Raw genomic sequence first — 72,089 nt, forward strand, 5'->3', positions numbered from 1 at the left:
TCGATCTCTATTCTTGTTGAAAACTTACATTATCATTTATGAATGATGATGACGATGATGGTGCTTAGGACTTTACTTACGTACTTTTAAACCTTTTGGGACAATTTACTGACTTAGTAACATTTGACTTATGTTGAGGACCTTTCGGACCGACTTACTACTTGCATACTTTTCATATCGACTTTTACCGCACATTCACTGTGAGTTATAGCTCCTTTTAACTTTAACTATTTTTGGGACTGAGAATACATGCGCTTTTTATGTTTTACATACTAGACACGAGTACTTAAACTTTATATATGTGTGGGTGACATAACGGCACAAAGATTCCCCTTAGCTCGGTAACGTTTAACTATTGGTTTATGAACCGGTATACGCGAATCTTAGATATGGATCCATAGGGGTTGACATCCCCACTCGTGCTAGTCGCGCTAGCAGTCAACGGGTGTTTAATACTTCGTAAACATACGCACTCGCCAAGTGTACTTTTAGGGGGTGATATATTACTTGTTAAGTTAGTTACCGGGTGCCCACGGATAAGCATATACTTTACCATACGGATTTGAGATACTGTTTTGAATATGAAATCTCGTGGTCTATATTACTTCGCTGCGCACATTAAAACTATAGCTCACCAACATTCGTGTTGAATTTTTAAGCATGTATTTCTCAGGTGCCTAGACGTTGTTGCTTCCACTGTTAGACTTGTTTTTATAGTCTTGGTGTTATAGACTTGCTGTTACAGACTCGTTGTGTTAGACTTCCGCTGCATTGTTTAGAGATGTCTCAAGCATTGAACTTTTATTTTGCATTCACAACTTATGTTATTTTTGAACAATGGCTTTGTAATGACCTTTGTGTCACGTACTTATGTTGATGCTTTCTATTCGTAGAAGCAAGTTATCTTTTGTAAAACATTTGACGTTGGTAAAGACGTTATCTTTTCATGGATGCAAAACTTGTTTTAAACAGCATATAGTGTTATACTGTGTAATGGACCTGTTGTTGATGATCCGTACACTTTGATTTTGTACGGGGCGTCACAATATACATATTTGTTTTTGAGTTACTCCATCAAATTGCGGTCTACGAATAAAGGTAATCTTTTTGTATTAGTTTTTCTTTTATCATATTTGTATTATTATGTTTTTAATTTTTTATGTTTTATGTTTAATTATATGACATTAGTTGTCGTTTTTAAATAGTTTATATTATTGAACCCACTTTAGTGGTCCACTGATTCATCCCTTTACACTTGTATATTGAGATGTGGTGGGGAGGTTTCAAGTTCGAACCTGTCCCCTTCAAAATATATGTGAGATTTATTTCCTAAAAGTCGGATTGCCCTAAGGAGATTTTACCGACTCATATTCAGGACCGATGAAACGACCCTCGAATCGGCCCCAAGAGATGCACGAACCGAGTGCCTGTAGCAACTCGAGAGACAATTGCCCCTCATAAGCGTAAGCAGTGAACTAACCAGGTATCTACAGGTTTTAACTAAAAACCATGGTGGAAGATATTAATTAGCCACAACTCTAAGCTTATAAGAGACCAATACTTTCAATATGAAGTCGATGTGGGACGAGTTGTTACAAACTCCCCCACTTAAATTCCTGACGTCCTCGTCAGGCCGAAACATTCTTAATACCCAGGATCCATACCTCATGAGATGTACGAGCATCGTGCCTGTCACACCCCGTGAGAATACCTCAGGAGATGCAAGGACCGAGTGTCCGTTACACCTCGAGAGGCCCATGACTCTGATACCAGATGAAACAACCCTCGAATCGGCCCCAAGAGATGCACGAGCCGAGTGCCCGTCGCAAATCGAGAGACAATCGCCCTTTATAAGCGTAAGCAGTGAACTAACAGGATATCTCCAAGTTTCAACTAAAAACCATGGTGGGAGATACTAATTAGCCACAACTTTAAGCTTATAAGGGATCAATACTTTCAATGAGTAGCCGATGTGGGACGAGTTGTTACAACCCAAGTCTGACCCGCCTGCCCCTCGGGATGGTTTAAGGTTCAGATCCTTGTTATGCGGTTCGGGTTTCCGCCCAAAGCGCGTGTGTGTGTGGCAAATGAGAGTATTCGATGCCAACAACTTGCCTTTCATAAAAAAATAATTTATATTGTTCCTTAGCGCTTAAGGGTCTTTTTTCACCGGTCCTGAATACTGGATTATTAATATGACATTAAAAAAGAATTAACTTTACGGGAAATGATTTAGACCACTTAAACTCCGTATTCATTGAGGGGAAAAGCAAACTCATAGTCGGAGTCGACGTGATTTAAATCATAATAAATGCGTTAAAAATTAACATTAACATTTATAATTATTTATTTAGATTATTAATATTATATTTTAAAGAAAACAGAGTTCCATTATTCAGCAGGTACTCGTCACACACCACTTTTCGATTCATCTACACCTAATTTACTATTATACCTCTAATTATAATTAGAATAATAATATAAATTCAACTCTAAGGGTAAATTTATGAAAGTATAGATGGATAAAAATGATGTGTTAGAATCACCTCCCTTTCATTATTCATTTATCCATAATATCAATCAATAATCAATAATCAATAAATATAATGAAATGAAAGAGGGTTTTGTGATATTCATATTGATGGAAGTAATCTAAATAAAAATATCGTACTTCCCAAATAACATAATTTAAAAAAACTTTATCCAACATTAGTTTATGGCTTACAAGTTACTCGTACTTTTTTTTTTTTTAACAGCTATTGTGATCACCCGAGGGGGACTAAACCACCCGTTGCGATCATCTCCCGTTTTGACTATGCCGATGCAGCGATAATAACCCAGCTCCCATCGCTGCCCGGGAGGAAACCTTGAAACCGATCCAAGGCACGGCCAAGTAAAACCCCCCTCCTCTTTACCCCCCAAACGATATGGGAAATGTGTCATGGGTGGATACTTCATATCAGAGATGAAATTGTACTTTTAATATGTAGCCAACGGGGGTCGAACTCCTGACCTCCCCTAAAGAAGGCAGGCCACCAACCGCTGGACCTCATCACAACTTCAGTTACTCGTACTTTTTACTTACTCGTATATTTTAATTTTAATAAAAGAAAAAGACTACAGCATATGTTTGGTCTCGTATTAAAAATTTATGCCGTATTTTTCTAGGCACACATGCATAGGATGGCAAAAAAAAAAAAAAAAAAAAAAAAAAAAAAAAAAAAAAAATTAAATTGTTGTCGATGGATAAACTTGAAACCCAATATGAGTTGGGTGGGCCCCGTAAATGGGTTTAGGATAGGATATTGGGATAGTTTTTACACGGGTTCGAGTTTGGGATATTTTAGACACAAATCAGATTACCCGATCCGTATACTCGAAAAAAGATCTGAGCCCATATACCTGGCTCATAAACCAGGTAATCCGGCCTGTAAACTCGATTACTTGGTCCCTATACCCGGTCATCCCATACTCGGAAAAAAAACTCGAATACACATGAAAAAAACCGTTTACTAGATTCAGGCCCGGCCCAAACCTTGTGCAGGCTGCGCAACTGCACAGGGCCCATCAAAAATAGGGGCCCAAAAAAATATAGTTTATGTTATATGTTTAAGCCCAAAAATAGAAGCCCAATTTACAAAATGAAAAAAGTAGTCTACTAGTCTGGTACGTCCCTAACTCTCAAACCCTTGTTCGTCACTTCGTCCGATACATCATACATCGATCCCAATTCCTATACGTACGTCTCTTTGAGTCTTAACTCTCTTCAATTACACTTAACAAAACTCAAAATTTTCATCTATCAATCGAAGAGAATTCACCTACTGCCTAGTGACTACTCTCCATTAGTCCCTTGAAGGTAATTCAAATATAGTCTTCGGCAATTTTTCTTATTTATTTTTTTTGTCTTATTTTTTTGTCTTGTTGATTTTGTTAATTTAGTTTGTTAATTTTAATCATGTTAATTTTTATGGTTATTGTATGTTAATTTTACATTTTTACTCATATAACATATATTCAATTGTGAATTGTCCATTACTCCATTGTTTGATGTTAATTTTTTAACTTTTATGATTTATAATTTTTTTATAATTGTTGTAACTTGTAACTTTGTAAGTATAAATTAAAGTATAGATTTGTAATTTGAAAGTTTGGCATAACGGATGTCTGATGAAGTGATGATTAGAGAATCTATAGACTATAGATTAATTAATTTTTTATGGTTATTAATCAGGGATGGCTCCCAAACATTTATCTGGTGCTGAAAAACGTAAGAGAAAAAGAAATGATGAAAAAATGAAAAAGTCTCAAGCTGGTTCACTACATAAGTTTTTAAAAAAAAACCCACTATTGAAGAGCAAGAGCATGTACAAGTAAATGTAGAAGAGGCGGAAGGGCAAGAGCATGTTGAAGAAAAAGAAACGGAAAACTTAGATGGGGAAGGTTATAATGATTGGGGTCATGTTTCGGTTGGTCTCAGAACACATGAAACTTCACCGGTTCATCTTGAAAATATGACCAAATGGTATGATATGCGTAAAAGTTTGAAGTTAAATGAAACAATTGATAAACTTCAATATGAACAAATGAAGAAAGAAAGAGATTATTGGATGCAAGTCCTTTTGAGAATTGTTGCAGTAGTGAAATTTCTAGCTAAACATAGTTTAGCTTTCCGTGGATCAAAAGAAAAGTTGTACCAAAAAGGTAATGATAAGTATTATTGTTTTTGTTTCGCGACCACTAAATTGTTTTTGTTTCATTTCCACTTATTATTTATTAAATGTATTGAACAGGTAATGGAAATTTCTTGGGGCTCATTGAGATGTTAGAAGAGTTTGACCCGGTTATTAAAGAGCATGTGCGACGAATCACTAATGATGGGCTTCATGTGCATTATCTTGGGCACAAGATTCAAAACGAGCTAATTCTTGTGCTAGGTGAAGAGATTAAAAAACAAATCATAAAGGACGTAAAGGAAGCAAAGTACTACTCAATCATACTTGATTGTACTCCCGATTCTAGTAATCAAGAACAAATGAGCATGATAGTGAGGTATGTAAAGTTCACATCTAATTCCGTTATTGTTATGGAGTCTTTTTTAGGGTTTTTGAATGTTAATGACACCACGGGAAAAGGTTTATTTGATACTACGGTTGCTGTAACATCCCGCCTTTTTCCATTTACTTTTCCGTTATACTAATATAAAGTCTGTTATATGTTTATAACATCTCCCGTTGATACGCGTTTTAAATTATCTCGTTTAGGTAATTCCCGCACCCGAACGAAAGTTGAGGGACTAAACTTGACAAGGGATCAAACCCTTGACTAGGTCAAAGGGTCAAACCCCTTTCACCCATTCATTTCATCTTCATCTCTCTCTCTTTCTCTCTAGCAAGAACACACACACCCAAAACCATATTCATTCAATCATCATCTAAATTCGATCTAGGAGGCTTACAACAAAATAAATTACATATTCGTGATCCTCTCTTCATCCTCTTCGTTTTGGTACCAACTTCATCTCATTTGGGTAACTTTCTAAAATCACTAGATTTTGTGTTCTTGATGTTTTTAACTTATAAAAGTGTTAATTAGTGTCTATGGCTCAAGTCTAACATGAATATATGATTTATATGCTCGATCTCGTTGTTTTAGTGTAACTAGCATGAACTTGAATTTTGGTGTGTTGTTCTTGAATTTTGGATGATCAAATGTTGTTAGATTGTTAAAGTGCATGTTTTAAAAGTGTTACTAGTATCATTAGCTTCGTTTTGATGTATAGGTTGATTAAGGAAACTCCAAGAACATGATTAATGATTTTGTGAACTTGGATTAGGGTTTGATGAGCTTTACATGAACTTTTGATGCGTCAAATGCTATGAGATATTGTTGTTAAGTGTTTTGTTGCAATGTGTGTTTGATTACCTTCAAAACGGCATATCACATGTGTGAATTGGATTCCCGAAACTTAAAATGCATTTGATGAACTTGAAACTTTGAAAATGGATTCTTAATGATCACTTGACGGAAAATCGGTTATTGAAATTGATGTTTTTGTTTGATGAAACGTGTTTAGTTGTTTTCCTTGTCAAATTACCTTTCCGACGATATATAGTATGCATTTTGGATGTTTTCGGTTCATAAAATAGGTTAATTTGAGTTTTGGTTCGTGACTTGGTCTTTTTCTGCAAACTGCATGTTTCCCAGGTATTGCGCGCCGCGCATATACCCGCGCGCCGCGCAAAATTAGAAATCCCAGATGTTTGCCTTCGTGATTAAGTTCTGACCAGGATTTACACTTGGGTGCGCGCCGCGCAACCCTTTGCGCGCCGCGCATATGCCCAGCTCATTTTAGTTTTTATTTTTCCTTTCACAAAATGTTTTCCGCTTAACCGTAACTCCGATTAACATGAAACTTGGCCATTCTGCTCATAAATGATTTCTCATCATGAGAAAATTGTCGGACACCCGATCCGACCCCGTTGACTTTGACTTTGACCAAGTTTGACTTTTAGTCAAACTTAACCAAACAATTATACGATCGTTCTAACATGCTTAGTTACTTGTATCGTGCATGAAACTTGACTAGTTGATTCACATGCTACATAATCGAGTCGTAACGAGCCATAGGACTAATTGAACATCTTTGACCTATCGTGTTTACCGTTATTGATACAAACCTATTGTTTAGGTCAAGACTAGCATTGTTCTTTGCACACGTTTACTTGTCGAAGTACTTTACTACTCGTGCACTCAAGGTGAGATCATAGTCCCACTTTTACTCTTTTTGAACTTATATTGGGATGAGAAAACATAAACGATTCTTTTGAACTAAGTGAACACAAGAACGGGAAAACAAACATTCTACATACGAGTTTAGAACAAAAATCCTCAATTCGATTATCATTAGTTACACTTGCCGGGTGTAAGCGAGAACTTATGTTATATGGCCATATGGGTTGACAACCCTCATCTTTGACGGTTCGCTACCGTCTACGGATGAAATATATTTTCGAGAATCAGTGTTTGTTCTAGCACTAAGTGATGGGGTATACAATGGAAGGAATGTTAAGCTTTGATAATTGGGTGCTCGTGAAACAAACTTTTGGAATGTATTACTATTATTTCATTGATGCAAATCTTGTGGTTCACTTGTACTTACTTACTTAAACCTATGATTTCACCAACGTTTTCGTTGACAGATTTCTATGTTTTTCTCAGGTCCTTGAACGATACATGATACATGCTTCCGCTCATTATTTGATACTTGCATTGGATGTCGAGTATATGTGCATTTCATGGAGCGTCTTTTGACTTTACTTTAAACCGTGTCGCCTAGATTTCATTCGTATTATAACGTTGTAACTTAACTATTGGTTGAACAATTCTTGTAAACTTTGGGAACAATCTTTATTTTGAAATGAAGGCGACATATTTTGGTCAAACTTTGTCTTAAAGACTTATGACCACGTAACGGGACCTAAGTAGACGGCGCCGTCAAACATGATTTGGTCGGGTCGCTACAGATGGTATCATAGCGTTGGTTGTAGGGATTTAGAGTTCATTGGTGTCGACCCCGAGTCATAGGGTACATTGGTGAGTCTAGACTACAACCGGCATATAGACTTGAAATAGGAATTACTTGACTACTTGTGCATTTATACTCGAACGCTTCTACTCATATCTACTCTTAGTTCATCTTAATCTCACGTTGTTTAATTTGATTGACACGCCACCTTGACTATATGAAATGATGTCGAATGCACACATGAATCAGGGTAATATAATTTCCGGGATTATATTACGGTGACTCATATGAACGTTCCGACATTATGACATAAAGAATTTAAGGCGAGTCGAGGAAAAACTTCTCTTTATCCTTATTCTATATCACGGTTAGTATTATTGAGAATACTAATCAATGATATTCTTGTGTCTTGAAGGAACAATGGCTCCTCGTCGTGTACGCCGCAATGAAACTCCCGAACAAGCTCTCGAACGGATGATAGCTACCGCCGTAGATGCGGCCATGGCCGGTCACTCATCCAACAACAATAATAATAACAACCACAACAACCACAACAACAACAACAACAATGGAGCCGGAAACTCAAACGAGGGATGCTCCTATAAAGCTTTCATGGGGTGCAAACCTCACACTTTTGATGGAACCGGGGGACCGGTCGTGCTCACCCGATGGTTTGAGCAAACGGAAGCCGTCTTTAGCATAAGCGGTTGTCGGGACCAAGACAAGGTCAAATACTCCACTCACACTTTCTCCGGAATTGCTCTAACATGGTGGAACACCTATGTTCAATCGGTGGGTACCGATGAAGCTCATGCCCTCTCTTGGGCCGATCTAAAGGAAAAGATGATTGTTGAATATTTTCCGCGCGAAGAAACCCGAAAGCTTGAGGAAGAACTAAGAGCTTTGAAAGCGGTCGGAAACGATCTTAAAGCTTATAATCAACGCTTCGCCGAACTATCCTTGATGTGTCCTAATCTTGTTAACCCCGAATCTCAAAAGATTGAGCTCTACATGCTCGGTCTTCCAAAAAGCATCAAACAAGGGGTGATGTCATCCAAACCCACTACTCATCAAGCCGCTATGAACATGGCTCGCCAACTAATTGAAACGGTTGACGAAATCGTAGTGCCGGCTCCTAAGGCCGAGGACAAGTCGGGTGGCAACAAAAGGAAATGGGAAGCCACTCCATCAACCAACTACAACAACAACACCTTCACCAAAAAGCCCTTCAACAACGACGGCAAGAGGGGTTATGCCGGGAACCTACCTCTTTGCAACAAATGCAACAAACATCACTTTGGTGAATGTGGCAAGTTAATTTGCCACCGGTGCCAAGGAGTTGGTCATAAGGCCAACGATTGTAAAAGTGCCACTCCCGTTGCTCGAAAGTGGCCCAATGCACCAAAGACGGGCACTTGTTACGAATGTGGTCAAACGGGTCATTATAGAAATGCATGCCCAAAGAAGAAGGCCAACCCCAACAACCGAGGCCGAGCCTTTAACATCAACACCGAGGAAGCCCGAGATGACAATGAACTAGTCACGGGTACGTTTCTTCTCAACAACTCTTATGTTACTTGCTTATTCGATTCGGGTGCCGATAAATGTTTTGTGTCCAAGACTTTAGCTCCTACCCTTTGCACTCTACCACACCCTTTAGATACTACTTATTCCATCGAAGTGGCCGACGGAAAACTCTTAAGTGCCGACACATATTACCGGGGGTGTACTTTGAACATTTTGGGTAAGGAATTTGAAATTGACTTGATACCCATGGAACTAGGAAGCTTTGATGTAATAATCGGTATGAATTGGTTAGTCAAAACAAAATCTCACATTCTTTGTGATCTTAACGCAATCCGAATTCCTATCGAGAATGGTGAACCTTTGATCGTCTATGGCGATAAGAGTTGCACCGGACTCAACCTCGTTTCGTGTATTAAAGTTAGAAAACTACTCCGTAAGGGTTGTTTTGCGATCCTTGCTCACGTTAAGAAAGTCGAGTCCGATGAGAAGCACATCGATGATGTGCCAATTGTTAGTGACTATTCCGATGTATTTCCCGACGAATTGCCGGGTCTTCCGCCTCATCGACCGGTTGAATTCCAAATCGATCTTATTCCGGGAGCCGCACCCGTAGCGCGTGCACCATATAGACTCGCTCCATCTGAAATGCAAGAATTGCAAAGTCAAATCCAAGAACTACTTGATCGTGGTTTTATCCAACCTAGCCATTCACCTTGGGGCGCTCCGATTTTGTTTGTTAAAAAGAAAGACGGATCCCTACGAATGTGCATTGATTATCGTGAACTAAATAAATTGACGGTTAGGAACCGATATCCTCTTCCTCGCATCGATGACCTCTTTGATCAACTACAAGGGTCTTGTGTATATTCGAAAATCGATCTCCGCTCGGGTTATCATCAATTAAGGGTTAAGGGGGAAGATGTCTCCAAAACCGCTTTCCGGACTCGCTATGGTAGTTATGAATTCCTCGTCATGCCATTTGGTCTCACTAACGCACCGGCGGTGTTCATGGATCTTATGAACCGCGTGTGCAAACCGTATCTCGATAAATTCGTTATTGTGTTCATCGATGATATATTGATCTATTCTAAAAATGAAGAAGAGCACGAACAACATCTCCGACTTGTGCTTGAACTTTTAAGACAAGAACAACTCTATGCCAAATTCTCCAAGTGTGAATTTTGGTTAAAGGAAGTTCAATTTCTTGGTCATGTTGTAAGTGACCAAGGTATTAAAGTCGATCCAACGAAAATCGAAGCCATTAGCAAATGGGAGACTCCTACTACTCCTACTCACATTCGTCAATTTTTGGGTCTCGCCGGGTACTATCGTAGATTCATCGAAAACTTCTCTTTGGTTGCACGTCCTCTAACCGCATTGACTCACAAGGGAAAGAAATTCATCTGGGCGACCGAACATGAGTCCGCATTCCAAATCTTGAAAACGAAGCTAACCACCGCTCCTATCTTGTCACTTCCCGAAGGCAATGATGACTTTGTTGTATATTGCGATGCCTCAAAACATGGTTTTGGGTGTGTATTGATGCAACGAACGAAAGTCATTGCTTATGCTTCTCGACAACTCAAAATTCATGAACGAAACTATACGACACATGATCTCGAACTCGGAGCCGTTGTCTTTGCACTTAAAATGTGGAGACACTATCTTTATGGAACCAAGAGTACTATCTTCACCGATCACAAAAGCCTTCAACACATTTTCGATCAAAAGCAACTAAACATGAGACAACGAAGGTGGATTGAAACCTTAAACGATTACGATTGCGAGCTTCGTTACCATCCTGGGAAGGCAAATGTAGTAGCTGATGCCTTAAGTCGAAAAGAAAGAGCGGTGCCTCTTCGTGTCCGAGCCTTAAACATCACCATCCACACAAACCTTAATAGCCAAATTCGGGTAGCCCAAGATGAGGCTCTCAAGGATGAAAACATCTCTCTCGAACACTTGAACGTCCTCACCTCTCGATTCGAAGTTAAAGAAACCGGACTCCGATATTTCGCCGGAAGAATTTGGGTGCCTAGTTATGGGGATCTACGAAGCCTTATTTTAGATGAAGCCCATAAGTCACGATACTCGATTCACCCCGGTGCCAATAAGATGTACCACGATCTTAAACAACTATATTGGTGGCCGAACATCAAAAGGGACGTAGCTACGTATGTTTCCAAGTGTTTGACATGTTCCAAAGTCAAAGCCGAACACCAAAGACCGTCCGGACTACTTCAACAACCCGAGATTCCGCAATGGAAGTGGGAAAGGATAACGATGGATTTTATCACCAAGCTACCAAAAACGACGGGCGGTTTTGATACCATTTGGGTTATTGTTGACCGTCTCACCAAATCCGCACACTTCCTTGCCATGAAAGAAACGGACAAAATGGAGAAACTTGCACAACTTTACATTAAGGAGATCGTAGCCCGACACGGTGTACCATTATCGATTATCTCCGACCGAGATGGCCGTTTCGTTTCTAGATTTTGGCGTACATTGCAAGAAGCGTTGGGAACGCGTTTAGACATGAACACCGCATATCATCCTCAAACCGATGGACAAAGCGAACGTACAATTCAAACCTTAGAGGACATGTTACGAGCTTGCGTGGTTGATTTCGGAAAAGCTTGGGACAAGCACTTACCTCTCGCCGAGTTCTCTTACAACAATAGTTATCACGCGAGTATTAAAGCCGCACCTTTTGAAGCGCTATATGGCCACAAATGTCGTTCACCTCTTTGTTGGGCCGAGGTAGGCGACGTGCAAATCACCGGACCCGAACTCATTCACGAAACCACCGAGAAAATCGTTCAAATCCGAAATAGGCTTAGGACGGCCCGAAGTCGTCAAAAGAGCTATACCGACAAACGACGCAACGATCTTGAATTTCAAGTCGGTGACCGAGTAATGTTAAAAGTCGCACCTTGGAAGGGTGTAATCCGTTTTGGGAAACGCGGGAAGCTAAATCCGCGGTATATTGGTCCTTTCGAAATCTTGGAGCGTATTGGAACCGTTGCTTATCGTTTAGATCTTCCGCCTCAATTGAACTCCGTTCATCCTACCTTCCATGTATCTAACTTGAAAAAGTGTCTTGCCGAACCCGATATCGTCATCCCTCTCGAAGAACTTACTATTGATGACAAACTTCATTTTGTGGAGGAACCGGTTGAAATTGTGGACACCTCCGTCAAGACATTGAAACAAAGCCGAATCCCGATTGTCAAGGTTCGTTGGAATGCCAAAAGAGGACCCGAGTTTACTTGGGAAAGACAAGATCAAATGCAAAGGAAGTATCCTCATCTATTCGTGAATTCGGAAACGCAAGATCTCGAGGAAGAAACAACGACTACTACGCCTACCTAAATTTCGGGACGAAATTTCTTTTAAGGAGTAGGTAATGTAACATCCCGCCTTTTTCCATTTACTTTTCCGTTATACTAATATAAAGTCCGTTATATGTTTATAACATCTCCCGTTGATACGCGTTTTAAATTATCTCGTTTAGGTAATTCCCGCACCCGAACGAAAGTTGAGGGACTAAACTTGACAAGGGATCAAACCCTTGACTAGGTCAAAGGGTCAAACCCCTTTCACCCATTCATTTCATCTTCATCTCTCTCTCTTTCTCTCTAGCAAGAACACACACACCCAAAACCATATTCATCCAATCATCATCTAAATTCGATCTAGGAGGCTTACAACAAAATAAATTACATATTCGTGATCCTCTCTTCATCCTCTTCGTTTTGGTACCAACTTCATCTCATTTGGGTAACTTTCTAAAATCACTAGATTTTGTGTTCTTGATGTTTTTAACTTATAAAAGTGTTAATTAGTGTCTATGGCTCAAGTCTAACATGAATATATGATTTATATGCTCGATCTCGTTGTTTTAGTGTAACTAGCATGAACTTGAATTTTGGTGTGTTGTTCTTGAATTTTGGATGATCAAATGTTGTTAGATTGTTAAAGTGCATGTTTTAAAAGTGTTACTAGTATCATTAGCTTCGTTTTGATGTATAGGTTGATTAAGGAAACTCCAAGAACATGATTAATGATTTTGTGAACTTGGATTAGGGTTTGATGAGCTTTACATGAACTTTTGATGCGTCAAATGCTATGAGATATTGTTGTTAAGTGTTTTGTTGCAATGTGTGTTTGATTACCTTCAAAACGGCATATCACATGTGTGAATTGGATTCCCGAAACTTAAAATGCATTTGATGAACTTGAAACTTTGAAAATGGATTCTTAATGATCACTTGACGGAAAATCGGTTATTGAAATTGATGTTTTTGTTTGATGAAACGTGTTTAGTTGTTTTCCTTGTCAAATTACCTTTCCGACGATATATAGTATGCATTTTGGATGTTTTCGGTTCATAAAATAGGTTAATTTGAGTTTTGGTTCGTGACTTGGTCTTTTTCTGCAAACTGCATGTTTCCCAGGTATTGCGCGCCGCGCATATACCCGCGCGCCGCGCAAAATTAGAAATCCCAGATGTTTGCCTTCGTGATTAAGTTCTGACCAGGATTTACACTTGGGTGCGCGCCGCGCAACCCTTTGCGCGCCGCGCATATGCCCAGCTCATTTTAGTTTTTATTTTTCCTTTCACAAAATGTTTTCCGCTTAACCGTAACTCCGATTAACATGAAACTTGGCCATTCTGCTCATAAATGATTTCTCATCATGAGAAAATTGTCGGACACCCGATCCGACCCCGTTGACTTTGACTTTGACCAAGTTTGACTTTTAGTCAAACTTAACCAAACAATTATACGATCGTTCTAACATGCTTAGTTACTTGTATCGTGCATGAAACTTGACTAGTTGATTCACATGCTACATAATCGAGTCGTAACGAGCCATAGGACTAATTGAACATCTTTGACCTATCGTGTTTACCGTTATTGATACAAACCTATTGTTTAGGTCAAGACTAGCATTGTTCTTTGCACACGTTTACTTGTCGAAGTACTTTACTACTCGTGCACTCAAGGTGAGATCATAGTCCCACTTTTACTCTTTTTGAACTTATATTGGGATGAGAAAACATAAACGATTCTTTTGAACTAAGTGAACACAAGAACGGGAAAACAAACATTCTACATACGAGTTTAGAACAAAAATCCTCAATTCGATTATCATTAGTTACACTTGCCGGGTGTAAGCGAGAACTTATGTTATATGGCCATATGGGTTGACAACCCTCATCTTTGACGGTTCGCTACCGTCTACGGATGAAATATATTTTCGAGAATCAGTGTTTGTTCTAGCACTAAGTGATGGGGTATACAATGGAAGGAATGTTAAGCTTTGATAATTGGGTGCTCGTGAAACAAACTTTTGGAATGTATTACTATTATTTCATTGATGCAAATCTTGTGGTTCACTTGTACTTACTTACTTAAACCTATGATTTCACCAACGTTTTCGTTGACAGATTTCTATGTTTTTCTCAGGTCCTTGAACGATACATGATACATGCTTCCGCTCATTATTTGATACTTGCATTGGATGTCGAGTATATGTGCATTTCATGGAGCGTCTTTTGACTTTACTTTAAACCGTGTCGCCTAGATTTCATTCGTATTATAACGTTGTAACTTAACTATTGGTTGAACAATTCTTGTAAACTTTGGGAACAATCTTTATTTTGAAATGAAGGCGACATATTTTGGTCAAACTTTGTCTTAAAGACTTATGACCACGTAACGGGACCTAAGTAGACGGCGCCGTCAAACATGATTTGGTCGGGTCGCTACAGTTGCTGAGTTAAAGTATCTTGGTCTTGTTGTAAATGATATGCGGGGTCAAGGATATGATAACGGTGCAAACATGAAAGGAATACATAATGGAGTTCAAATGAGATTTTTGAAGGAGAATCCTAGAGCATTTTACACTCCTTGTGGTTGTCATTCACTTAATCTTACATTATGTGATATGGCTAACAGTTGTGTTAAAGGAAAGAACTTTTTTGGACAGATCCAACGTATATATACTATTTTTCATAATTCTATTAATCGATGGGAAATTTTGAAAGATAATGTTAAAGATTTGACTCTTAAGCCATTGTCTCAAACTCGTTGGGAAAGTCGTGTTGAGTGTCTTAAAGCTATTAAAACGCAACTTGTTGACATACGAGAAGCTTTACTTGAGGTTGGAGAAAAAGATAATGATGCTGCAATTACTAGTGAAGCAAATTTAATAGCAGAAAAAGAACTTGGTGAATTTGACTTTTTAGTATCAATTGTCATTTGGTATCAAGTATTAAACGAGGTGAACATTGTGAGCAAAAAGTTACAATCAAAAGATATGCATATTGAGATTGCTATCAAAGAAATAAACAGTTTGATTGAGTTCTTTAAGGATTATAGAGAAACTGGTTTTTCACAAGCAATTGATGAAGCTAAGGAGATTGCAGTTAAAATGAATGTTGACCCAATATTTACACAAAAACGTTTGATTCATAGGAAAAAAAGATTTGATGAGAGTTCAAGTAGCCAAGAACTTTCATTTACATCAGAAGAGACTTTCAGAGTAAATTATTTCTTATACATTGTGGATAAAGCTATTCTTTCTTTTGAAGCAAGATTTGATCAATTTAAAAACTATGAGAAGTTATTTGGTTTCTTATTTCCGCATAACTTGAGGGGAATTGAAGATAAAGATCTAAAGTCATCTTGTGATTTTTTGGAAACAAAACTCAAGTTTGAAGGAATATCGGACATCGATGGTCATGAACTTTATATGGAGTTGAGTTCTTTTGACATAATAGGAGCCGGTGAATTTAAAAACCCTTTAGATATTCTAATTCATTTGAATGAGGCTCAAGAAAATTTTTCAAACGCAAGGATTGCATATAGAATATTATTGACTATTCCAGTTACAGTGGCATCTGCAGAAAGGAGTTTTTCAAAGTTGAAATTATTGAAAAATTACCTAAGATCCACAATGTCCCAACAAAGACTTAGTGGATTGGCGATGATGACTATTGAGAATGAAATCTTAGAAAGTATAAACTGTGAAGAAGTGATAAAACAATTTGCTACCAAGAATGCGAGGAGAGCTTCAAAGATCATTTGTTAGCTATTACGGTATGTAATTCTAATGCTATATGCTTTGTCTTTAATGATATTGCGTAAGTTGTTTTTTTTTAAATAGCTTATATTGTTAGTTGGGACTTAGGGGCCTTTTTTTTCGCCTCGCACTAGGCCTCTAAATTCTCAGGACCGGCCCTGACTAGATTGTTCGTAAATAAATGGAGACCCGAATACATGTGGAGAAATTGATTTCCGCTAGTTAGTAACTAAATTGGAACCCAACGAGTTCGAGTCTAAATTATCAAAACCCGGCCTAAACTCAGCCCAAACCAGGCCAATGTACTCCCTGCACACAAAGTTAAAACAATGATTAACCACAGGACCAAAGTAAAGATAAATAAATAATTAAATAATAAATATAAATAAATTGCAATAAAAAGACACCAAAATGATTCATTTTTTTGGCAGCAAACACACACTCATTCTCCTTCACAATTTTCAGTTACTCTGAACCCATTACCAAAATTTCAAGCTTTCTTCAATTATTCACACCCAGTTTTCAAAATTCAATCTTTGAATAATGTCTACACCTCTTGAACATGATTACATAGGCATAACTAAAATGGCAAAATCATCTGAATCTTTGAATATTGCATCTGAAAGTGACAACAATAATGTTGTTAGCCTTAAAGCTACTGAATTGAGACTTGGGTTACCTGGTTTATGTCATGATTTGGAAGAAAACAGATGCAGAATTAGTCCTTTGAAGAACTTTGTTTCAGGTGCTAAAAGAGGGTTTTCTGATGTTAATTTTGATGGTTTAGGGAGTAAAATTACAGAGCAAGTAATTACCGCTAATGATGTTGAAGAAAAGAAAAATACTTCTGTTAAGTAAGTTTTTCCTGTACCCTTTTTAGTAATTCTCAATTAATATTTTTTTTTTTTTTTATTCGAAAATATTGCTAATTCGTATGTTTGTTTAACTGTTCATAGAGAGTGATAGGAGGTTGTTTGGGTTAAATTTTTAGAATTATCTTATGGCTGTTGGATTTGTTCATAAAAAGTGATTGGAGTTTGTTTGGGTTTAGATTGATTAGTTTGTATTAAAAGTTGATAAATTGATAAGTCTTAATATAATATAATATAATATAATATAATAACATAATAATAAGAAGAAAGATAACTAGCTGGAGTATAATAAAATTTGATGTAGGAGTCATTGTTTGAAACTTTTGACTCTGACAAATGTTTATTGTTTGAATGTTTTGACTGCTGACAAATATTAACTATTTTAGGAAGATGCATTCATAATAATAATTTTATACAGATAAGATAAAAGGGTATTAGAGGTGTTTACATAATATTATCCTTTACTTTTACTTGTAGCTAGTATCAATGTGATTGCTCAAATTTGATTTATTTAAGACCATTTTTAACCCTCACTTTGACGTCAAAGACAGATGTGGTGATGTGGCATGGTCAAGAAGTGAAGTTTTTTTAATGGGGAGTGTTAAATTTGTGATGTGTGATGTGGTAAAATATTATTGGAAGTTCGGTATAAAATATATAAATTAATAATATATAAAAATTAATGGAGAAATCTGATTGGTCCACAAAAAATTCTGACGCCTACCTTTGTTTCCGTTTGATTGATGACTGACTCCCCGAAAGCGTCATGAGTGTGACGCCCCGTTACGAGCGTCAGGGGCGTGCCAAGTGAGATGCCACCTAAATATTTAGGGGACTGAGAGAGGTGGGGTGCTGCCCCATTAATTATGGTCTAAGACCCAACTATAATTAGACCACTCATGACACCCAATGCTAAGCTATTTAACTGATACATTAACGCCACATCAACACTTAAGCGCCACATCAACACTACTGAACGACGACTGACTCAAAAACGAACCCTACCTATCAATACACACACAAAATGTATTTACCCCGTCTGCCGTCTTGTGCATGAAGTGAGGTTTAAGACGGAGCTTCATGAAGCTACCATGCATATGGTAGCTTCTTCAGGAAGTTGCAAAAATGAGTGAAGGTGGACCCCATAGGCACACTTCTTATAACGTAAAATAACAGTCGTACTACTCAAAGTTTTGAGTAATGCGACTCAAACCAATTCGCGTGACACTCTTAATTGCTCTAAGATGACACTGTCTGTCTTAACAGGGCTCAAGTAGTAGGATGGCCACCAATTCGATCTTTTCGGAAGAACACAATGGCCACTAATACGTCAAAAAACAGAGATGTAGCCGAAGGGGATTCGGGATGTGTAGGGTGCCTTTACGTGAAGGTTAGCATGGATGGTGCTCCGTATCTAAGGAAGGTTGATCTCAAGACTTGCAAAAACTATACCGAGCTTTCGAAGGCCCTCGAGAAATTGTTCAACCATGTTACCCTTGGTATGCTTTACTCTCTTTAATGTCTTGTTCCTTTTGTAATTGGTCAACATAAGCCTATGTTTCGTTGAACATGTCCATACCCCATATATTTGTAATGTAATATTTTGTTATTAGATCATGTTGATGCTTAACTTTTGTTGTGAATCAGGTCAATGTGCGTCTAACGGACTACGAGGGAAACAAGGGCTCACTGAAAGCAACTTAAAGGAACTTTTACATCGTGATGAATGTGTATTGACGTATGAAGACAAGGATGGTGATTGGATGCTTGTTGGTGATGTTCCATGGGAGTAAGTTCTATTATGTCATCACATTATTCTTTTGAATGGTAGCAATTATATTTGTAGGTTCAAAATTTGTTTTGTTACTCAAAAATCTCCATATGGTCTTTTTCATACCATCTCCATTTATAAGAACATGAAATGCCACACGCGATGTAAGATTGTGCTAAAATATGGTTTTCTTCGTTTTGCAGAATGTTTGTAGACTCATGCAAGCGATTGAGAATCATGAAAGGCTCCGAAGCAATCGGGATAGGTATGCTAATTACTCGATTTAGTTGACCCTTTTTCTAATGAAGAAATTTAATATTGACGAATTGAATTCGTTCTGATTATGGCAGCTCCAATAGCAGCGGAAAGATACAAGAACAAAACAAGACGAATCTGATGGACACGCGAAAACAATCTTCCTTATTTACTTTTTCTTAGTTTAATTTTCAAGAATAGTTAAAATAGGTGAATGATTCATGTGGGCAAAAGTCCTAACCGGAAAGCAAACGTCTTTAAGATGTTTGTCTCCTGTTGTGTGATTAAATGTATTGCCTGCATTTAAAATGTGAATGGTAGGTATGTTCAACCTTTTTTTATATATTTCTCACCTGAATGTAAATATGAAACATGCTAAAATCAGACATAAGGCCCCTTGCAAGTTACAAACATGCAATATTATGCCTACTATGAGACATCTAAACTAAATCTGAATAAATTAACAAAAACCGTTGACATGAACTTTATGTCAACGGTAATTATTATACATCAGCATCTACTTATATACAAGCTAAGTAACTTGTGCAAAAACGAACACGGACAGGAGTATCTTGTTGTACCTGGTGATTACGATGGCGTAGTTACTGTATAACTTTTATCTTCATTATTATTTTTACTTTCTTTAGTTTGACATGAATCTTCAACGACCCACGATTCGATTTCCATCTTCTTTGTTCGCTCTAATTGTTTAACCAAGTTGAGTCGTTGAGATGAAAATGGAGAAGGTATCTGCCAGGACACGTGGGAATAAATAGATCATAAGAAACAAAAACAAATGGCTTGCTGATGCCTAATAGTTTTCAAGATCTCGCAAAGTAGTATATGCAACATGCAAGGGTTAAAAACCACCTTCTAAATGCTTAAGCTCAACATATTAATCATTTAAGAAATTCAAATAAAAACTTGGAAAAAGATGGGTTAGCAGGTCAACCTAACCCGTAATCTCTTTTGTAAAAGTTGGCCGAGTGGGCCAACGCGCGTGGGTTTGGAGACTAGTCTGTCCCGAGTCGCCCAAAAACGGCTTAAAAGTCGATCAACGGTAAAAAGTCGGGTCAAAGTCGGTCAAAGTTAAGTAAAAAATTTTGTACTTTTTAAAATTAAATTGTGTCATGTATCTATGTTTAAAATATTTATGTGTAATATATATGTTTAATTTATTTATTTATTACAAAAAGTCAACGTTGCTCAACGCACAACTTGCCCCGTCTCATCCCCAACTTGACGGACTCGTCCCTCCAAAGTCCCAACCGTCTCGTCCCCAACTCGCGAATTTTACAACTGTGCCCGTAATGACCCATTAAGCAAGCCATTACATAGTACGAGAGTGAAAATACGGTATTAGTGAGATGTACCATTGACGGGATGTACTTGTTGATTGCTGCTAGCATCGCTGCATGGCCTACAGCTGAAACCTGCTCACCGATTGCAAACATTTGCAAATATTTAGTAATATACATGGAATCATTAGTGAAACCTAACAAAAAACTGTTTTTGGTTTAGGGAAAGAATTAACAGTTTGATCAATTGTTTGTAATTTGATGCTTACAGGAATCAACATCAGGATTGTAATTGGAATCAGAGTGGCAATATCATTGAGCGTTCGCTTAAGCTTCCTTCTTTCTCTACTTGTAATGTTGTTGCCACGGAATTGTTTCACAAGCAACCCAAAAGCATCCCTAATATCTATAAAGAGTAGTCGAGTGCCCATCGATATGTTCTGCATAACGGTTCGTGTCAATTCAGCTTAACAAATAATTAGTGGTGGCAATATTAACCCATTTACTTGTGAATGGGTAGATCTCGGATTCATCGTCTCAAATGGGTCAACGCCAGAAAACAGTCAAATAGGTCAACTGAGTCTTGTGAACATATTTGACACTTCAAATATTTATTATAACACGCAGAATTTAGGGTTTAGAATACAGAAGTGTTCCATGTCGATCTGACCCACTTCAATATGTAAAAATGACCTAATTTAGACGTTTATCCAACTTACTAGTTTTCCACCTCGAAATTTATCTATTAATGATTAACGACGCACACACAAAACTAAGTTCTTAAAAGCTTACATTACTAACAGTGACCAACTTCATGGTGGAGTCCCTCACAAAGCGTTCAACAAATGGCTTTGTTTCAGTTCCACCGCGCCTCTCTTTGTGTCTTGCAGGGTCACCTCCTGCCAAACTAGAACCCTGAAGAACATAGTAAAAACCATATTAATAAATTACTGATTTAACCCTAAAATATTCCAATATAGCCTAGTAGTTAGGGTCAAAATTTCCTCACATGAGGTGTCAGGTTCAAACCTCACTAGCAACATATCTTAGGGTGGCCAGGGAAAAACGTCAAAAACGGTCACGGGATAACTCGGGATAACCCGATTAGGCCGCGTATATTTAAGTAATAGATATTCCCCTTCCCCGCAGGTAGCCTGAATACGGAAAACCTTATCCATTTACTGATTTAATCCTAAAGTAGACATAAAAAGATGCAAAATCATGGAACTTGTAAGATCTTTATACCTTTCTAAATGTAGATCCGTCTTGACTAGTTCTCCTTTTCATCAAGTCAACTGGCTTTTGTTGAGCTTCCAATAATACCGATGAGTTTGTCATCCCTCTATTACTTTGAACAGAGGGTTCTGAAAATTTCATTAATTCGCTGCAGTGGGAAAGCGAAAGACGTTTAAATGTGTTCATCATTGAGATATAGTTTAAAAAAGAGTTGCAGATAGACTTGCTTACCCTGATTTATCGTAAGCAGCCCAATACTCCTCGAGACAATAAGATAATAAGGTCTGGCTAAAAATATGAAAACAAATACAAGTTAGTAGATACAAAGTTAAGGGGTGTTTGTGTTGGACCAATCTTGACATAAAGTAATAGTTAGAGGTTTATTTTGTGAAATTATATCTCAAATGGATTTGAGGAGGTGGAACGTGTGAACGGATAACAAGTGGGCTAGCCGTCATAGTTTTCAATTTTGCTTCTTCCTTGATTATTCTAATAGATTCTAGACTTGACTATTCTAATACATTCTAGACTTTATTATCCTAGATTATTCTAGACTAGACTTGATTAACTTAATGGACAAGGTTAATCAACTATAACTAGGGATGTAATAGGAAGATTGTAATAAGAGTTTTTCTATAATTGGAGAAGGATTTTCAATAAGTTCTTGTTCTTAAATTTTACTATTCTGTCTTCATAATCTGGTACCAAATTTCTTCAAATGGTATCAGAGCTAGGCTATAGCCCCGATGTGGTGGACAGCGCAGTGGGCGCACCCCTGAGCGCACGCAGCGACGTGGCGCGACCCTGGCACGATGAGTTGATCCTGGAAGCCTTGTATCGAAATCTCCCTGCCCTCCCACCAGGTTGAGAGTTCCGAGTTGGCGGCGGTAAAGGTTGGATCCGGAATATCGTTGGAGGGGAGGCCCAGATGGACTTGGGTTTGAGGGGAGGTTTGTTATGGTGCAAACCAAAGTCCCACATCGGCCATGGGACAAAATAAATGTATGTATATAAGTTTAAGGGAAAGTCATTCTATCACCAATTGGTTTTAGAAAAGGATGGACTCTTGGGCTTATATTGCAGGACATTGTGTTTGGGCTATGCGATCCTTTCAATTGGTATTAGAGCTAAGTTACAAAAGGGATCGTGTTGTTGATCAAAAGGACTAGATCAATCACCAGATTCTAAGACAGAAAAATACGAGCGTCGATCGAAGACCAGATTCATGGGGGATATTATCAATACCTCGGATGCAATCAAGGATACTAGCCATCCTACGTTCCAGTGCCCTATCCTAACTGCGACCAATTATCCCATCTGGTCGCTTAGGATCAAAGCGATTTTTAAGGCACATGGAATCTGGGAATCAATTGAACCTGGAACTGATGTCGATCAGAAAAAGGATAATGCTGCAATCGCTTATCTGTATCAATCTTTACCTGAAGACTTGATTCTTCAAGTTGCAGGTTGCACCCATGCAAAGGAAATCTGTGATGCAATCAAGACCCGTCACTTTGGAGTTGAACGAGTAATGGAGGCTAGACTTCAAACTCTTAAAGCTGAATTTGAAACAACACGGATGAAAGATAACGAAAAAATTGATGATTTTGCTGCAAAACTTTCTGAAATTGCCTCAAAATCAGCTGCACTTGGAACCGTCATTGAGGAAACCACGTTGGTGAGAAAAATATTAAACTGCCATACCAGAAAAATTCTTAAATATGGCAGCCACTATCGAACAACTGATTGATCTCAAAACGGTGAAATTTCAGGAAGTTGTGGGTAGGCTAAAAGCTTACGAAGAACGAACCAGTCTAAAGACTACAAATAACAGCCATGACCAACTTCTGTTGTCCTATGAAGGATGGGACTCAAGAAAGAAACGAGAAAACAGCTTTGGTCGAGGTCGAGGGAATGGCCAAGACACCCGGGGTAGGGGCCGAGGTCGTGGACAGTTTGGTGGTCGAGGAAGGGGTTCAGGCCGCGGACAAAACTTTTTTGCTGGTAGACAAACAACTACAACTGAAAACTTAACTAAAGATCGATCCAAGCTGCAGTGTTTTCGATGTGATGCATTTGGACACTTCTCATCGGATTGTCCAACACGAAAGAAAAGAGAACAAGCAAATTTGACTCAAGCTAGATCAACTGAACTACCAGTGGCTAATGATGACAGACCTGCACTATTGATATCCGTAGCCAATCAAAGAAGCGGGAAGGAAGTAATTCATCTAAGTGAAAAGAAGGTTTTTCCAGCAAAGTATGAGTCACATGATGGTGGAGAAAACATGTGTTACTTAGATACTGGAGCAACAAACCACATGACAGGAAACAAAGGACTATTTTCAAAACTTGATACGGATATTGGTGGTACAGTGAGATTTGGGGATAACTCGTGTGTAGATATAGAAGGAAGAGGATCTATTCTTTTAACATGTAAGAATGGTGAACAACGTTTGTTGACCGACATACTTTATATCCCATACTTAAAAACTAACATATTTAGTCTTGGGCAAGCTGAAGAAGGGGGTTGTGTAATCTTGATCAAACATGGTTTCTTGTATATGTTTGAGGTAGATGGATCGCTGCTAATGAAGGTTCAAAGGTCCCCTAATCGGTTGTATAAAATTAATCTCGAGGTTGGGACACCAATCTGTTTACATGCCAAGATTGATGATCCAGCATGGTTGTGGCATGCCCGTCTCGGTCATGTGAACTTTGATACAATAAAGCGGCTAGGGACCAACAATCTAGTTGATGGAGTGCCGGTTATTGATCACCCTACACAGATGTGCGAAGCATGTTTAGCAGGGAAACATTCACGACAAAGTTTTCCTGTTCAGACAACTTTTAGAGCCCAAAATCCACTAGAGCAGGTTTATGCAGATCTGTGCGGACCCATATCCCCTGCCAGTCAAGCTGGAAACAGGTACGTTCTGCTGATTGTTGATGATCACAGCAGGTTTATGTGGTCTTTCATGTTAAAAACCAAAGGAGAGGCGTTTGAGCAATTCAAGAAATTCAAGGCGATTGCTGAAAATCAATATGGAAGGAAAATAAAGGTCCTTAGAACTGATCGGGGAGGAGAATTTACATCCAACGAGTTCAATCAGTATTTTGTGATTATGCTGGAATCACAAGACAGTTGACTGCACCTTACACGCCACAGCAGAATGGTATCGTTGAAAGACGAAATCGAACAGTGATGAGCACAACAAGGAGTATTCTTAAAGCAATGGATATGCCACAAAGTTTTTGGGCTGAAGCAGTACGTCACTCGGTTTATGTTCTAAACAGGTTGCCCACAAAGATTCTGAAAAATCAAACACCATATGAGGCTTTAAAAGGAAGAAGACCAAATCTTGATCATTTACGTGTGTTTGGATGTGTTGGATATGTGAAAGTACCTTCAGATCAAGTAAAAAAACTTGATGACAGAAGTATTCCAATAGTTTATTTAGGAACTGAACCAGGAACTAAGGCACATCGTATGTATGATCCCGAGAAGATGAAAATAGTAATCAGTCGAGATGTGGAATTTGATGAAGCACGCAAATGGGATTAGCATTCCGGAGTAGAATACAATCAAGAACCTAATCACAAAGGAGAATTCGTGATACATATAAACCCCGGTGAAGTTGTCTCGGCTGATCAAAATTCCGAAAATGGGCCTACTGAACCAGGCAGCCCAAGTAGCTCATATAGCCCACAAAGCAGCAACTCCTCAAGTCAAGGAAGATCGACCAATGAGGAAAGCATAACCCATTCTGATGTTAGCAGTCCTGAAACAACAGTAAAACAACGAGGACCTATACTGTCTCGTCTCCCGACAGATACAGTCAATGAGTCAGATCCATCTATGGCAGAAGAGGAGACATATGATGATACACCACCTCGAGGTTGGAAAAATCAAAGTGATATATATGATTTTCTTCTTACCGAAGGAGAACCAACAAATTTCAAGGAAGCTACAAGACATCAAGAATGGAAGCAAGCTATGGAAGGTGAAATAGCTTCTATTGAAAGGAATAATACTTGGGAGTTAATGGATCTACCCTCGGGACACCGACCTATTGGACTATAATGGGTATACAAAATTAAAAGGGATGCAAAAGGAAATGTCACACGACATAAAGCACGGCTAGTTGCCAAAGGCTACATCCAAACACATGGTGTAGACTTTGACGAGGTATTCGCACCCGTAGCTAGACTTGAGACTGTTAGACTTATTCTAGCTTTGGCAGCCCAAAGAGGGTGGGATGTTCATCACCTAGATGTTAAAACAGCATTTCTACACGGTGACCTCAAGGAAGAAGTCTTCGTATCTCAACCGGAAGGTTTTGTGATAAAAGGGAAGGAACAAAAGGTGTACAGACTGTCAAAGGCTCTCTATGGCTTGAAGCAAGCCCCACGTGCTTGGAATACAAAATTAGATGGAGTTCTAAAGGAATGTGGATTTCAAAGGTGTAAGCTTGAACAAGCTGTATACACAAAAAGAACACAAGAAGGATCACTTTTGGTAGAAATTTATGTTGATGATTTGATTGTAACAGGTAATAACCCGGAGAAAATTAAACAATTCAAAAGGCAAATGGAAGATAAATTTGAGATGAGTGATCTGGGCTTACTTTCTTATTATCTCGGACTCGAAGTAATACAAGGCATAGATGGAATAAAAATTCATCAATCAAGATATGCTAAAAGAATCCTAGAGGAAGCAGGAATGTGGGAGTGCAATTCAACCAAATATCCAATGGGACCAGGTCTGAAGTTGATGAAAGATGATGGCAGCAAATGTGTTGATGCAACTGAATACCGAAAAACAATTGGATGCCTTCGGTATTTAACTCATACACGGCCAGATCTTGCATACTCGGTGGGATATGCAAGTAGGTATATGCAAACTCCTAAAATTACTCATCTTCAAGTTGTTAAGCAAATTCTCAGGTACTTGAAAGGTACAGTAGACCTGGGTATTCACTATCGAAGGAATGGTAGCAATAACCTACTTGGATTTAGCGACAGCAGCTTCTCGGTGGACCCAGATGATGGAAAGAGTACTACTGGATTAGTGTTCTACTTTGATGATGGACCTATTGCTTGGAATTCACAAAAACAACAAACAGTGGCCTTATCATCCTGCGAAGCAGAATTTATGACTGCTACTGCAGCAGCTTGCCAAGCAATATGGTTAAGGGGACTCTTAGCTGAAATAACGGGAAGAAATGATCAAAGTTGATAATAAGTCAGCAATATCATTGATGAAAAATCCAGTATTTCATGGAAGAAGTAAGCATATCGACACACGGTATCATTTCATACGAGAGTGTGTTGAAAACGAGAAGATTAAAGTTGAATACATCAGTGGAGATCAACAACGGGCTGATATTCTTACAAAAGCATTGCCGAAGTTAAAGTTTGCTGAAATGAGAGAGATTCTTGGGGTTCAAAGGATTGAAGACTCAAAGAAATAAATGATGACTCAAGGTCAAGCTTGGGGGGTGATTGTTGGACCAATCTTGACATAAAGTAACAGTTAGAGGTTTATTTTGTGAAATTATATCTCAAATGGATTTGAGGAGGTGGAACGTGTGAACGGATAACAAGTGGGCTAGCCGTCATAGTTTTCAATTTTGCTTCTTCCTTGATTATTCTAATAGATTCTAGACTTGACTATTCTAATACATTCTAGACTTTATTATCCTAGATTATTCTAGACTAGACTTGATTAACTTAATGGACAAGGTTAATCAACTATAAATAGGGATGTAATAGGAAGATTGTAATAAGAGTTTTTCTATAATTGGAGAAGGATTTCCAATAAGTTCTTGTTCTTAAATTTTACTATTCTGTCTTCATAATCTGGTACCAAATTTCTTCAGTTTGAACGTGTTTTTTTACATTTATTGTGTAATTTTTATCAGATAATTACCTTTTAGAAGTGAGATCTAGTAAGCAGTGTTTATATGATGCTTATTGTTTGTAATAACCAGATAATGAGTTGCATTAGTATTTCACGCGTTCCAATTTTTAATAAATGACGCATAAAATGACCAATTCTTATTATCTTATAGAAAAAAGAAAAAATGTTGAGTGAGATTGGAGTAATAGTCTAAAATAGGGAAAACGAATAATTAATTAGGTAAATTAGGTTCATTTTGTAAAAAAAAAAAAAAAAAAAAGGTTTGTTGCAGTTTGTGAAAAACTAAATCAGAAAGTCAGAAGCAAAAAATGTTTATGTAAAACATTTTCAAAATGGAAGCTTGAACCTACATTTTTAATATATAGTAACACTAACAGGTAATCTTGTACTACCTTCGAAGCAAAAACGAAAGCAAATTTGAATCCATGGGTTGTTGAGAAGAATTGCTATAATGAGCATATCCGGAAAAAACATCATAGCATACGGTAAGAACAGTATAAAGAATTATCTCCTTTTCCGCCTGGGTAGCCTGCTGCCTTGATCTTCTTCCATCATGATGAAACTTGGACCTAAGTGGTGCGTAGAAATCGAGCCATCCAATTTCATCTACAACCACCTGAAATCACAATACACATAACCAACATCGTATAACACTGTAGTAGTATGAGAAACAAATTATCCAACAAACTTCAATGAATAGCTGATACTCAGGTAAGGAATTAAATTCGGGACGAATATACAAGCTACCACACTCCAAGTAGCTGCAAATTGTTAAAGTTCGAAGTTTTCAAAATATGTTCAGTTTTTAAAAAGTAAATGTCTAAAAAACTGAACAATCTACCTGAGAAAGTCCTTTATTTGCTCATCAAGATCCTTTATGTGCATTTCTGATAAAAATAATCTTGTCTCTCTTCCCAGATAAGCAAAAATCCCAAGAGTAGCTAAAATAGTCTCTTCAATCTGTAAAAGTACTATTTATACTTGAAGATGGTATGTTTTTTATGAACAATTAAAAGTAATTTTGATACGATAACTATTTGTTTTGGGGCTCGGTCATATGCAATTATCTAGGATACTTCCAAAGATAAGAGTTTAATGCAACTGACCTTGTCACTGATTGCCAGTTTGTGTGTTATTACGCTTTCTCTATGAAATGCTACCAGAAGTTTTTTCTGGACCAATCCAATCCAAAATTCCACATCTTCAATATTCTTATTTGGTAAAACCTTTTTACCAAAATGCAACAAAAAATCACCTTCAAAGCCCGCCTCGAGTGCCAAATGATGTAACTTATTTACTGTCACAAGACTGCATGATAAGTCCATAAGCTCCACCAAGACATCATCAATAGACTCTGTGAACAAAGAGTAAGCAATACGGCCTGATCCCACCTTTTTAACTGCAGTACAACAGCTTATAGCCAGAATGACTCCTGCAATACCACTGAATGATTTTGTTTTACATGTCTCCTATCTTAGTACATAACTAAAAATCATAATTTGTAAGGGTAAATGAATATTAGACGATTCAAATTCAGATTTTACTTGCATACCTTCCAGCATATTCCACTGACCACTTCTTGAATAGTGGGATAAATGATCCTGCAATACGTGGAAGCTCAACGGTTCTTAACCACTGCACCAATTCGGGATGCTTGGCATTCAACTGATTCTCAATAAACTCTCCCAACAACAATGTCTTAGCAGACAAACTGAGTAAAAGCATAAATATGATGTTAAGCCACAATATCACATGGTAGTTTGCAATATTAAAATGTGGAAAAGAAATAAGAAAAATATGCAATTTGTCCATAATAAGAAAGGGCAAACAATTGTAACACTGAAAGGGAAAGAATGTTTAAGGCCTCATCTTAACCAAAAAGGCAAAAACTTCCAAAATTGTACTTACATTTCACTTACAGGACTGCTGCAACGCTTTTGAGAAAGAAACAACTCTACTTCAATCACAGATTTCAATAAAGCATATACTGCTACCTGTAATATAATAATGCAAACTGATTAGTTTACGATATTGACTATGGTTATTTGAATATTAGAAAACAAGTATGCTGTAAATGAAACTCTTTTCAGACCACCTGATATGCCATGCGTTTATGCCATGCGTGCACGTCTACTCCATTCCACGCATTTGCAAGCTCGGGCCCACTCTTAGAAAATTCAAGAGTTCGAATTGCATGAGAAAAGCTTCTGGCAGATTCATGCAATACACATACAAGACAATTAACACGGTTAAGTTCCAATTCATCTGTGTGTGTTACTTCCACTGAAGAGTTATCCTTTGTAATGACTCTATCTCTGCCTGAAGAAGCAACAGATGATAATGATCTTGACGAAGACCGACTTAGTGTTATCGTTTGAGATGAAACACAATGTCCAAAATGGAACCCTTGCAAAATGTTATTCGTCGAATATACATCATTCTCTAGCCCTTTTACACAGTAAGATGAATAAGCCGTGAATTTTGCACTTTCATCTGATCCAGCAGATTCCCTGTGACACAATACTATAGCGAATGATCCTCTACTATCCATACTTATATTAAGGATTTGTTTTAGGGTTAAAGCTATAAATACGCTATATACTTTCACTTTTGTTTCAATGTAGTCTGCGAGTGTAGGTCACATACTTTCAAAAAGTGTTCTAATGTAGGTTATTGGTGACCGGTTACCCGTTGAACCGGTAAAATCAAATTTTTAGCATATTTTTTTTAATTTGATATGGCGGCAAATAGGTTATATACTTTCATTTATGTTCCGATGTAGGCTATATACAATAATGATTTGTTCCAATGTATCACTAACTACATTCTCCAAAAAGATGCCACGTCAACTCGTTTTTCTTTTATCCGTTTAATAAGTTCAGTGCGTTCATATTAGCACACTTTTTGAAAGTATAAAGCATACACTGGCATTTTATTGTGTATATAGCCTACACTGGAACAAAAGTGAAAGTATATAGCGTATTTATAGCTTTAATCCTTTGTTTTAAAACATATACTCCGTAACTAATAACTAATTTTCATTCATATCGCTCCAGAAAGCTAATAGCTATATTCAGTCATTTCATATTAAACTGATCGATCAAAATTAGTATCTCATTTAAACATACGAATCAATCATGTAATTAAAGACATTATCCAGTTTGTTATCCAAATTTAGCTCAATCTTCAAATGTACATATAATTGCTCAGATTAAAACATACAGCCGTAATACAATTAATTAAACAGTATTCGGACTCAACTCAATTACTGAATGTAGCAATCAGATAAGTTACAGAAATCAGTAAATGAACCCTAGAACGTATAAATCGGTCGAATACGATGTTAATTAGAGTGAAATTAAGGAAATGAAGTACGGAATTGAAAAATATAGTGAGGAAGAAAGAGATCTTACAGGTAATGAGGTGAGAAATTGTTTGATTGAAATACAAATCGAGAAACCATTGAAGAAAGAGGAAAAATTGAAGGGTTTGGTGGTAAGGTGGTGGTTGGTTTGGTTTGGTAGTATGGTGGGAATCCATAGAGGCAACACGCAGTGAAAGGTGGGCTGATTGTAATTTTGATTATTTTAATATTTATTTATTGATTTATTATTATTTATATTATTTAATAATTAAAATTATATTTTATATATTTGTATTATATTTATCAGTGTTGTAAAAGTCGGCCGAAGGCCGATGCGTTGGCCGATGCGTCGTTTTTTTGGGTTCTCCGTCCCGTTTTTCTGAAAACGACTCGAAAGACGGTCAAAGCTAAAAGTTCGGTCAAATACGGTCAAAGTTGGTGAAAAACGGTCAAAATCATTCAAATTTTTGTCAAGATGTGATATGTTTTAAAATTAGGGTACGTTTTCATTTTTTGGACCGCTCTTTTCTCTGTGTCCTTACTGATTATGTACTCGGTAACATTAATTAAGTTTGAAGTTTGATTGTATTTAATTTCAAGTTCTTATTTAAGAAATTTATGGTACATAATCAACTATTTTATACATATATAAATAAATATTTAAGAAATTATCAATAAAGTCAACGTTGGTCAACGACCGTTGCGTCCCCGACTCGGGCGACGTGTCCTTTTTAGGTCTCGACCGATGCGTCCCCGACTCGCAACTTTTACGACCTTGATATTTATGCTTACACTTATACTTATACTAGCATTTAAGAGCTCGTGCGTTCATAGACGGATCCAATGCATTAAGAGGGGGGGCGCTCGCCCCCGGTGAATTTCGAAATTTTAATGCAAATTTTTTCGGTTTTTCGATTTTGCCCCCGTTGGGAAAAATTTTTTGCCCCAAACCCTTCGTATTTGCCCCAAAACCTCCATATTTTGCCCAAAAACCTTCAAATTTTGCTAACAAAAACTCTATATTTTGCCCCAAAACCTCCATATTTTGCACACACAAAAAATCCTTACGTTTTAAAAAAAATTCGCCCCCAGTGAAATTTTTTCCTGGATCCGCCACTGCGTGCGTTGCACGGCGACTCTTAATCAAACAAACTGGAATCGTACATGTTATATTAATTGACAGTATGATAAAAAGAGTATGAAAACTATTCTTGAGGTGAAATAAACATAATAGTTTAAAGAGTCCGTGCGGGCAAAATTCGGTTGGTTCTTTAAGTACTTTAGGTCGGAGTATGCTAGTAGTGAATAGCAAAATAACATATGCTTAATCAGCCCCCATTCATAGTTGTTTTTACTATTGTGATAAAAATGAGCATATTACTAAATGACAAGTGCAAAAGAATAATACAAATAGACAACATAAGAAACGAATGAATAATTAAAATACAAATATGCAACCAATATCATAATAAGTTAAACATCAGCAAGTTGAAAGGAGACTTTGATGAACTATCTTCTAATCAAAAATAACACTTCTCATTTGAAGCATATATAAGAGTAACATCACCACCTTCACACATATGGGAAAACATATTAGAACATATAAATTAAAACATAGAAAATAGTTGTGTGCATACGGATGAGAATTATTACGAAATAACCTGGAATGACTCTTCTTCTGGTACTGCATTTGCACGGTGCCAACGATGATTATTCTTGAAATTTCACTCAAAACGAACCCAAACCCGCAATATACATTTATAAATCTAAACGTTGAAGAAATGAAAAAAATTACAATCCCACGAATACTTGATATATCCTAAACACAAAACAAACGATACTCAATAATGTCAATGAACTTTGTAAACCCTTCATAGTTTACATCGTATACTGCACATATTATCCTAAAACGCAAGTTTTTTTTCTTTTTAATGTAGTCTCACCTTTTCATCACTTGAATCGAACAACAATGCATGATATGTCATCTTTACTTTCTCGATTCATGTAATAACCCGCCTTTTTCCGTTAATTTATTTTAACGCCGTCTTTTTTAAAAAAAAAAAATTTATCTTTCGTTATCTAAATTCGTATCTCCCGTTAATTAGCGTTTTCAATATTTCCGATATTTAATTATAACATATTCCGTTAGATTGCGTATTTAAAATAATTCGTTCGGTTAATTCACGCACCCCTTTTTTAAACTCGAGGGACTAAAGTTGCCAAGGGGCCAAACTAGTTGACTAGGTCAACTAGTCAAACCCCACCACCATCACTCATTCATCACCTCCCATTTTCTTCTTCTTTCTACTACTTCCACTTTTTGCTCTCAAACTCCCAATTCACTAAATCATCATCTAAATCCGACCTAGGAGGCTAACATCAAAACAAATTGTACTTTTAAAATCCTCTCTTCATCCTCTACATTTTGGTACCAATTTCATAGCTTGGGGTAAGCTTTTCAAAACCTCTAATTTTCATAAACTAGACCTTTAAACTTAAAAGTGTGTTAGTTAGTGTTTATGGCTCGAGTCTAACATGAATATGTGATTTATTTGCTAGATCTTGTTATTTTGCATAAACTAGCATGAACTTGAAAAAGGGTTTGTTTAATCTTGAGTTTTGAGTGATTTAATATTGTTAAATGTTAAAGCTCATGTATTAAAAGTGTTACTAGCATCATTAGCTTCGTTTTGGTATGTAGGTTGACTTGGAAAAACTTCATTAACATAAACGTTAAATTCATGATTCCTAGTTAGGGTTTGATAGCATTTAAAATGAACTTTTGATGCCTTGAATGCTATGAGACGTTGTTGGTAAGTGTTTAGTTGTATTGTATGCGTAATTACCTACGAAACGGCATATTATATGTGTGTAGTAAGTTCCCGAATCATGAAATGTGACGACCCGGGAATTTTCGACCAAATTTAAACTTGATCTTTATATGTTTCCGACACGATAAGCAAAGTCTATAATGTTGAGTCTCGAAAACTTTGAAACTATGTTCATGTATTCAATTACCTTCGACCAGTTTCGAGGATTCACGAACCATTAATCGTAAATAGATATGTGTGTATATATATATAATGGTAATTGAAAATATAATTTGAAATATTATATGTTATTGCTATTAAAATTTAATTATGTAAAATAAAATAAAAATAAGATATTATAATAATTATTATTTAAAATATATCTTCATATATAAATAAAGTATATTAAAAATAAATATTAAATGATTGTAATACTCATTTAATGTCCCGATTGATATTAGGTAAGTTAAAATCAAACTTATATGATTTTAAAATAAACGGTGATTCAAAAATGAGTTCTATAAATTTTAGGCTTACTAAAAATATATTTAGGAACTAATTATTGTATTTTAAAACTTTTTATATTTTACTTGGGATTGAGAGTGAATAATTAATGTAATTTTTATTTAAAAGTTAATGCTCGAATTTTATATCATAATGACCAAAATAAATAAATATAGTTAAATTAAAAATATGGAATTTTTCCGAAGACTTTTATCCGCCACTGATTAACAACGGACTACCATATATATCCCTAAATAAAATAGATGTCGACTGAAAACATCCAAAGTTTAGGCTGCTTACTATTTTCTACAGTTTAAATGCACTAAGTTATATTATTATTATTATTATTATTATATATATATATATATATATATATATATATATATATATATATATACATAATAATAATATATATATATATATATATATATATATATATATATATATATATATATATATATATATATATATATATATGATACATGCATTAAAACATATCTTTCATTTTCTGTTCTTTGTATTCGTTTACCACTCAACAAACAACCACTGTTTCTTGTTTGAAAAGAGACACCACTACCAACTAATTAGTTTCTATTTTAATCACACTAAAAACCATGGTTGCTGCCATTTTATTTTTCTGATAAAGTATTCATCGAACCATAACAAACAATCACTACTACAAAAATTAGATTAGAAACCCCAAAAAGAAACCTGTTTTTTGATGATAATGAAAAAATCGGTTTCTAAAGTAAATAGAGACCGGTTTTAAAATGACGGAAAAATGGAACCGGTTTTCTCACAAAAACCGGTCTCTATACCAACCTTTCTAAACCCCTTTTTTAACAAAACCAGTTCTTATGTATGGGAACTTGTTTTATAAACAAAACCGGTTTCATTTAATTTGTGCGGGAGTTTGAAAAATTGAATAATTCACTCGATTTCTTGCATCTCTTATTCTACTGCTTGTTCTTTTATTCACCAAACATCAAAACCCTAACTTTAGCCTCCACTAAAATCCAACCTAGCCTTCAACTTCGATCAGTGCTCGATAAATTCAACCATCACCGCTATCTCCGCCGGCCTTCACCATTAATATCCCAGCCAAAACCTCTCCATTTTTTACGGTAATTATGTTTTTGTCTTTGTTAAAATTAGTTATGGAATTTAGACTAGTAATTGGTTTCGTTAAAGATCTATATGCTGCTACTATATATTGCCTCGTTAAATAATTTGAACATTTGAGATGCATCTCAGCAAAAAATTATACTCCGTATGACCCATTTGAGCTGATTCGATTGGATCTGTTACAACAAGTTGATTCTCTTGTTTTTTTTCCGAAAGGCTAACAACAAGTTGATTCTGTCTCACAATTATGTTTTGTACATCCGTGGTTGTATCCAATTTAGCTTTGGACTCCCTTGGAAACTGTAGAGATTTCAATGTCCAGCTAGAATTGCAACAGGTACTTGATTCTTACATAGATGATATTTTATATTTGTTGTTCTTGAGGTAGCAGATGGATACCACCAGGACATCATCTCAATTCAGAATTATGCTCAAGACCTTCAAAGGGATAAGTTTTATATTACATTTGTGGTTTTACAGATGTGTTTCCTAAACCCCAAAGGGGTGGTTGAGTGGTTGGGTGCTTCAGAATCTCCAAAAAGGACCCATGTTCAATCCCCACCAACCTCACTTTGGGGCCTTGCCTTTCAAAAAAAAAAAAAAAAGAAAAAAAAAAGATGTGTTTCCTAGCTAATTCTTTTTTGTATTTCAGGAATTTTGGCAATGAGGTTCCAACTTGTGTGATATTGGAATGACTTAACTTTGGTGGTGAATGATGGTGGGAATAAAGGACGCTTCATCTGCTATTGCATTATAGCTCTTTCACGTGGTTCTTGAGTAGTGATAATTCATTATAATCAAAATATTAGATTAATAGGTATCTGAATAGTTGTATTGTAACTACTTTATATAGATTAATTAAATTGTTGGTAATATAAGTTTTTATTATAATTGCAGTTTAGTATTATTTTTTAGTATGGTTTTATTTTTATCGCTAGTACCTTGTTGGTTTGGTTTAGAAGATACAACATCTAGTTCTTGTTATATAGCTGCAGTAAAACAAATTATCACTATCAAAGTATTCATTGCAGCGATGTTGAGGTGCGTTATATGTTTGTAGTGACATCTCAGGATAAATGTTGTGTAATGTATCTCAGGTGCTGAGTTGGTCACAGTCTATCTCCTAAGTGCAAGAAGATCATGAAGGTATTTACATGCAAGTTGATTGCTTCAGTAACATATCTTTTGTTTCCTCATATGTGTTTTATATATTTGGTCACTACTATTTATAGGTCTTGCCATATATGTTCTTTTGGGAATTGTTCCACTTGCTATGTTGTTGTGTGTTTAAGAGTTATAGAGAATGTCGTTTCCCGTGTGTTTAGGATGAAAGAAGAATTTATTTGTTCATGTTGGCCATGAGACTCCTATCATTATTTATGCTTATTAGCCCATACCGATACCCATGATCTTATTGTATGTGCTTATATGCACTCACGTTTCTTTAAATGGTCGTTTTTAGACAATTAAGAGTTATATTTGTTGTTGCTTCTTGTATCGAGATGTTTCTTACCTAAGAGTTATATTTGAATTTGATATGCTCCTTTACAATTTAAACATTTATGAGTTATATTTGTTGTTGCTCATTGTTTGCAACTGTTTGTTACATAAGAGTTATACTTGCATTTGATATGCTCAGTTACAATTTAAATGTGGATGCATATAGGTGTTGGACAGCTGCTTTAGTTGTCTTTCTACTGTTGAACTTTAAGTGCCAGTTTATACAGTTAGTAAGATAACAATGTGCGAGTGGTTTACTTTTATATTTCTTTTCCATCTAACACTACTACAAAAAGATCGTATATTGCTTATATGCTGCTACAATATATTGCCTCAATTAAATAGTTTGAACACATGTGAGATGCATCTTGGTAAAAAATCGTATGTACCATACTGGTACTTGATTTTTTTATAGAAGACATCTTATATCTATCGTTCTTATGGTAGTAGATACCGGGACGTCATATCAATTCAGACTTATGTTCAAGACCTTCAAAGGTATAAAATTCATATTACATTTGCAGTTTTACGCATGTGTTTCCTAGCTAATTCTTTTTGTATTCCAGCAATTTTGGCAACGAATCCAACTTGTGTGATATTGAAACGACTCTTAACTTTGGTGGTGCATGATGGTGGGAACAAAGGACGCTTTATCTGCTAGTGCATTATAGCTCTTTCAAGAGGTTCTTGAGTAGTAATACTTTATAATCAAATATTAGTTTGCAATAGGTATTTGAAAGTTGTAGTTGTGTACTTGTTAGTGCTTTATACAGATTCATTAAATACAACTTAGTGTATTGATTTGATTGAAATAATTTTGTACGTCGAGAAATTGGTGGTAATATAAGTTTATTATAATTGCAGTTTGGTATTTAGTATGGTTTTATTTCAGTCGTTTGTATCTTGTTGTTTGGTTTAGATCATTAGATGATACAATATCTACTTCTGGTTATATAGCTGCAGGTAATATTTTTTTTTTTTTAAAAAATAGCAAAGAAACCGGTTTTTTACATAAAAGGGGTCTCTTTTGGCATGCATAGAAACCTGTTTTTTTCAAAAACCGGTCTCTTTACTAAGGAAAAGAAATCTGTTTTTACTAAAAACCGGTTTCTAAAGTCCACAAAAGAAACCGGTTTTAAAACCGGTCTCAACCTAATAAACCCCTACCAATAGAAACCGTTTTTAAAACCGGTTTCTAAAGGTCCAAAAACTGGTTTCGTTGCCTTTTTTGTGTAGTAGTGAATGCTTGAAATTATGCAATTTACACAACTGAAGCATCATCGTTTGTATCCCTAAACTTACATGAAAACAATCAAACACCACCACTAGTCTCCTTCTTCTTCAACCTTTCACCCCTCCACCACCTGCAATCGTCGGCCACCTTCACCATGGTCATCACGTTCTCACCACCACTAAACCGATCACCTTTCTTTACTTTCCTTCTACTTCGAGAACCCACTAACCATAACGATCACCACCCACTTCACCACCTCCAAACTACCCTCATAACTACACACCACCGTCACTCTCTCTACATCTCTCTCCTCTTTTGTTCTTCTTTTTCGTAAACCACCCTACAACCACACGCCATCACAAACCCACAAACACCACACTTAATTATTACGGCTGCTAGGATCTCAGTCTCTTGTTATTATTCCACTTCCTGCTTGAAAACAACTGCTATAACTACTGCTGCTATTTTAGAGTTCTGCTCAAACAGTCATCAAACCCACGTCATGATACTGCATGTTTTCTAATTTCTGTTCCGGTTTATGAACCATAGAAACCACCTTTTTCTTCACCCCTCTTCTTTGTGAGCACACCCAAATAACCACTATTCTGGACCTATTACTTCTGTTTTTCCGTTTTCAATTCGATACACCATGAATAACACCACAACCGCCACATTTCAAACCCGTTTGCTACTACTATCCTGCTTTATGTAAATATCAGAAAACAAACACCCGTGTTATCATCTTCGTGACTGCAAATGCTTTATATTCCTGAACTAATCCACTTAACCGTCGAACCAATCATCACAGACCACAATAAAAACCTGCAACTTCCTTATACTAACAGTTAATCGAAGATGAAGGAAGAAGAATACGCATTTCAGTTTTTCTTTGTTACACGATCTGTGTAAATTCGAAGGTGATGGGATTAATCTGTTGCTAAACTATTTTACTGCTACTCAAATAATCATACACACACGCACGATTTATTGCCGTTATGAGGTTGTGATTTTCCAGTCGATTGGTGATAATGGCGGCTGCAAAATTTCCACTTTCTGAAACAGCCACGATTAAGTGTTGGGCTTATTTAGAGTCTGAAGTTGGGCCGAGAGCTTTTACTTGTTTTGGGCCGAATTTCATTCATATTCTGTTGGGCCGTTGAATGCTATATGAACTTAGGAGGCAACTGGGACTTATTCTATTTTGTTATTGAGCCGAGGGATTTATAAGGATGATTATATTATAATAAAATGGTGATTAACTAGATGATAATGAAGTTAAGAAGCTGTGATAATGTCATCGAGATGATGGTCATAATTTAATATTGATAATGATGATTGTGGTGATGTTAGTGAAAAGATGAGGAAAACAGTTCATATATGTTATATATATTCATAAACTCGAATTAATTCAAGAAATTAAGAAGGAGATGAATGAATGGTTAAGGGTGTGAGTGGTTAAGCGAGAGGTCCGGGGTTCTATCCCAGTCTGTGGCAATTTAATTTTTGGAACTTTTCTTCTGAGGTAGTTATTTTGTTATGTATATTATTATTATTATTATTATTATTATTATTATTATTATTATTATTATTATTATTATTATTATTATTATTATTATTATTATTATTATTATTATTATTATTATTATCATCATCATGATTTTTATTATTATCATTAATATAGTTAACATTAGTATCATTTGTATAATCATTATAAGTAGTATTATTATTATTATAGTTATTATTATTATTAGTATTGATATAAGTATTAATACTTACATTATCATTATAATCATTATGGTTAATAGTTATTATTAAGTAATATTATTATTATCATTAATATCATTAGTATTATTAAAATAAGTATTATTAATAGTATTGTCATTATTAGAAACATTATTATTTTTTTATCAAAATTATTATTATTATTATTATTATTATTATTATTATTATTATTATTATTATTATTATTATTATTATTATTATTATTATTATTATTATTATTATTATTATTATTATTATTATTATTATTATTATTATTATCATTATCATTATCAATAAAAGATAAGTATATTTTTAATTTATCATTTTTATTAGTATTATTTTTATCATTTTTATTATTATTAGTATTATTAATATATCAAATAAAGATTTTCTAAATAAAAATATATTTGTGCCATAAAACATAACTATATTAAAATTTTTGTAATAAATATTAATTATCTATTGAAAGTATATATAAGAATAAATATATCTAATTAAGTTATTAATGAAACATATAATTTATTAATATAACAATTATATCACTAATAATAATATATATAAATTTGTTCGATTACAATATGTTAATATATATAATTGATATAGGTTCGTGAATCCGAGGCCAACCCTGCATTGTTCAGTTTCGTCGTATGAATATTTTTACTACAAAATATTGGATTGTGAGTTCATTTGATTCCTTTTTACTCTTTACATTTTTGGGACTGAGAATACATGCGCTACTTTTACAACTGTTTTATTAAATGCTTTTGAAATACATTTTGAACTGCGAATACATGAAATGCTTTTATAAATGTTTGACGAGATAGACACAAGCAAAACATTCCTCGAATGAATTATGTGGACTTGATAATTACCACCATTGAATTATGTGGACGTGATAATTGCCACAACTGATATGAATATTTTTCCCCTGATTATTATTGCTTGGTAACCTAAGAATTAGGGAACATCACTAATTTTGAGAATTAGTGCACGCCTAATTGACGCGAATCCTAAAGGTAGCTACCGGGTTTAACACCCCCACCCAGAATGTTCACTAGACGGAAGGGCTAGTGGGCGTAGTGTTTAGTACTTCGAAGTTTATATGATTATTATACAGACGAGATGTTCTGTTTTGGGGATATTATTATGCGCATTATATGTTAAGGTCGGTTACCAAGCCAAGCTATGAAAGCAATGAAAAGTGAATGTTATGTATCGAGAGAATGATTTTATACACATGTTATGTGTATGTTATTTTTGTGCACAAGATACGTGTACGGTTACTAAGATTTATGAAAGATGATTTCGTACACGAGAAAGGTGTACTGTATTTAAAAGATATCGCATGTACATTACAGGTGGGTATAGGATTCGGGCCCATTTGTACCATGCAGCATTTAAATCTTGTGGTCTATCAAAATGATGAATTTTATTGTTTTATGATAAACCTATGAACTCACCAACCTTTTGGTTGACACTTGAAAGCATGTTTATTCTCAGATATGAAAGAAATCTTCCGCTATGCATTTGCTCATATTAGAGATATTATTTGGAGTCATTCATGACATATTTCAAAAGACGTTGCATTCGAGTCATCGAGTTCATCAAGATTATTATTAAGTCATTTATAGTTTGGATATAATTATGAAAGGATATGCATGCCTGTCATCTTTCGATGTAATGAAAGTTTGTCTTTTAAAAACGAATGCAATGTTTGTAAAATGTATCATATAGAGGTCAGAACCTCGCGATGTAACCAAATGTAATGTATTCATCCAGATGGATTAGGACGGGTCGTTATAGGAAATGCGTTTTACGAACTTGAAACTTTAATGATGAACTTTTAACGATCATTCGACGAGGATTTGGTCATTTTAAATGATGTAATTGTTTGATGATATGTGTTTAGTTGTATTCCTCGTTAAATTACCTTTCCAATGATATGAGATACGTGTTTTGAATGTTTACGGTTCGTTATTTCTGAATTGGTGAATTTTGGTTCGAGACTTAAACATTTGAAACAGCCCAGGAATCAGCTCACGCCCATTGGCGCGGCGCGACCATCATTTAGCGCGGCGCGGCATTTGCCGCGTTTGTGGGCTGTTCAATTTTCCTTTTTCACGTTAAATTCTAACTATGCTACGCACCTCCGATTAACATGTAACTTGTTCTAACATGCTCATATATGATTAGTTAGCTCAGAAAAATTGTCCGAGACCCGACCCGAACGTGTTGACTATTTCGTTGACTTTGACTTGACCAAAGTTGACTTTCATTCAAACTTAACCAATACTTTGTTCAACCTTTTTTTATATATTTCTCACCTGAATGTAAATATGAAACATGCTAAAATCAGACATAAGGCCCCTTGCAAGTTACAAACATGCAATATTATGCCTACTATGAGACATCTAAACTAAATCTGAATAAATTAACAAAAACCGTTGACATGAACTTTATGTCAACGGTAATTATTATACATCAGCATCTACTTATATACAAGCTAAGTAACTTGTGCAAAAACGAACACGGACAGGAGTATCTTGTTGTACCTGGTGATTACGATGGCGTAGTTACTGTATAACTTTTATCTTCATTATTATTTTTACTTTCTTTAGTTTGACATGAATCTTCAACGACCCACGATTCGATTTCCATCTTCTTTGTTCGCTCTAATTGTTTAACCAAGTTGAGTCGTTGAGATGAAAATGGAGAAGGTATCTGCCAGGACACGTGGGAATAAATAGATCATAAGAAACAAAAACAAATGGCTTGCTGATGCCTAATAGTTTTCAAGATCTCGCAAAGTAGTATATGCAACATGCAAGGGTTAAAAACCACCTTCTAAATGCTTAAGCTCAACATATTAATCATTTAAGAAATTCAAATAAAAACTTGGAAAAAGATGGGTTAGCAGGTCAACCTAACCCGTAATCTCTTTTGTAAAAGTTGGCCGAGTGGGCCAACGCGCGTGGGTTTGGAGACTAGTCTGTCCCGAGTCGCCCAAAAACGGCTTAAAAGTCGATCAACGGTAAAAAGTCGGGTCAAAGTCGGTCAAAGTTAAGTAAAAAATTTTGTACTTTTTAAAATTAAATTGTGTCATGTATCTATGTTTAAAATATTTATGTGTAATATATATGTTTAATTTATTTATTTATTACAAAAAGTCAACGTTGCTCAACGCACAACTTGCCCCGTCTCATCCCCAACTTGACGGACTCGTCCCTCCAAAGTCCCAACCGTCTCGTCCCCAACTCGCGAATTTTACAACTGTGCCCGTAATGACCCATTAAGCAAGCCATTACATAGTACGAGAGTGAAAATACGGTATTAGTGAGATGTACCATTGACGGGATGTACTTGTTGATTGCTGCTAGCATCGCTGCATGGCCTACAGCTGAAACCTGCTCACCGATTGCAAACATTTGCAAATATTTAGTAATATACATGGAATCATTAGTGAAACCTAACAAAAAACTGTTTTTGGTTTAGGGAAAGAATTAACAGTTTGATCAATTGTTTGTAATTTGATGCTTACAGGAATCAACATCAGGATTGTAATTGGAATCAGAGTGGCAATATCATTGAGCGTTCGCTTAAGCTTCCTTCTTTCTCTACTTGTAATGTTGTTGCCACGGAATTGTTTCACAAGCAACCCAAAAGCATCCCTAATATCTATAAAGAGTAGTCGAGTGCCCATCGATATGTTCTGCATAACGGTTCGTGTCAATTCAGCTTAACAAATAATTAGTGGTGGCAATATTAACCCATTTACTTGTGAATGGGTAGATCTCGGATTCATCGTCTCAAATGGGTCAACGCCAGAAAACAGTCAAATAGGTCAACTGAGTCTTGTGAACATATTTGACACTTCAAATATTTATTATAACACGCAGAATTTAGGGTTTAGAATACAGAAGTGTTCCATGTCGATCTGACCCACTTCAATATGTAAAAATGACCTAATTTAGACGTTTATCCAACTTACTAGTTTTCCACCTCGAAATTTATCTATTAATGATTAACGACGCACACACAAAACTAAGTTCTTAAAAGCTTACATTACTAACAGTGACCAACTTCATGGTGGAGTCCCTCACAAAGCGTTCAACAAATGGCTTTGTTTCAGTTCCACCGCGCCTCTCTTTGTGTCTTGCAGGGTCACCTCCTGCCAAACTAGAACCCTGAAGAACATAGTAAAAACCATATTAATAAATTACTGATTTAACCCTAAAATATTCCAATATAGCCTAGTAGTTAGGGTCAAAATTTCCTCACATGAGGTGTCAGGTTCAAACCTCACTAGCAACATATCTTAGGGTGGCCAGGGAAAAACGTCAAAAACGGTCACGGGATAACTCGGGATAACCCGATTAGGCCGCGTATATTTAAGTAATAGATATTCCCCTTCCCCGCAGGTAGCCTGAATACGGAAAACCTTATCCATTTACTGATTTAATCCTAAAGTAGACATAAAAAGATGCAAAATCATGGAACTTATAAGATCTTTATACCTTTCTAAATGTAGATCCGTCTTGACTAGTTCTCCTTTTCATCAAGTCAACTGGCTTTTGTTGAGCTTCCAATAATACCGATGAGTTTGTCATCCCTCTATTACTTTGAACAGAGGGTTCTGAAAATTTCATTAATTCGCTGCAGTGGGAAAGCGAAAGACGTTTAAATGTGTTCATCATTGAGATATAGTTTAAAAAAGAGTTGCAGATAGACTTGCTTACCCTGATTTATCGTAAGCAGCCCAATACTCCTCGAGACAATAAGATAATAAGGTCTGGCTAAAAATATGAAAACAAATACAAGTTAGTAGATACAAAGTTAAGGGGTGTTTGTGTTGGACCAATCTTGACATAAAGTAATAGTTAGAGGTTTATTTTGTGAAATTATATCTCAAATGGATTTGAGGAGGTGGAACGTGTGAACGGATAACAAGTGGGCTAGCCGTCATAGTTTTCAATTTTGCTTCTTCCTTGATTATTCTAATAGATTCTAGACTTGACTATTCTAATACATTCTAGACTTTATTATCCTAGATTATTCTAGACTAGACTTGATTAACTTAATGGACAAGGTTAATCAACTATAACTAGGGATGTAATAGGAAGATTGTAATAAGAGTTTTTCTATAATTGGAGAAGGATTTTCAATAAGTTCTTGTTCTTAAATTTTACTATTCTGTCTTCATAATCTGGTACCAAATTTCTTCAAATGGTATCAGAGCTAGGCTATAGCCCCGATGTGGTGGACAGCGCAGTGGGCGCACCCCTGAGCGCACGCAGCGACGTGGCGCGACCCTGGCACGATGAGTTGATCCTGGAAGCCTTGTATCGAAATCTCCCTGCCCTCCCACCAGGTTGAGAGTTCCGAGTTGGCGGCGGTAAAGGTTGGATCCGGAATATCGTTGGAGGGGAGGCCCAGATGGACTTGGGTTTGAGGGGAGGTTTGTTATGGTGCAAACCAAAGTCCCACATCGGCCATGGGACAAAATAAATGTATGTATATAAGTTTAAGGGAAAGTCATTCTATCACCAATTGGTTTTAGAAAAGGATGGACTCTTGGGCTTATATTGCAGGACATTGTGTTTGGGCTATGCGATCCTTTCAATTGGTATTAGAGCTAAGTTACAAAAGGGATCGTGTTGTTGATCAAAAGGACTAGATCAATCACCAGATTCTAAGACAGAAAAATACGAGCGTCGATCGAAGACCAGATTCATGGGGGATATTATCAATACCTCGGATGCAATCAAGGATACTAGCCATCCTACGTTCCAGTGCCCTATCCTAACTGCGACCAATTATCCCATCTGGTCGCTTAGGATCAAAGCGATTTTTAAGGCACATGGAATCTGGGAATCAATTGAACCTGGAACTGATGTCGATCAGAAAAAGGATAATGCTGCAATCGCTTATCTGTATCAATCTTTACCTGAAGACTTGATTCTTCAAGTTGCAGGTTGCACCCATGCAAAGGAAATCTGTGATGCAATCAAGACCCGTCACTTTGGAGTTGAACGAGTAATGGAGGCTAGACTTCAAACTCTTAAAGCTGAATTTGAAACAACACGGATGAAAGATAACGAAAAAATTGATGATTTTGCTGCAAAACTTTCTGAAATTGCCTCAAAATCAGCTGCACTTGGAACCGTCATTGAGGAAACCACGTTGGTGAGAAAAATATTAAACTGCCATACCAGAAAAATTCTTAAATATGGCAGCCACTATCGAACAACTGATTGATCTCAAAACGGTGAAATTTCAGGAAGTTGTGGGTAGGCTAAAAGCTTACGAAGAACGAACCAGTCTAAAGACTACAAATAACAGCCATGACCAACTTCTGTTGTCCTATGAAGGATGGGACTCAAGAAAGAAACGAGAAAACAGCTTTGGTCGAGGTCGAGGGAATGGCCAAGACACCCGGGGTAGGGGCCGAGGTCGTGGACAGTTTGGTGGTCGAGGAAGGGGTTCAGGCCGCGGACAAAACTTTTTTGCTGGTAGACAAACAACTACAACTGAAAACTTAACTAAAGATCGATCCAAGCTGCAGTGTTTTCGATGTGATGCATTTGGACACTTCTCATCGGATTGTCCAACACGAAAGAAAAGAGAACAAGCAAATTTGACTCAAGCTAGATCAACTGAACTACCAGTGGCTAATGATGACAGATCTGCACTATTGATATCCGTAGCCAATCAAAGAAGCGGGAAGGAAGTAATTCATCTAAGTGAAAAGAAGGTTTTTCCAGCAAAGTATGAGTCACATGATGGTGGAGAAAACATGTGTTACTTAGATACTGGAGCAACAAACCACATGACAGGAAACAAAGGACTATTTTCAAAACTTGATACGGATATTGGTGGTACAGTGAGATTTGGGGATAACTCGTGTGTAGATATAGAAGGAAGAGGATCTATTCTTTTAACATGTAAGAATGGTGAACAACGTTTGTTGACCGACATACTTTATATCCCATACTTAAAAACTAACATATTTAGTCTTGGGCAAGCTGAAGAAGGGGGTTGTGTAATCTTGATCAAACATGGTTTCTTGTATATGTTTGAGGTAGATGGATCGCTGCTAATGAAGGTTCAAAGGTCCCCTAATCGGTTGTATAAAATTAATCTCGAGGTTGGGACACCAATCTGTTTACATGCCAAGATTGATGATCCAGCATGGTTGTGGCATGCCCGTCTCGGTCATGTGAACTTTGATACAATAAAGCGGCTAGGGACCAACAATCTAGTTGATGGAGTGCCGGTTATTGATCACCCTACACAGATGTGCGAAGCATGTTTAGCAGGGAAACATTCACGACAAAGTTTTCCTGTTCAGACAACTTTTAGAGCCCAAAATCCACTAGAGCAGGTTTATGCAGATCTGTGCGGACCCATATCCCCTGCCAGTCAAGCTGGAAACAGGTACGTTCTGCTGATTGTTGATGATCACAGCAGGTTTATGTGGTCTTTCATGTTAAAAACCAAAGGAGAGGCGTTTGAGCAATTCAAGAAATTCAAGGCGATTGCTGAAAATCAATATGGAAGGAAAATAAAGGTCCTTAGAACTGATCGGGGAGGAGAATTTACATCCAACGAGTTCAATCAGTATTTTGTGATTATGCTGGAATCACAAGACAGTTGACTGCACCTTACACGCCACAGCAGAATGGTATCGTTGAAAGACGAAATCGAACAGTGATGAGCACAACAAGGAGTATTCTTAAAGCAATGGATATGCCACAAAGTTTTTGGGCTGAAGCAGTACGTCACTCGGTTTATGTTCTAAACAGGTTGCCCACAAAGATTCTGAAAAATCAAACACCATATGAGGCTTTAAAAGGAAGAAGACCAAATCTTGATCATTTACGTGTGTTTGGATGTGTTGGATATGTGAAAGTACCTTCAGATCAAGTAAAAAAACTTGATGACAGAAGTATTCCAATAGTTTATTTAGGAACTGAACCAGGAACTAAGGCACATCGTATGTATGATCCCGAGAAGATGAAAATAGTAATCAGTCGAGATGTGGAATTTGATGAAGCACGCAAATGGGATTAGCATTCCGGAGTAGAATACAATCAAGAACCTAATCACAAAGGAGAATTCGTGATACATATAAACCCCGGTGAAGTTGTCTCGGCTGATCAAAATTCCGAAAATGGGCCTACTGAACCAGGCAGCCCAAGTAGCTCATATAGCCCACAAAGCAGCAACTCCTCAAGTCAAGGAAGATCGACCAATGAGGAAAGCATAACCCATTCTGATGTTAGCAGTCCTGAAACAACAGTAAAACAACGAGGACCTATACTGTCTCGTCTCCCGACAGATACAGTCAATGAGTCAGATCCATCTATGGCAGAAGAGGAGACATATGATGATACACCACCTCGAGGTTGGAAAAATCAAAGTGATATATATGATTTTCTTCTTACCGAAGGAGAACCAACAAATTTCAAGGAAGCTACAAGACATCAAGAATGGAAGCAAGCTATGGAAGGTGAAATAGCTTCTATTGAAAGGAATAATACTTGGGAGTTAATGGATCTACCCTCGGGACACCGACCTATTGGACTATAATGGGTATACAAAATTAAAAGGGATGCAAAAGGAAATGTCACACGACATAAAGCACGGCTAGTTGCCAAAGGCTACATCCAAACACATGGTGTAGACTTTGACGAGGTATTCGCACCCGTAGCTAGACTTGAGACTGTTAGACTTATTCTAGCTTTGGCAGCCCAAAGAGGGTGGGATGTTCATCACCTAGATGTTAAAACAGCATTTCTACACGGTGACCTCAAGGAAGAAGTCTTCGTATCTCAACCGGAAGGTTTTGTGATAAAAGGGAAGGAACAAAAGGTGTACAGACTGTCAAAGGCTCTCTATGGCTTGAAGCGAGCCCCACGTGCTTGGAATACAAAATTAGATGGAGTTCTAAAGGAATGTGGATTTCAAAGGTGTAAGCTTGAACAAGCTGTATACACAAAAAGAACACAAGAAGGATCACTTTTGGTAGAAATTTATGTTGATGATTTGATTGTAACAGGTAATAACCCGGAGAAAATTAAACAATTCAAAAGGCAAATGGAAGATAAATTTGAGATGAGTGATCTGGGCTTACTTTCTTATTATCTCGGACTCGAAGTAATACAAGGCATAGATGGAATAAAAATTCATCAATCAAGATATGCTAAAAGAATCCTAGAGGAAGCAGGAATGTGGGAGTGCAATTCAACCAAATATCCAATGGGACCAGGTCTGAAGTTGATGAAAGATGATGGCAGCAAATGTGTTGATGCAACTGAATACCGAAAAACAATTGGATGCCTTCGGTATTTAACTCATACACGGCCAGATCTTGCATACTCGGTGGGATATGCAAGTAGGTATATGCAAACTCCTAAAATTACTCATCTTCAAGTTGTTAAGCAAATTCTCAGGTACTTGAAAGGTACAGTAGACCTGGGTATTCACTATCGAAGGAATGGTAGCAATAACCTACTTGGATTTAGCGACAGCAGCTTCTCGGTGGACCCAGATGATGGAAAGAGTACTACTGGATTAGTGTTCTACTTTGATGATGGACCTATTGCTTGGAATTCACAAAAACAACAAACAGTGGCCTTATCATCCTGCGAAGCAGAATTTATGACTGCTACTGCAGCAGCTTGCCAAGCAATATGGTTAAGGGGACTCTTAGCTGAAATAACGGGAAGAAATGATCAAAGTTGATAATAAGTCAGCAATATCATTGATGAAAAATCCAGTATTTCATGGAAGAAGTAAGCATATCGACACACGGTATCATTTCATACGAGAGTGTGTTGAAAACGAGAAGATTAAAGTTGAATACATCAGTGGAGATCAACAACGGGCTGATATTCTTACAAAAGCATTGCCGAAGTTAAAGTTTGCTGAAATGAGAGAGATTCTTGGGGTTCAAAGGATTGAAGACTCAAAGAAATAAATGATGACTCAAGGTCAAGCTTGGGGGGTGATTGTTGGACCAATCTTGACATAAAGTAACAGTTAGAGGTTTATTTTGTGAAATTATATCTCAAATGGATTTGAGGAGGTGGAACGTGTGAACGGATAACAAGTGGGCTAGCCGTCATAGTTTTCAATTTTGCTTCTTCCTTGATTATTCTAATAGATTCTAGACTTGACTATTCTAATACATTCTAGACTTTATTATCCTAGATTATTCTAGACTAGACTTGATTAACTTAATGGACAAGGTTAATCAACTATAAATAGGGATGTAATAGGAAGATTGTAATAAGAGTTTTTCTATAATTGGAGAAGGATTTCCAATAAGTTCTTGTTCTTAAATTTTACTATTCTGTCTTCATAATCTGGTACCAAATTTCTTCAGTTTGAACGTGTTTTTTTACATTTATTGTGTAATTTTTATCAGATAATTACCTTTTAGAAGTGAGATCTAGTAAGCAGTGTTTATATGATGCTTATTGTTTGTAATAACCAGATAATGAGTTGCATTAGTATTTCACGCGTTCCAATTTTTAATAAATGACGCATAAAATGACCAATTCTTATTATCTTATAGAAAAAAGAAAAAATGTTGAGTGAGATTGGAGTAATAGTCTAAAATAGGGAAAACGAATAATTAATTAGGTAAATTAGGTTCATTTTGTAAAAAAAAAAAAAAAAAAAAGGTTTGTTGCAGTTTGTGAAAAACTAAATCAGAAAGTCAGAAGCAAAAAATGTTTATGTAAAACATTTTCAAAATGGAAGCTTGAACCTACATTTTTAATATATAGTAACACTAACAGGTAATCTTGTACTACCTTCGAAGCAAAAACGAAAGCAAATTTGAATCCATGGGTTGTTGAGAAGAATTGCTATAATGAGCATATCCGGAAAAAACATCATAGCATACGGTAAGAACAGTATAAAGAATTATCTCCTTTTCCGCCTGGGTAGCCTGCTGCCTTGATCTTCTTCCATCATGATGAAACTTGGACCTAAGTGGTGCGTAGAAATCGAGCCATCCAATTTCATCTACAACCACCTGAAATCACAATACACATAACCAACATCGTATAACACTGTAGTAGTATGAGAAACAAATTATCCAACAAACCTCAATGAATAGCTGATACTCAGGTAAGGAATTAAATTCGGGACGAATATACAAGCTACCACACTCCAAGTAGCTGCAAATTGTTAAAGTTCGAAGTTTTCAAAATATGTTCAGTTTTTAAAAAGTAAATGTCTAAAAAACTGAACAATCTACCTGAGAAAGTCCTTTATTTGCTCATCAAGATCCTTTATGTGCATTTCTGATAAAAATAATCTTGTCTCTCTTCCCAGATAAGCAAAAATCCCAAGAGTAGCTAAAATAGTCTCTTCAATCTGTAAAAGTACTATTTATACTTGAAGATGGTATGTTTTTTATGAACAATTAAAAGTAATTTTGATACGATAACTATTTGTTTTGGGGCTCGGTCATATGCAATTATCTAGGATACTTCCAAAGATAAGAGTTTAATGCAACTGACCTTGTCACTGATTGCCAGTTTGTGTGTTATTACGCTTTCTCTATGAAATGCTACCAGAAGTTTTTTCTGGACCAATCCAATCCAAAATTCCACATCTTCAATATTCTTATTTGGTAAAACCTTTTTACCAAAATGCAACAAAAAATCACCTTCAAAGCCCGCCTCGAGTGCCAAATGATGTAACTTATTTACTGTCACAAGACTGCATGATAAGTCCATAAGCTCCACCAAGACATCATCAATAGACTCTGTGAACAAAGAGTAAGCAATACGGCCTGATCCCACCTTTTTAACTGCAGTACAACAGCTTATAGCCAGAATGACTCCTGCAATACCACTGAATGATTTTGTTTTACATGTCTCCTATCTTAGTACATAACTAAAAATCATAATTTGTAAGGGTAAATGAATATTAGACGATTCAAATTCAGATTTTACTTGCATACCTTCCAGCATATTCCACTGACCACTTCTTGAATAGTGGGATAAATGATCCTGCAATACGTGGAAGCTCAACGGTTCTTAACCACTGCACCAATTCGGGATGCTTGGCATTCAACTGATTCTCAATAAACTCTCCCAACAACAATGTCTTAGCAGACAAACTGAGTAAAAGCATAAATATGATGTTAAGCCACAATATCACATGGTAGTTTGCAATATTAAAATGTGGAAAAGAAATAAGAAAAATATGCAATTTGTCCATAATAAGAAAGGGCAAACAATTGTAACACTGAAAGGGAAAGAATGTTTAAGGCCTCATCTTAACCAAAAAGGCAAAAACTTCCAAAATTGTACTTACATTTCACTTACAGGACTGCTGCAACGCTTTTGAGAAAGAAACAACTCTACTTCAATCACAGATTTCAATAAAGCATATACTGCTACCTGTAATATAATAATGCAAACTGATTAGTTTACGATATTGACTATGGTTATTTGAATATTAGAAAACAAGTATGCTGTAAATGAAACTCTTTTCAGACCACCTGATATGCCATGCGTTTATGCCATGCGTGCACGTCTACTCCATTCCACGCATTTGCAAGCTCGGGCCCACTCTTAGAAAATTCAAGAGTTCGAATTGCATGAGAAAAGCTTCTGGCAGATTCATGCAATACACATACAAGACAATTAACACGGTTAAGTTCCAATTCATCTGTGTGTGTTACTTCCACTGAAGAGTTATCCTTTGTAATGACTCTATCTCTGCCTGAAGAAGCAACAGATGATAATGATCTTGACGAAGACCGACTTAGTGTTATCGTTTGAGATGAAACACAATGTCCAAAATGGAACCCTTGCAAAATGTTATTCGTCGAATATACATCATTCTCTAGCCCTTTTACACAGTAAGATGAATAAGCCGTGAATTTTGCACTTTCATCTGATCCAGCAGATTCCCTGTGACACAATACTATAGCGAATGATCCTCTACTATCCATACTTATATTAAGGATTTGTTTTAGGGTTAAAGCTATAAATACGCTATATACTTTCACTTTTGTTTCAATGTAGTCTGCGAGTGTAGGTCACATACTTTCAAAAAGTGTTCTAATGTAGGTTATTGGTGACCGGTTACCCGTTGAACCGGTAAAATCAAATTTTTAGCATATTTTTTTTAATTTGATATGGCGGCAAATAGGTTATATACTTTCATTTATGTTCCGATGTAGGCTATATACAATAATGATTTGTTCCAATGTATCACTAACTACATTCTCCAAAAAGATGCCACGTCAACTCGTTTTTCTTTTATCCGTTTAATAAGTTCAGTGCGTTCATATTAGCACACTTTTTGAAAGTATAAAGCATACACTGGCATTTTATTGTGTATATAGCCTACACTGGAACAAAAGTGAAAGTATATAGCGTATTTATAGCTTTAATCCTTTGTTTTAAAACATATACTCCGTAACTAATAACTAATTTTCATTCATATCGCTCCAGAAAGCTAATAGCTATATTCAGTCATTTCATATTAAACTGATCGATCAAAATTAGTATCTCATTTAAACATACGAATCAATCATGTAATTAAAGACATTATCCAGTTTGTTATCCAAATTTAGCTCAATCTTCAAATGTACATATAATTGCTCAGATTAAAACATACAGCCGTAATACAATTAATTAAACAGTATTCGGACTCAACTCAATTACTGAATGTAGCAATCAGATAAGTTACAGAAATCAGTAAATGAACCCTAGAACGTATAAATCGGTCGAATACGATGTTAATTAGAGTGAAATTAAGGAAATGAAGTACGGAATTGAAAAATATAGTGAGGAAGAAAGAGATCTTACAGGTAATGAGGTGAGAAATTGTTTGATTGAAATACAAATCGAGAAACCATTGAAGAAAGAGGAAAAATTGAAGGGTTTGGTGGTAAGGTGGTGGTTGGTTTGGTTTGGTAGTATGGTGGGAATCCATAGAGGCAACACGCAGTGAAAGGTGGGCTGATTGTAATTTTGATTATTTTAATATTTATTTATTGATTTATTATTATTTATATTATTTAATAATTAAAATTATATTTTATATATTTGTATTATATTTATCAGTGTTGTAAAAGTCGGCCGAAGGCCGATGCGTTGGCCGATGCGTCGTTTTTTTGGGTTCTCCGTCCCGTTTTTCTGAAAACGACTCGAAAGACGGTCAAAGCTAAAAGTTCGGTCAAATACGGTCAAAGTTGGTGAAAAACGGTCAAAATCATTCAAATTTTTGTCAAGATGTGATATGTTTTAAAATTAGGGTACGTTTTCATTTTTTGGACCGCTCTTTTCTCTGTGTCCTTACTGATTATGTACTCGGTAACATTAATTAAGTTTGAAGTTTGATTGTATTTAATTTCAAGTTCTTATTTAAGAAATTTATGGTACATAATCAACTATTTTATACATATATAAATAAATATTTAAGAAATTATCAATAAAGTCAACGTTGGTCAACGACCGTTGCGTCCCCGACTCGGGCGACGTGTCCTTTTTAGGTCTCGACCGATGCGTCCCCGACTCGCAACTTTTACGACCTTGATATTTATGCTTACACTTATACTTATACTAGCATTTAAGAGCTCGTGCGTTCATAGACGGATCCAATGCATTAAGAGGGGGGGCGCTCGCCCCCGGTGAATTTCGAAATTTTAATGCAAATTTTTTCGGTTTTTCGATTTTGCCCCCGTTGGGAAAAATTTTTTGCCCCAAACCCTTCGTATTTGCCCCAAAACCTCCATATTTTGCCCAAAAACCTTCAAATTTTGCTAACAAAAACTCTATATTTTGCCCCAAAACCTCCATATTTTGCACACACAAAAAATCCTTACGTTTTAAAAAAAATTCGCCCCCAGTGAAATTTTTTCCTGGATCCGCCACTGCGTGCGTTGCACGGCGACTCTTAATCAAACAAACTGGAATCGTACATGTTATATTAATTGACAGTATGATAAAAAGAGTATGAAAACTATTCTTGAGGTGAAATAAACATAATAGTTTAAAGAGTCCGTGCGGGCAAAATTCGGTTGGTTCTTTAAGTACTTTAGGTCGGAGTATGCTAGTAGTGAATAGCAAAATAACATATGCTTAATCAGCCCCCATTCATAGTTGTTTTTACTATTGTGATAAAAATGAGCATATTACTAAATGACAAGTGCAAAAGAATAATACAAATAGACAACATAAGAAACGAATGAATAATTAAAATACAAATATGCAACCAATATCATAATAAGTTAAACATCAGCAAGTTGAAAGGAGACTTTGATGAACTATCTTCTAATCAAAAATAACACTTCTCATTTGAAGCATATATAAGAGTAACATCACCACCTTCACACATATGGGAAAACATATTAGAACATATAAATTAAAACATAGAAAATAGTTGTGTGCATACGGATGAGAATTATTACGAAATAACCTGGAATGACTCTTCTTCTGGTACTGCATTTGCACGGTGCCAACGATGATTATTCTTGAAATTTCACTCAAAACGAACCCAAACCCGCAATATACATTTATAAATCTAAACGTTGAAGAAATGAAAAAAATTACAATCCCACGAATACTTGATATATCCTAAACACAAAACAAACGATACTCAATAATGTCAATGAACTTTGTAAACCCTTCATAGTTTACATCGTATACTGCACATATTATCCTAAAACGCAAGTTTTTTTTCTTTTTAATGTAGTCTCACCTTTTCATCACTTGAATCGAACAACAATGCATGATATGTCATCTTTACTTTCTCGATTCATGTAATAACCCGCCTTTTTCCGTTAATTTATTTTAACGCCGTCTTTTTTATAAAAAAAAAAATTATCTTTCGTTATCTAAATTCGTATCTCCCGTTAATTAGCGTTTTCAATATTTCCGATATTTAATTATAACATATTCCGTTAGATTGCGTATTTAAAATAATTCGTTCGGTTAATTCACGCACCCCTTTTTTAAACTCGAGGGACTAAAGTTGCCAAGGGGCCAAACTAGTTGACTAGGTCAACTAGTCAAACCCCACCACCATCACTCATTCATCACCTCCCATTTTCTTCTTCTTTCTACTACTTCCACTTTTTGCTCTCAAACTCCCAATTCACTAAATCATCATCTAAATCCGACCTAGGAGGCTAACATCAAAACAAATTGTACTTTTAAAATCCTCTCTTCATCCTCTACATTTTGGTACCAATTTCATAGCTTGGGGTAAGCTTTTCAAAACCTCTAATTTTCATAAACTAGACCTTTAAACTTAAAAGTGTGTTAGTTAGTGTTTATGGCTCGAGTCTAACATGAATATGTGATTTATTTGCTAGATCTTGTTATTTTGCATAAACTAGCATGAACTTGAAAAAGGGTTTGTTTAATCTTGAGTTTTGAGTGATTTAATATTGTTAAATGTTAAAGCTCATGTATTAAAAGTGTTACTAGCATCATTAGCTTCGTTTTGGTATGTAGGTTGACTTGGAAAAACTTCATTAACATAAACGTTAAATTCATGATTCCTAGTTAGGGTTTGATAGCATTTAAAATGAACTTTTGATGCCTTGAATGCTATGAGACGTTGTTGGTAAGTGTTTAGTTGTATTGTATGCGTAATTACCTACGAAACGGCATATTATATGTGTGTAGTAAGTTCCCGAATCATGAAATGTGACGACCCGGGAATTTTCGACCAAATTTAAACTTGATCTTTATATGTTTACGACACGATAAGCAAAGTCTATAATGTTGAGTCTCGAAAACTTTGAAACTATGTTCATGTATTCAATTACCTTCGACCAGTTTCGAGGATTCACGAACCATTAATCGTAAATAGATATGTGTGTATATATATATAATGGTAATTGAAAATATAATTTGAAATATTATATGTTATTGCTATTAAAATTTAATTATGTAAAATAAAATAAAAATAAGATATTATAATAATTATTATTTAAAATATATCTTCATATATAAATAAAGTATATTAAAAATAAATATTAAATGATTGTAATACTCATTTAATGTCCCGATTGATATTAGGTAAGTTAAAATCAAACTTATATGATTTTAAAATAAACGGTGATTCAAAAATGAGTTCTATAAATTTTAGGCTTACTAAAAATATATTTAGGAACTAATTATTGTATTTTAAAACTTTTTATATTTTACTTGGGATTGAGAGTGAATAATTAATGTAATTTTTATTTAAAAGTTAATGCTCGAATTTTATATCATAATGACCAAAATAAATAAATATAGTTAAATTAAAAATATGGAATTTTTCCGAAGACTTTTATCCGCCACTGATTAACAACGGACTACCATATATATCCCTAAATAAAATAGATGTCGACTGAAAACATCCAAAGTTTAGGCTGCTTACTATTTTCTACAGTTTAAATGCACTAAGTTATATTATTATTATTATTATTATATATATATATATATATATATATATATATATATATATATATATATATATATATATATATATATATATATATATATATATATATGATACATGCATTAAAACATATCTTTCATTTTCTGTTCTTTGTATTCGTTTACCACTCAACAAACAACCACTGTTTCTTGTTTGAAAAGAGACACCACTACCAACTAATTAGTTTCTATTTTAATCACACTAAAAACCATGGTTGCTGCCATTTTATTTTTCTGATAAAGTATTCATCGAACCATAACAAACAATCACTACTACAAAAATTAGATTAGAAACCCCAAAAAGAAACCTGTTTTTTGATGATAATGAAAAAATCGGTTTCTAAAGTAAATAGAGACCGGTTTTAAAATGACGGAAAAATGGAACCGGTTTTCTCACAAAAACCGGTCTCTATACCAACCTTTCTAAACCCCTTTTTTAACAAAACCAGTTCTTATGTATGGGAACTTGTTTTATAAACAAAACCGGTTTCATTTAATTTGTGCGGGAGTTTGAAAAATTGAATAATTCACTCGATTTCTTGCATCTCTTATTCTACTGCTTGTTCTTTTATTCACCAAACATCAAAACCCTAACTTTAGCCTCCACTAAAATCCAACCTAGCCTTCAACTTCGATCAGTGCTCGATAAATTCAACCATCACCGCTATCTCCGCCGGCCTTCACCATTAATATCCCAGCCAAAACCTCTCCATTTTTTACGGTAATTATGTTTTTGTCTTTGTTAAAATTAGTTATGGAATTTAGACTAGTAATTGGTTTCGTTAAAGATCTATATGCTGCTACTATATATTGCCTCGTTAAATAATTTGAACATTTGAGATGCATCTCAGCAAAAAATTATACTCCGTATGACCCATTTGAGCTGATTCGATTGGATCTGTTACAACAAGTTGATTCTCTTGTTTTTTTTCCGAAAGGCTAACAACAAGTTGATTCTGTCTCACAATTATGTTTTGTACATCCGTGGTTGTATCCAATTTAGCTTTGGACTCCCTTGGAAACTGTAGAGATTTCAATGTCCAGCTAGAATTGCAACAGGTACTTGATTCTTACATAGATGATATTTTATATTTGTTGTTCTTGAGGTAGCAGATGGATACCACCAGGACATCATCTCAATTCAGAATTATGCTCAAGACCTTCAAAGGGATAAGTTTTATATTACATTTGTGGTTTTACAGATGTGTTTCCTAAACCCCAAAGGGGTGGTTGAGTGGTTGGGTGCTTCAGAATCTCCAAAAAGGACCCATGTTCAATCCCCACCAACCTCACTTTGGGGCCTTGCCTTTCAAAAAAAAAAAAAAAAGAAAAAAAAAAGATGTGTTTCCTAGCTAATTCTTTTTTGTATTTCAGGAATTTTGGCAATGAGGTTCCAACTTGTGTGATATTGGAATGACTTAACTTTGGTGGTGAATGATGGTGGGAATAAAGGACGCTTCATCTGCTATTGCATTATAGCTCTTTCACGTGGTTCTTGAGTAGTGATAATTCATTATAATCAAAATATTAGATTAATAGGTATCTGAATAGTTGTATTGTAACTACTTTATATAGATTAATTAAATTGTTGGTAATATAAGTTTTTATTATAATTGCAGTTTAGTATTATTTTTTAGTATGGTTTTATTTTTATCGCTAGTACCTTGTTGGTTTGGTTTAGAAGATACAACATCTAGTTCTTGTTATATAGCTGCAGTAAAACAAATTATCACTATCAAAGTATTCATTGCAGCGATGTTGAGGTGCGTTATATGTTTGTAGTGACATCTCAGGATAAATGTTGTGTAATGTATCTCAGGTGCTGAGTTGGTCACAGTCTATCTCCTAAGTGCAAGAAGATCATGAAGGTATTTACATGCAAGTTGATTGCTTCAGTAACATATCTTTTGTTTCCTCATATGTGTTTTATATATTTGGTCACTACTATTTATAGGTCTTGCCATATATGTTCTTTTGGGAATTGTTCCACTTGCTATGTTGTTGTGTGTTTAAGAGTTATAGAGAATGTCGTTTCCCGTGTGTTTAGGATGAAAGAAGAATTTATTTGTTCATGTTGGCCATGAGACTCCTATCATTATTTATGCTTATTAGCCCATACCGATACCCATGATCTTATTGTATGTGCTTATATGCACTCACGTTTCTTTAAATGGTCGTTTTTAGACAATTAAGAGTTATATTTGTTGTTGCTTCTTGTATCGAGATGTTTCTTACCTAAGAGTTATATTTGAATTTGATATGCTCCTTTACAATTTAAACATTTATGAGTTATATTTGTTGTTGCTCATTGTTTGCAACTGTTTGTTACATAAGAGTTATACTTGCATTTGATATGCTCAGTTACAATTTAAATGTGGATGCATATAGGTGTTGGACAGCTGCTTTAGTTGTCTTTCTACTGTTGAACTTTAAGTGCCAGTTTATACAGTTAGTAAGATAACAATGTGCGAGTGGTTTACTTTTATATTTCTTTTCCATCTAACACTACTACAAAAAGATCGTATATTGCTTATATGCTGCTACAATATATTGCCTCAATTAAATAGTTTGAACACATGTGAGATGCATCTTGGTAAAAAATCGTATGTACCATACTGGTACTTGATTTTTTTATAGAAGACATCTTATATCTATCGTTCTTATGGTAGTAGATACCGGGACGTCATATCAATTCAGACTTATGTTCAAGACCTTCAAAGGTATAAAATTCATATTACATTTGCAGTTTTACGCATGTGTTTCCTAGCTAATTCTTTTTGTATTCCAGCAATTTTGGCAACGAATCCAACTTGTGTGATATTGAAACGACTCTTAACTTTGGTGGTGCATGATGGTGGGAACAAAGGACGCTTTATCTGCTAGTGCATTATAGCTCTTTCAAGAGGTTCTTGAGTAGTAATACTTTATAATCAAATATTAGTTTGCAATAGGTATTTGAAAGTTGTAGTTGTGTACTTGTTAGTGCTTTATACAGATTCATTAAATACAACTTAGTGTATTGATTTGATTGAAATAATTTTGTACGTCGAGAAATTGGTGGTAATATAAGTTTATTATAATTGCAGTTTGGTATTTAGTATGGTTTTATTTCAGTCGTTTGTATCTTGTTGTTTGGTTTAGATCATTAGATGATACAATATCTACTTCTGGTTATATAGCTGCAGGTAATATTTTTTTTTTTTTAAAAAATAGCAAAGAAACCGGTTTTTTACATAAAAGGGGTCTCTTTTGGCATGCATAGAAACCTGTTTTTTTCAAAAACCGGTCTCTTTACTAAGGAAAAGAAATCTGTTTTTACTAAAAACCGGTTTCTAAAGTCCACAAAAGAAACCGGTTTTAAAACCGGTCTCAACCTAATAAACCCCTACCAATAGAAACCGTTTTTAAAACCGGTTTCTAAAGGTCCAAAAACTGGTTTCGTTGCCTTTTTTGTGTAGTAGTGAATGCTTGAAATTATGCAATTTACACAACTGAAGCATCATCGTTTGTATCCCTAAACTTACATGAAAACAATCAAACACCACCACTAGTCTCCTTCTTCTTCAACCTTTCACCCCTCCACCACCTGCAATCGTCGGCCACCTTCACCATGGTCATCACGTTCTCACCACCACTAAACCGATCACCTTTCTTTACTTTCCTTCTACTTCGAGAACCCACTAACCATAACGATCACCACCCACTTCACCACCTCCAAACTACCCTCATAACTACACACCACCGTCACTCTCTCTACATCTCTCTCCTCTTTTGTTCTTCTTTTTCGTAAACCACCCTACAACCACACGCCATCACAAACCCACAAACACCACACTTAATTATTACGGCTGCTAGGATCTCAGTCTCTTGTTATTATTCCACTTCCTGCTTGAAAACAACTGCTATAACTACTGCTGCTATTTTAGAGTTCTGCTCAAACAGTCATCAAACCCACGTCATGATACTGCATGTTTTCTAATTTCTGTTCCGGTTTATGAACCATAGAAACCACCTTTTTCTTCACCCCTCTTCTTTGTGAGCACACCCAAATAACCACTATTCTGGACCTATTACTTCTGTTTTTCCGTTTTCAATTCGATACACCATGAATAACACCACAACCGCCACATTTCAAACCCGTTTGCTACTACTATCCTGCTTTATGTAAATATCAGAAAACAAACACCCGTGTTATCATCTTCGTGACTGCAAATGCTTTATATTCCTGAACTAATCCACTTAACCGTCGAACCAATCATCACAGACCACAATAAAAACCTGCAACTTCCTTATACTAACAGTTAATCGAAGATGAAGGAAGAAGAATACGCATTTCAGTTTTTCTTTGTTACACGATCTGTGTAAATTCGAAGGTGATGGGATTAATCTGTTGCTAAACTATTTTACTGCTACTCAAATAATCATACACACACGCACGATTTATTGCCGTTATGAGGTTGTGATTTTCCAGTCGATTGGTGATAATGGCGGCTGCAAAATTTCCACTTTCTGAAACAGCCACGATTAAGTGTTGGGCTTATTTAGAGTCTGAAGTTGGGCCGAGAGCTTTTACTTGTTTTGGGCCGAATTTCATTCATATTCTGTTGGGCCGTTGAATGCTATATGAACTTAGGAGGCAACTGGGACTTATTCTATTTTGTTATTGAGCCGAGGGATTTATAAGGATGATTATATTATAATAAAATGGTGATTAACTAGATGATAATGAAGTTAAGAAGCTGTGATAATGTCATCGAGATGATGGTCATAATTTAATATTGATAATGATGATTGTGGTGATGTTAGTGAAAAGATGAGGAAAACAGTTCATATATGTTATATATATTCATAAACTCGAATTAATTCAAGAAATTAAGAAGGAGATGAATGAATGGTTAAGGGTGTGAGTGGTTAAGCGAGAGGTCCGGGGTTCTATCCCAGTCTGTGGCAATTTAATTTTTGGAACTTTTCTTCTGAGGTAGTTATTTTGTTATGTATATTATTATTATTATTATTATTATTATTATTATTATTATTATTATTATTATTATTATTATTATTATTATTATTATCATCATCATGATTTTTATTATTATCATTAATATAGTTAACATTAGTATCATTTGTATAATCATTATAAGTAGTATTATTATTATTATAGTTATTATTATTATTAGTATTGATATAAGTATTAATACTTACATTATCATTATAATCATTATGGTTAATAGTTATTATTAAGTAATATTATTATTATCATTAATATCATTAGTATTATTAAAATAAGTATTATTAATAGTATTGTCATTATTAGAAACATTATTATTTTTTTATCAAAATTATTATTATTATTATTATTATTATTATTATTATTATTATTATTATTATTATCATTATCAATAAAAGATAAGTATATTTTTAATTTATCATTTTTATTAGTATTATTTTTATCATTTTTATTATTATTAGTATTATTAATATATCAAATAAAGATTTTCTAAATAAAAATATATTTGTGCCATAAAACATAACTATATTAAAATTTTTGTAATAAATATTAATTATCTATTGAAAGTATATATAAGAATAAATATATCTAATTAAGTTATTAATGAAACATATAATTTATTAATATAACAATTATATCACTAATAATAATATATATAAATTTGTTCGATTACAATATGTTAATATATATAATTGATATAGGTTCGTGAATCCGAGGCCAACCCTGCATTGTTCAGTTTCGTCGTATGAATATTTTTACTACAAAATATTGGATTGTGAGTTCATTTGATTCCTTTTTACTCTTTACATTTTTGGGACTGAGAATACATGCGCTACTTTTACAACTGTTTTATTAAATGCTTTTGAAATACATTTTGAACTGCGAATACATGAAATGCTTTTATAAATGTTTGACGAGATAGACACAAGCAAAACATTCCTCGAATGAATTATGTGGACTTGATAATTACCACCATTGAATTATGTGGACGTGATAATTGCCACAACTGATATGAATATTTTTCCCCTGATTATTATTGCTTGGTAACCTAAGAATTAGGGAACATCACTAATTTTGAGAATTAGTGCACGCCTAATTGACGCGAATCCTAAAGGTAGCTACCGGGTTTAACACCCCCACCCAGAATGTTCACTAGACGGAAGGGCTAGTGGGCGTAGTGTTTAGTACTTCGAAGTTTATATGATTATTATACAGACGAGATGTTCTGTTTTGGGGATATTATTATGCGCATTATATGTTAAGGTCGGTTACCAAGCCAAGCTATGAAAGCAATGAAAAGTGAATGTTATGTATCGAGAGAATGATTTTATACACATGTTATGTGTATGTTATTTTTGTGCACAAGATACGTGTACGGTTACTAAGATTTATGAAAGATGATTTCGTACACGAGAAAGGTGTACTGTATTTAAAAGATATCGCATGTACATTACAGGTGGGTATAGGATTCGGGCCCATTTGTACCATGCAGCATTTAAATCTTGTGGTCTATCAAAATGATGAATTTTATTGTTTTATGATAAACCTATGAACTCACCAACCTTTTGGTTGACACTTGAAAGCATGTTTATTCTCAGATATGAAAGAAATCTTCCGCTATGCATTTGCTCATATTAGAGATATTATTTGGAGTCATTCATGACATATTTCAAAAGACGTTGCATTCGAGTCATCGAGTTCATCAAGATTATTATTAAGTCATTTATAGTTTGGATATAATTATGAAAGGATATGCATGCCTGTCATCTTTCGATGTAATGAAAGTTTGTCTTTTAAAAACGAATGCAATGTTTGTAAAATGTATCATATAGAGGTCAGAACCTCGCGATGTAACCAAATGTAATGTATTCATCCAGATGGATTAGGACGGGTCGTTATAGGAAATGCGTTTTACGAACTTGAAACTTTAATGATGAACTTTTAACGATCATTCGACGAGGATTTGGTCATTTTAAATGATGTAATTGTTTGATGATATGTGTTTAGTTGTATTCCTCGTTAAATTACCTTTCCAATGATATGAGATACGTGTTTTGAATGTTTACGGTTCGTTATTTCTGAATTGGTGAATTTTGGTTCGAGACTTAAACATTTGAAACAGCCCAGGAATCAGCTCACGCCCATTGGCGCGGCGCGACCATCATTTAGCGCGGCGCGGCATTTGCCGCGTTTGTGGGCTGTTCAATTTTCCTTTTTCACGTTAAATTCTAACTATGCTACGCACCTCCGATTAACATGTAACTTGTTCTAACATGCTCATATATGATTAGTTAGCTCAGAAAAATTGTCCGAGACCCGACCCGAACGTGTTGACTATTTCGTTGACTTTGACTTGACCAAAGTTGACTTTCATTCAAACTTAACCAATACTTTGTTTAATCATTTTAACCTTTCTCTTATACTTGATTCTTGAATGAAACTTGACAACTTGATTCACATGCTGAGTCGTAACGAGCCATAGGACTAATTGAACACATTTCGACTGACCTTTTGTCTTACCCGGTATTGATATAACTTACTTGTTTAGGTCAAGACTAAACAACTTTCATTGCACAACGTTTAATTACAAGTACTTTGGCATGAAACTACCGTGAGATCATAGTCCCATCTTTTCAACAACTTTTATACTTTTAAATCATGAGATGAGAAACATATACGGTTTATACTTTTATGCTTTGAACACAAGTACGAAAATAAACATTCCACAACGAGTTAGAACAAAAAGCCTAAATTCAATTATCATTAGTTACACTTGTAGGGTGTAAACGTGAACTTATGTTGTGTGGATCCATACGGGCTTGACGAGCCCTCATTCGGACGGTTCGCTACCGTTAGCGGATGAAATATATTTTCGGGTATAGTGTATGTTCTAACACTACGTAACAGGGTACAAAACAGTTAAGTCTTGATAACTGGGTGCTCGCGAACGTACAACAACTTTGGAATGCAAACGATTTGGATAATCAACTCATACAAAATCTTGTGGTTCAAAAACAACGTTTACAAATACACCTATGATTTCACCAACGTTTTTCGTTGACAGTTTTCTATATGTTTCTCAGGTTCATACTAGGCTACTTGATACATGCTTCCGCACACTTTGATTACTTGCTTGGGGTCAAGCATACATGCATACGCTAGTGATAGCACCTTTGGATTCAAACTTAATGTTTACATGCATACGCTATTGATAGCATTCGTGATTTTCAACTTATATTATGTCGCAAGTTATTTCATTTATACTTATTAACTTTTGTAAACTTATACTTGTTGTCGAACCGTTTGGTTTACTTAAATCTTTGCAAGTCATGCACGTTCCAAATGAATGCGACATAATTTTGGTCAAACGCGTCTCATTTAGGGACTATGACCACGTAACGGGACCTAAGTTGACGGCACCGTCAATGGCGATTTTGTCGGGTCGTCACAATTCAGTGCTTCAACAGTGAGCTACTTAGCTGCCTTTTGTGGGTCCCGAAACTTCAATGATACATCCATAGCCTCTTGATTAGTCATAACTTGGATTAACACCAACAAAAGTCAGAAGAGATCGGATTGTTGACTATATAAAGTCAAAGTTTTGATTATTTTACCTTCCATATACCGTCACTTGCCAGAATAAGTTCTGTATTTCCATCGATATCTGCATTCTTTACGTCCGGATCAGAACGTAATTGATTCTTTAAATTCTTGTCTCCAAAAGCATGTGATACAGCTAGTTGTCCGTTCACTCTTGCTACGTCTCCTGTACAAGTCAAAGTTTTGGGTTTAAGCCATGCTGGTCAAACTGGCCGGGTCAGCTTGCCCGTAAAGACGTATTGCCTAATGTTCTCTGAATATTATATACTCTATACTAATTACTCCAACTTGCTAAAATGAATACAAAAACACTATTATCACAATAAACAATCTAACTTTTCATATAAAAGCTAATTGAAAACTCACCCATTTTAGAAATACTTACAGTGAGTTTCAACCCATTTAACCCGTTCCCTTTTTATCTAAATTTTAAGTTTTAACCATTCTACTGATCTGACTAAAAATAGAACCGAGAACAACCAAATCATCTATGAGTGAGTCATTGGTATGACTTCGTGAAAATTGTAAAAAAAAAAATTATTGCCACTTGTTACTGTAATGATGACCAACATTTGCACAACAAATTTCAGCCATAAACTCCCATTTTGACGACTATCTAAAACCCATTTAGACTTAACAAACTGTAACAGCCCCAAATCCGTTTACCAAAAATGAAGCACATTTTTTTTATAAGTTAGGCCCCATTAATACAATTCATTTCCAACTCTGTTTTAACCAAAAACATAATATTGTAACGATACGTTTGACAATTTATAATGACCCTTGGTACACAAATTACACATTACAAAACCAATTGTAATAATGACCCGATCACACGAATACGGGTTAATACACAATAACCCAACCCGATACCAAGAGCATAATTCCGGGGACTACCAAATCTCCAATCCGCGTCCGAACCTCCAAAAGCTACCCTATCGAGCCCAAGCGCTCCTACGCATCTAGTCTACAACTAGCTAACATCACAATCACAATCCATGTAAAAAGGTAAACAACGAGAGGGTTAAGCATAAAGCTTAGTGAATGCAATAATTATACATATACATATATAACCTACTTACTTGCAATCACTTACACAATTACCTCATACCCGCTAGCAATTTATATAGCATACCATCACAAAGTATAACGCTAAAACTTCAAGACTACAAGCTAGCACAAACAATAGCATATATAACTCGAACAATATAATATGCTACACTACAACACATAACCATGGTTAACCAATCGTACAAATGAATGGTACTCGAATTTCCCATCGGTGTTCACAACAACCGTTAATATACAACGACATATATCACTAACCCTTGGGCAGAACGACAACACATATACGTTCATAACAACCGTTAGTGTACAACGACATATATCACTAACTCATGGGTGGTATAGACAACACATATCCATTCGCACACGAGGATGGTACTCGAATTTCCCATCGGTGTTCATAACAACCGTTAGTGTACAACGACATATATCACTAACCCTTGGGCAGTAACGACAACACATATTTGTTCATAACAACCGTTAGTGTACAACGACATATATCACTAACTCATGGGTGGTATAGACAACACATATCCATCCTACACAAATAAATACATTATATACATACACATATAATTATTCCACTCACCTTGAAAAGCCCGCACAAGTCATGTATGTAAATCGCCTCCAATGCAACCGAGCAAACCTTTACCTATAATATGCATATAGGTATACACATATTCAACATACATTCTCTACAAGAGGATTTGACGCCAACACCCTTAACCAAGGGTTTATACCTACGTCCACAATTCGCCCATTTAGACACCTAAAGTGGACTTCACCAACTACCACTATGGGTGATAATTCAAACCCCACAACAAAGTATAATTTAGCCCAAATCTTACTTTACACCAATTAGACCAAACCTAGGTCTTAGCATTAAATTACTACTTAGGTAGTAATCATTTCAAGCAGCAAATATACCAAAAACCCCAACACGTGCAATATTGACCCATATTGCTTTTGACCACGTTTGACTTATGTTAAAAATATCATTTTAACCCAAAATCACTTCCCACGTTTACTTTCATTCAAAAACACCATTTAACACTTAACAAAAGTGTTTAACATCCCTTTGACTAAAACTAGTGTCATCATCAAGTTTGACCCAATTCAATTTACCCATTTTGACCAAAGTCATAAAAATGCCCAAACTAACCAATAATCACTAACACAAGTGAAAATGGCCCTAATACACCAATTAAACCAAATCACAAGTGTTAAACCCTTAACTTACCCAATTTGACACATAAACCCTAATTTTGACCCAATTCAAAATTAGTCAACCAAATAAGCCCAAACGTGTTTCAATACTTCCATAATCACTAAACCTAGTGATTAAACTCATTTTGCAAGCCTTAAACTTGACCAAAACATCAACCAACCCAAAATTCACCAACGACACTATAAAACTCGATTACTAGCAACACTAAACTCACTTCATGAGTTTAAATGGGTTTCTCAACAAACCAAGTTCAAACCCTAACTTTGAATATCAAATCAAACAATGAAATTCGGAGTTAGAACTTACCAACACTACCAAAACGTAGCCGTGAACAAGGAGAACAACTTTAACTCTTGTGACCCGACCCAAAACACTCTTCTTCTTCCCCGATTCGAGCTTTCTATCTCTAAACCCTTTACTCTCTCTCTAGGGTTTGGTGTGTGAGTGGGAGGGAAGGAGAATGAAGAAAATGAGGTGGGGATAAGATTTTGGCCAGATATGTGGCCCTCAAACCGTCCATAAGCAAAAAGACTACTTTACCCTTCATTAAACTCATTAAAAGGCTGAAAAGCATCAGATCGTGCCTATCGTCGCGCCGCGAAGTAAACCCTCCGCGCTGTGGCTTAAAGGGTGATTTTAGTTCACATTTCCAAGCCTTCTGACCTTCAAAATAGGCAAAAGTCGCGCCGTGGCGATTCTGGTCGCACCGCGGAGTTAGCCTATTTAATCTGAACTTCAGCAACTTGTTTCGGCCATAACTTTTTGACCGTAACTCCGTTTTCGATGAATCAAATATCGTTGGAAACGTAATAAGATTTCCTTTCTAATGGTAAGGTTTTGAAACATCAACTCAAACTTTATTTGGGGTCGAAAAGATACGTACACACCTTGCAACTCAAACAACGTCCAGTCTTCTTCGACATTCGAACAAGCAACACGTACACGCTTGGTACACTTCATACAAGCATCGTACAATCATCTTTATATAATTATACAACCCTTCGTTCAACCCTTGTACACAATATATATATATATATATATATATATATATATATATATATATATATATATATATATATATATATATATATGCATACTCGATACACATATATACATTCTTTATATATATATATATATATATATATATATATATATATATATATATATATATATATATATATATATATATATATTCGTTATACGTCGTACGTGCTCTTCATATATACATCGTACGAATAAACGGGTCTTACAAAAACCCAAACACATTATATACGCATTTGAAGCTTTTCGGGAGTACTTTATAACACAATAAATAGTTTTCTTCAAAACTTATTTAAATTAAAAATACGAACCCGCAAAATTGACCCGAGCGTCATTTTTGACATTTTTATTAAAACTATAAAATTTCCCATAGGTAACTCAAAATCGAGTCCGGGTGGCCTAGATGTTTCACTTTCATTCCATTAGTCTAAAGTGACATTTAGGACATGTCCAAATCAAGTAATACCCAATTCGATACCATATGGCACAAACGGTCGGAGCTCCAAATGGACAATATAAACACTTTTAACCATATATAACTTTCGAATATTCATTCCAAATAAACTTCTAATTATATAAACATAGGTAAATCGTCAATTTAACTCAACTTTGCACTTTCAACCCAATTGGTGCTAACAAATCCTAATTTATCTCTTGTTACAGTACGTCCCTAATTTTTTAATAATTCATATTTTTTTCTTCCTATCCTTATACCTTCATAAGATAAATAACAAACAGGTAAAATTTTCATTTACTAACATAACAAAAATATAATTATGTATAACGATGCCAAAATGGGATTGAAAAAAATTTACACTTTAGGAGTATGCATACCAGCCATACCTTCAGCTTGATAGTAGATTGCTCTTGTCAACGGATCAACATGCCCCTCAAAGTTTCAATTCTCAAAACCGTTGATCAACTAAATCGTATATTCACCAAAATGTATTAGACAACATAGCTGTGACTACATAACTGCAACGCAAACACATTTTTATATGTTTCGGATAAATGTAGGTGTATAGCAAACTGTTTAAAGTTTAAGCTGAATTTGATTGAAGATTTCACCTTTAATAACTTGTTAACCTAAACTTTGTGGATTCACATTAAAAAGGTCACCTGATTTACAAATCTTTTTGAATGTGAGATATTAAAAAATATGCAATTTCACATTGAATGAACACCTAAAAACATCAACCATAACCAAAAAATACGTATTAAAAAAAACTTTGCATTTCAACAGTAGACTAAGAAAACTTGAAAAATAAAAAACAAAACATATTACCTTCTGCATCCACACGACAGTGGGTAGAGGTACCAAAACCAATACCCATCAAACTTGAAACAAAATCAGTCTCCATTCAAAGCTGGAATCTGTTAAGAGATTAGTTCATAAAATACTTGCATCAACTATATATTCGTTCAAGCATTTTATCAAACATTTGAAGTGCAAATAAATAAATAAATACATTCTAATACAATAAAAAGATGTGTATATAAGCATTTTACCTAATGCATCTACTGAACTTCAACTTCAACAATAGTTTTTTTTAGGAAACTCACTTATAAAACAACTCGTAACACCAATCTAAGTAAAACGCTTCAGGAAATCCAACTGCATCAGTGCAAAACATCACCTGCGCATAAACTGTCCATAATAAAAATGAGCTTAATATACTCTTACAATACACACAAACTTCTTCAACGTATATCAAATACTTACAGTTTAAACCATGAAGACAGTAACGGCGGTGGCCATAAGGCTTAAAACAACAACAACTGGAAACAACCTGTTCTATACCAGTAAGAACATCAGCAATCCTATCATTTTACTAAATTATAAAACTATATATGGATTATGTGTACAGTTAAAGCACTACTAACAATCACAAATATGTTGTTCTAATTCAAAATAGTTTATAGTAGAATGTAATGTTCCAACACATGCTTGACTGAACTGGTAAATGCTATCAGATTCAAAATCATGGAAACATTGCCAAAAGATACAGTAAATTAGTTACTAAACGATACAGTAAATTAGTTACCAAAGTATGTTGTATTCAAAAAGTTGCATTCAAATCCGTTTTTGCAAAAGTTGCATTCAAATTCGCTTTGCAAACGAATATGCTTTCAATGCGAGATAATCACGTATTGATTAAGAATCGATTAATCAAGAAAAATACTTTGCAAGACACACCGATGACAGAAAAAGGTCTCGACCCGAACGACTGTGATGATAATGTACGAATCAACCATGATAACTGAATCATGAAACAACAAAAGTAGTTAATTCAACCAGTGAGGAAACATCCGAATTAGGTTATGAACTGGTTATTAAGTCCCTTGATTTGTCGGAAATCAAAAACATCGATTATGTTTTCATCAATACCATCGAGTTATTGTAACAACGGAGAACCTTACCAACTACAGCAGCCATCGCATCACCATTGTTGAAATCAAAATAGAAAATTAGGGCAAAAAAAATATAATCGGATGATTACAAAATTTATACCATTAGGTGCGTAAAATTGTAACGGATAAATTAGTGCTAGTGGCGCGGTCGTTTGCGGCAGTGGGAGGTCATAATCTCCGGTGTAAGTCAGAAGGGTTTAGATTTTAGAAGAGAGAGGGGGAAGAGAGAGGGGTGCGGTGGTGAACTGGTTTCAGAAGAGAGAGGGGTTTCAATAATTGTTGATGGGGATTAGGATTGGTCCAGGTGTAATTTCATGAGGAGTAAAAGAAATAAGAAGTATAAATTTAAAAAATCCACCTGGAGGAAAACATATGAAATGTAGGGTAGGGTGACACGTCCGATTTAAGTTTCACGCTTTGTAAATTGTAGAGGAGATTTATATGTAATTGCTATATTTATATTTAATATT

The 72,089-nt window shown here is 35.5% G+C and overlaps 4 protein-coding genes across 4 annotated transcripts; 2 read left to right on the forward strand and 2 right to left on the reverse strand.

The window, feature by feature from the left end:
- Positions 1–3,264: 3,264 nt before the first annotated feature.
- LOC139871267 (uncharacterized) lies at positions 3,265–16,156 on the forward strand. The gene is made up of 5 exons (XM_071858998.1): positions 3,265–3,418; positions 4,235–4,315; positions 4,357–4,704; positions 4,794–5,052; positions 15,022–16,156. Exons 1-5 carry the CDS (start codon positions 3,265–3,267, stop codon positions 16,154–16,156), a joined length of 1,977 nt encoding a protein of 658 aa, XP_071715099.1.
- A 430-nt stretch (positions 16,157–16,586) lies between these two features.
- Positions 16,587–19,482, forward strand: LOC139872853 (auxin-responsive protein IAA8-like). Its single transcript, XM_071860783.1, has 5 exons — positions 16,587–17,001; positions 18,286–18,518; positions 18,667–18,808; positions 18,994–19,055; positions 19,141–19,482. Exons 1-5 carry the CDS (start codon positions 16,691–16,693, stop codon positions 19,185–19,187), a joined length of 795 nt encoding a protein of 264 aa, XP_071716884.1. The 5' UTR covers positions 16,587–16,690; the 3' UTR covers positions 19,188–19,482.
- Positions 19,377–30,053, reverse strand: LOC139871268 (uncharacterized). Its single transcript, XM_071858999.1, has 13 exons — positions 29,598–30,053; positions 29,411–29,496; positions 29,055–29,213; positions 28,609–28,945; positions 28,344–28,462; positions 28,191–28,263; positions 27,895–28,118; positions 21,811–21,867; positions 21,589–21,727; positions 21,136–21,258; positions 20,613–20,783; positions 20,419–20,478; positions 19,377–19,795 (listed from the first exon to the last, which is right to left on the reverse strand). The coding sequence occupies exons 1-13, from the start codon at positions 30,051–30,053 to the stop codon at positions 19,634–19,636; spliced, it is 2,166 nt and encodes a 721-aa protein (XP_071715100.1). The 3' UTR covers positions 19,377–19,633.
- A 12,076-nt stretch (positions 30,054–42,129) lies between these two features.
- LOC139871269 (uncharacterized) lies at positions 42,130–52,779 on the reverse strand. Its single transcript, XM_071859000.1, has 13 exons — positions 52,324–52,779; positions 52,137–52,222; positions 51,781–51,939; positions 51,335–51,671; positions 51,070–51,188; positions 50,917–50,989; positions 50,621–50,844; positions 44,537–44,593; positions 44,315–44,453; positions 43,862–43,984; positions 43,339–43,509; positions 43,145–43,204; positions 42,130–42,521 (listed from the first exon to the last, which is right to left on the reverse strand). Exons 1-13 carry the CDS (start codon positions 52,777–52,779, stop codon positions 42,360–42,362), a joined length of 2,166 nt encoding a protein of 721 aa, XP_071715101.1. The 3' UTR covers positions 42,130–42,359.
- Positions 52,780–72,089: the final 19,310 nt, after the last annotated feature.

This window comes from Rutidosis leptorrhynchoides, chromosome 10 (genome assembly GCF_046630445.1).
Source record: "Rutidosis leptorrhynchoides isolate AG116_Rl617_1_P2 chromosome 10, CSIRO_AGI_Rlap_v1, whole genome shotgun sequence".
Classification (NCBI taxonomy): domain Eukaryota; kingdom Viridiplantae; phylum Streptophyta; class Magnoliopsida; order Asterales; family Asteraceae; genus Rutidosis; species Rutidosis leptorrhynchoides.

Excerpts from the sequence above, each read along its gene's own strand:
- LOC139871267 (XM_071858998.1), top strand. The coding sequence starts at position 3,265 with ATGAGTTGGGTGGGCCCCGTAAATGGGTTTAGGATAGGATATTGGGAT. Across the intron at positions 4,316-4,356 it reads AATGAAAAAGTCTCAAGCTG|AGCAAGAGCATGTACAAGTA; the intron begins GTTCACTACATA and ends CCACTATTGAAG. Across the intron at positions 5,053-15,021 it reads CAAATGAGCATGATAGTGAG|TTGTGTTAAAGGAAAGAACT; the intron begins GTATGTAAAGTT and ends TATGGCTAACAG.
- LOC139872853 (XM_071860783.1), top strand. The coding sequence starts at position 16,691 with ATGTCTACACCTCTTGAACATGATTACATAGGCATAACTAAAATGGCA. Across the intron at positions 17,002-18,285 it reads AAGAAAAATACTTCTGTTAA|GGCTCAAGTAGTAGGATGGC; the intron begins GTAAGTTTTTCC and ends CTGTCTTAACAG. Across the intron at positions 18,809-18,993 it reads GTTGGTGATGTTCCATGGGA|AATGTTTGTAGACTCATGCA; the intron begins GTAAGTTCTATT and ends TTCGTTTTGCAG.
- LOC139871268 (XM_071858999.1), bottom strand. The coding sequence starts at position 30,053 with ATGGATAGTAGAGGATCATTCGCTATAGTATTGTGTCACAGGGAATCT. Across the intron at positions 28,463-28,608 it reads AACTGGCAATCAGTGACAAG|ATTGAAGAGACTATTTTAGC; the intron begins GTCAGTTGCATT and ends GTACTTTTACAG. Across the intron at positions 28,119-28,190 it reads AGTATCAGCTATTCATTGAA|GTGGTTGTAGATGAAATTGG; the intron begins GTTTGTTGGATA and ends TTGTGATTTCAG.
- LOC139871269 (XM_071859000.1), bottom strand. The coding sequence starts at position 52,779 with ATGGATAGTAGAGGATCATTCGCTATAGTATTGTGTCACAGGGAATCT. Across the intron at positions 51,189-51,334 it reads AACTGGCAATCAGTGACAAG|ATTGAAGAGACTATTTTAGC; the intron begins GTCAGTTGCATT and ends GTACTTTTACAG. Across the intron at positions 50,990-51,069 it reads CAAATAAAGGACTTTCTCAG|CTACTTGGAGTGTGGTAGCT; the intron begins GTAGATTGTTCA and ends AACAATTTGCAG.